Source organism: Oryzias latipes, chromosome 5, assembly GCF_002234675.1.
Source record: "Oryzias latipes chromosome 5, ASM223467v1".
NCBI lineage: Eukaryota > Metazoa > Chordata > Actinopteri > Beloniformes > Adrianichthyidae > Oryzias > Oryzias latipes.
In genome coordinates, this window is record NC_019863.2 from 3,753,725 (window position 1) to 3,818,245 (window position 64,521).

The window sequence follows — 64,521 nt, forward strand, 5'->3', positions numbered from 1 at the left end:
GAGAGCCTGCATGAAAAATAATAGAATGTTTTACCAGCCACATAAAAAAGGACAAAAAGCCCACCAGGATGATATGTGGGACAAAAAAGCCAAAGAGACCAATGTTGAGACGGCTTTTGAGCAAGAAACAGATAGCTGTTGTCTTTGAACCTGCACTGTTATTTCAGCTCTGACAGAAGTTCAAAGAGTCTGGAAGCCCAGATTGAATTAGACTTTGGAGCATAAAACAAACGAGGAGAGCGAAGAAATGACGAATTACATCTTTTCTGGCTTATTTGTTAGAAGTATGGAGGCAGATCTCAGACCAACTGTGAGAGAAATAATATTAAAAAAACACATCCTATTGTTGCTGCTTGTGTGTGTGTGTGTGACTGCTTGTGCGATTGTCAAGCATGAACACACACACTTCTGTACTTTCTCGATTTGAAGGTTAATTAACGCTCGGAGTGAAAGCTACAGGACTGCAAATCAAAGACAGTAAACAGCCTTCCAGCCGCTGCAGGGGATTATTAGAAAAATAAATGAAAGCTGCAAAGAGCAAAAAAAATATTTGAAATGTGAACTTTTAAGAAGCAGTTGCCCCCCCGGTTGCCTTTGATATAACTAAAAGAATCAAGGACACGTGAAATAAACATGAAGCACATGTGCAATGCACCCAGACTTGCACTGTGTATAGACATGATTCACTAACTAAACTTACTGAACTCCATTGTTCTCCGTAAAACATCAAGAAAGATCTTTGACATGTGGAACAGAGCAAACGGCTAAACTACTACTGTGGAACATGGCTACTTAGAATTAAAAAAACCTTACATTAAAAAATAGATATATTTCCGTTTCCACACAAGCATAAAAGTCTGGCCTGCAATGTCAAAAGTTTTACATAATTTTTTTTGGGGGGTGGGGTTCCTCTGAATGCATCTCAACACCCGTGTCTCCTTAATGAAAGGGGCAGAGGAGAGAATAAACTAAATGAAGGATTAGTGAGCGACAAAGAGCTTTTTGTTTTTCAGAGTTTGTCAAAAAACGTTCAGACCAGCAGAAACCGCAAAGAATCAGAAATATTTGCTGATAAAGAAAATTGTCTGAAACTGGTTTTAGTGTTGTTGAAGCCCATTATTCTTTGATGTGTTCTGCTTCGTCTTGTTGCGTTTTTTTCTTCCCATTAGTCATTTAGTCTTTCTTCCTTCATTTTGTTTTCCCCAAGGAGCTGTCCGTGTCTCAGCTCCAAAGCTGGTATCTGATGGGCAGCGAGCCACTGTTTCCATAAAAACTGTTTTTTTTTTTGTTGTTTTTTTTGCCTGGGAGGAGGGCAAGCATATGTGCATATATATAAGCAGCGGCACCACAGGCTGCACATCAGATCTCTTACAATCTCCAGTCATTCACTGTGCTCCTTCAGAAAAACTGTGAATGTTTGAGTTTCATTCAGAGCCAAAGTCACTTAAGGCTCCCTTTGCCGACGCACAGCCAACGTGTCCTCTGAACACTCTCCCGTACATCCTGGTTTACCGCCACACTCTCAGCACACAGGACGGGTCAGCTGCAGCAGAAACTGGTGCAGTTTCTCAGTAGATAAAGCTGGATGTCAAACAGCTAACACAAAGTTACTCTCAAGCTTTGCAGAAAACCTGATGAGGTGACCAGAAAGACAAATGCAAGGGCTTTTGAATCATTTGCTTTTTTACTGACATTTTTTTCCATTTACTTTCCTGGTTGACAGACCAGCGTTATGCAAAGTGTCAAAATGCTTTTTTTGTTTTTTTACAGAATTCAGGTGGGGAGGAAATTGTTTTGATACAGCCCTGTTTTTCAGTATATTAATATTCATGTTTTTGCAATTTGTTGTACATTGAAACGTGGGGTTGTATTGTTTTTTTTAATGGTTTAATGAAATAAACTGATCTTTACTTTAAAAATGAGAAATGATCAATTTCATCCATCTTGGGGTCATGGGGTTGCTGGAGCCTGTCCCAATCACTGTTGGGCAGAGGAAGGGAACAACTTTGGCAGGTTGTCACTAGAACTGACCAATTAAACCCATAAATTAATTTTCTACTTTTTTTTCTAGAAAAGAAAACTTTAGTTTCTAGTGTAATAATCTTTACTTTAAACAGTGAAAGTTCCCTCATTGTTCAGTTTTTCTATCTCAGGTTGTCTATCTCAGCACAGATAAGTTATTTTTGCATTTTCTTTTTGTCTGCTCCTGATTCACAACAATTTGAACAAAGAAATACTCAGAAAAGGACATTTTAAACTTACTTTTCTTTATTAATGTCCATCATTCTCCATCATGAGAAAAATGCATCAAGAGCGTGTAAAAAAAAAACTGTTTGGAAAACAGGATAATTTTTTCATTTTGATTTGAAATGGTTTATTTCAAGCAATCAAATAAGAATAATGCACAAAAACGTTACAATCATCAGTTATACATACAGTGACGTATCAAACTTAGGATAATTAGACATAAGATTAAAGATTGCTTGAAAGGGAGTGGAAGGAAGCGAATTTATATGATCCCACCCCAGTTCTACTGTAACCATTTTATTACATGATTTATCAATATCCGGTTCACAACTTTTATCAGACAGAATTAAGAATCCTTAAGTATCAATAACATCACAAAGATGAATTACTTAATTATTATGTAAAAAAATAGACGTAACCATTTCAGAAATCAAAATGGCAAATGTATCAGTTATCTAAAATATATGCAGATTATGTTCAAAATCATGTATATGATTAAATAGTAGTACCATATTAGTAAAATAGACATAACACTGTTTTAAAAAATCTTCATAGCATAAATTGATCAAGTATCAAAAGTTAAAAATATGTGCCACTACTAAACTGCTGTATGGTCATCTTTGGTCTGAAGGGGTCTACATACAGTGGTGGACAAAATTGTTGGTACCCCTCAGTTAAAGAAAGAAAGTCCATAATGCAAGTTATGGGTACCATCATTTTTGTCCAGCCCTATTTCATTAGTTTTTTTTTTTTTAATTAATTCTGTTAATCAACAACTCAAAAGTAATGGTTGATTTTGATTAATTAATTTTCAATAAATTTTATTTTATTGTTACTTTTGAATGTTTCAAGTCATTTCAGTGAGCATTGTGGGCTTTCTTTCTTTAACTGAGGGGTACCAAAAATTTTGTCCACCACTGTAGATTAAATTAAACCTCCTTACAATGTGTGAGTCTTTTTTCTGTAAATCCTGTGTGTATATGTACATGGAGGACATCAAAAGCAGACTTGTAAAAGAGATGTTTGTAGTCATGGTGGGTTCGTACGCGAACCCTGACCTGGACAACTTGACTCTGCTGAGCTCAGCGACGCAACGATCGACTGTTATTCTTCTGCCATCAGCTCCTGTCTTTCACTGGGAGCTTCATTGTACCAAGGTGAAGAACAAGGAGATGAGAGCCCGACAGCCGCACACAGAAACGCTGCTTTTGTTGCTACAGCATGGACACAGTACATCAATACGTTACTGTAGCAAGGTGCCAGCACTTATTTGCATGAGTTTTTTCTGACTGTGTAAAGGTCACAGGCAGAGATATGCAAACAAGCAAATGATGCTGGAGAGAACAATGAAGGTCTGAAAGCTTTTCTTTCTTTACGGCAGACTGCTAACTGTTCTGTGATCAGCCAACAGGCCTCCTTATGATGAAATGCAAATGTAGAAACTTGGTGTTTGTAGCAATAAATCAGGGTGTTTTGCAAAACTAACTAGTTAACTTGTGAACGCCAATGACACACTAATCCAAAAGCACCATTCATATTTAAATCCAGTAGTTAAATTAGACTAAATGAGTATGGATAAAGCAAATTTATTTTTGTTATCTTTGTTAGATGTTTAAGATAAAGTTCAAAATGACCGACAAACAAATTCAGTTAATGGATTTGAATTGCTTTATAAGACAAACTCACCCGGAACCACAGAAAGATAGGATCAATTCTTACTCAGCAGGGATTTTGCTATTGAAACAGTTAGATTATTGTAAATTCAAAACAATCAGTCACAGGTCCTGCTTGGTGACGATCAGCATGTCCTCTGGGAGCTGTGTGGTATGTCAGCGTCAGTTCTTCCTTTAGCTGTCCATCACAGAGACCTGTGGTGAGTTTTACTGCCTTCATTTCTTGTGAAATATATCAATGTCGAATTTCTATCTGAAGAACCAACCTAAACCCTAAAAAGAAATAGTACTACATCAGGTCCATAACTGCAGCAGCATCGGAATCAGACTGAAGTAAAGAGCTACTTGGCATCTAAAACGTTTTTTTTGGGCAGACTTAACAAGCTTTAAGTTTTTCCTTTGTTGTTCTGCACTTAGCAGATGGTTTTGCAATCCTCGCACTTCATCGAAGCTACCCAAACTGCACTCTGGTTTATGATTTTACAACTCTAGCAACCACGGAAAAAACCCTCAAAACAAAAATGATGCTGTGGGTTATGTAGAGACCTGAACACCAATTGTCGTCAGCACAGCAAAGATGGAGATAAATGATGCCAAAACAGAAGGCAACAACCTTCCACACATCTTCATACTATTTAATACTTAGTCACATGCACTTGTACAGTGGGCTGTCCCATTTTTGGGTTTTCCCAGCTGGTGGAAAGTCGTTCAGGGGAGTGGCCACATCTCAGAGGGAGAGCAGGTGTGGCTTACCTTAAGGCCAGTTTATACTTCAAAGTGATCAGTCATCACAATGCGCAGTATAATTCATACTAATGTTGTTTGGATTTGCTTGTGACTGTCCACAAGAACCTAAATGAACTTCTGAGTGGCGTTTATTTTTACCGTGGACAATATCCTTCTCATTTGCACTGTGGCAGATGAGGGTGGAGTGTTTGTCCACTAAGCAGAAGCAGGGAATACAGAGCTGAAAAAAAAGGTAAATTGCATTTTCTAGTCTAGTGCAAAATATGAGATATATCCATTCCAGTCTTGCTTTATTTTTAATCTATTCTGCTCTTTGTCTGTGTGTGAAGTTCCGTATTTCTTTCAACTTCCCCATCATCCCATTCCTTCCGAAATTCCTGACAACAAACCCTTAACATGGTCTTTAATGTTTGATGAAACCGCTCTAAGGCCCCTTGGGATTCAGGATCAGCTGAAGATGTGCAGTGCTTGATAAAAAAAAACTACTGCAACACCTGAGAAAAAACCCTGGACATGAAGTTTGTCCCCTGGTCTGTTTAAATCCCCCGTGGGAGTCCAAACAGTGTAAAGAACTTGACAAGGGCCTTAGACACTGCAGTGGCTGTTTTTGTCCTCAGGGGAACAGCCTGTGCACATCATAGTCAGGAGGTACTGATTCCCAGACTTGGTGCGAGGAAGTGGACCCACACAATCAACCAAGACATGCTCAAAGGGCTCTCCAATAGCCGGAATGGGATGTAAAGGAGCCCTAGGAATGGTCTGATTAGGCTTCCTCACCCTGGCAAACATGACAGGTTTTACAGTAGCGTGTCGCATCGGATATAACACCAGGCCAATAGAAATGCCTCGTCACCCTGTCTAAAATCTTCCTCACACCCATAAGACCTGCTAAACCATGATCATGGGCAAGGCGAAGAACCTCAGTACGAAAAATGACTGGGACAACAACCTGAAAGAAACTACTCCAGCCGTCTTCACAGGTTAGCTCATCCATTTCCTCATCAATACTCTCCACTGATAATGAAATAAGCACGGGGGAGTTTGTCAGCTTCGCCCTCCGGGATAACATTATCAAACAAAGAGGATAAACTTGTGTCAGTAGCCTGGGCAGCTTTAAGGTCCTCATGAGAAGAAAAAAAAATCACCAAAACCAAACGCTAAGAAGGTGTCTGACAAATCGACATGGGAGTCCATAGCTTTCTCTAAGGGCTTCTTAGACCTGGCTCAGGTGACAGCACACACAGGGAAAACATCTGGGTACTCCCGCTCCAACTGATCTGGACACTCCAGCTCTATGGGGTGGAAGTAACCACAGGAGTGGCTAACACTCTGTCCCCAGCCAAATCGTTACCTAGATTCAGAGACACACCGTTGATGGGTATAGATGGTATAGATCAGTGTTTTTCAACCTTTTTTGAGCCACGGCACACTTTAACCTTGACAAAAATCCCGCGGCACACCAGCATCCAAAAAAATAGATAAAAAAAAGAAAAAAGAAAAAGCTCAGTCTGTATTGATCTACAGCCGCTCTGCAATCTCACATGCATTTTTGTGATAATTGTCGCAGAAAACGCTGGAAGCTGCGGCTGTTTTTTCTAAAAGATGTATTAAAAATTAAGTCAAAAGATTCAAAAACTGTTTGATGTGTGTTCGTTGTTTTAAGACGTTAAGGGGAGAGACTCATTGTGCGCTAAGACAGTTACTTTACTGCATCATGGGAGATGTAGTGCCCGTAATCCGCCGACCGCAGAAAGACCAGCGTCTTTGAGCTTCATGGTTTTGTTCACTTGTTCCAGTCTGATACCAGATTCTCTGGAAAGCTACACCGCTAAAGACGAGCTTTAGCTGGTATTTTTGTTAGAACAGAGAGACTTTTTTGCGCTAAATCGAAACAAGGAAGTGAAGACTTTAACCACTTCTGATTGGTCAGACTGATGACATGTGATTAAGCCTTCAAGAATGATTGGTGGAGACAGTTAAAGGGACGGGACTTTTCCTTACACAGTTATAGCTGCAGCTAAATCGCGGTACCGTGATTCTTATCAAAATTTCTTTAATAGAATCGAATAAACACAAAGAAAAAATAATTGTATGATGTTCCATATTCTTAACTTCTCAGTGTTTTATCAGGGCCTGTTTGGATGAACAAAGAGCTGATTTCCTGGAGATGGTAATTGCTTTTAGATCAGTTAATGAGAGCAATTTCTCACGGCACACTTGACCATCTCCCACGGCACACTAATGTGCCGCGGCACACTGGTTGAAAAACACTGGTATAGATGAAACTGAAAAGACAAGAAATGTTCACCAGATAACAAAGACAAACCTATTTAGGATGCAGCCGCACCTGTCTTTTACCCTTCACAGGCTACGACAACCAAAAATACTTGCCTCACTCGTGGGGGTCAATTCCTGAACGGGTGCATGTGACGAAGGTATTACACCTGCAGAGAGGCAAAAAAAAAAAAAGCCTGAATGATGAAAGACCAATAACTGGCCAGCGCAAAAATCCAAAAGTGTGTCTAACATGAAGAAGTGATGAATGAATGTATCCAACCAGATCGATCTATCTTAAGCAAGTTGTTCATCAAATTGAATGGACTTATAGGATTGTAAAACATTGGAAATATTGGAAAATACCAATTAAACTGAGGTGCAGTCCGTTTATTTTACTGTCTCTGAGTCACTCTGGTTGAATTTTTGGCTAAAGATGCCCTGGATCCATTCATGTCAGTGAATCAGATCGTTCAAAATGAACCAGTCTTGACCTCTGAATCAGACAACCAACCACAAATTATGGAATGAATTGAATCGTTGTTAAAATGAACTATCACAGCCCTATTTTTAGATTAAAGATTCAAATGAAAGCTTGAAATGAAATCTCGTGTATCTGTTTTTGTACACAACACCTGCTGGTTTAGGTGAATCACTGCAGCAACACGGCCCAGTGTGTCATGACTGTCACTTTCACGGCAGGGATTTCAAACATGCAGTGTAAAAACTCACTAAGAACTGTCTGTCTCTATAGAGGGATTTCTGAATGAAGCGATAGGAAAAAAAAAAAGCTAAAAGAAAAAAAATAGTCCAAACATTTACTGCCTTATGGGAAGAAAATAGCTTTGTTATATCTTTAAGGAGTATATTCCCGAAAAGTTTCTATCAAATCCCTTTAGATTATCCGTCCCATGTACACAGGAAACCTCACAATCTAGACTGCACAAGGAAGACTTTGAAATAAAAATGTAAATAAGATTTTGGAGCAGAACAGCAGACAACTGCTGGCATAAATTCCACATGTATGTAATATTCAGACCCACATGAATCGTTCCAGGCTTATGTCATGAAAACAGAAACACCTTGACAGCCTATTGCAGCTGATGGGAGGCTTGGAGATAAGCTGCACAGGAAATGGAAAAGTTGCCAGAAAGAGGCTCAGTAGGTATTAATTAAACAATGACTATTTTAATCGTAGCTAATTATATTTGCATGCAAGGGCTGAGAGCAGTGAGGGGGCAGAGGGTGATCCTATCTGTGTTTGTGCTCATTACAGGGGTTGAGCTGTCTGGGAGTAAAAGAAGTTCCCGTCTTTTATTAGATTTTACATTGCTTTGTTAAATTGGTGATTGTAGAGGTTTTTCCACAAAAGACCAATTCTTTAAGTTCTTATAGTTGAGCTCCCCCCGTCAAGCAATGAAAAAGGGCAGACTAATCGAGGAAAGGAGAGCATGTTGGCAGTCTAACCACCTCCCCACTGGTTAAATTGCTAATTAATGTTGCATCCATTTATCAAATAGCTGCTAATTGGTCTCTGTAAGCTCAGCTCCATCAAATCCCTTTTTTTTCAGTTCTTTTCCTCTGCCGTCCCAACAAAGAAGCAGCGTGCTCCTCTTCCATCCCGGTTATCTGTGCTCATCAGTGACAGTTTCCCATTTATAAACATGCAGGGGCTCAGACAGTGACCCCCAGCTCCCGGCTGACCCAGAGGTCACCTGCAAAAGGAGACGGGGTTATTGGAAGGAAAACCAGGACGGCTGTGTCTAATCTCTCTAAAGGAAAGCTCGGCGGGTTGTGGAAAATTCTAGTCAAGATTAAAAGCAAAAAAACTTAAATATTGTTAAAAGAAGATGACAAAATTGTTCAGCCTCTGATCCACAACCTTTGTCTCTGATTCGCCAACAGGATTAACATGCGTACTTAAAAGTAGTGCAGGAAATACACACTGCCTTTCCCAGAACAGGAGAGATGTACAGTAAATTATCTTTCATTGTCACAAAAATGAACCTTAATCTGATGGACAAAAAACAAGTTTAAGGTTTCGTTTAATTCTTACTCATATATTTAAATATTAAAACATTATTTTAAATGTATCTGCAGAAAAATAATAATTTAATCTGATGATTCAGATATAGACTAGAGCAGTAACGATCACAGGTATTAACCAAAATAGTTTTTAAACACTTCAACTGTAGATGGCAAACAAGTTGGTCTAAAACTGCATGAAATACAACTAAAGCTGGAGCCAAAATAAATAAATAAGACGCTGGGAATAAAAATGAGATTTCCCCCCCCCCCGCTTTTTTTAAAGAGTAGCATTGAGAGATAAGAGTAAAAGGACTGTCACTCACAAGAACAATCCTTCCAGTGTCTCCTCTTGCTCCTCCTCTTCAATCTCCAATTTCAGAAGATTTGTGGTGCGATAGAGCTGAACTCACGGCGCGTTTGCCGATGTTGTTCTGCTGCACACGGAGAGTCCTGCACCGTCCTGATGAACGGCACTCGACGGCCACAAAAATACAAAGACTGCAGAGACGACAGACTCCTTTGTTGAGGTGTTTCAATGGGTCGTCTTCATTTAAAAGAAAAAACACAATCACATCTACACATTCTAGAAAAAGTTTAAAAATGTGTTTAATTAATGAGCTCTTTGTTGGAAAAGTGCTTCTTTCCTCTTTAAATGGTTCCACATTAGTGGGAAATATAGATTGGAGGGATGAGCAGCAGAGCTGAGTGTGTGGGTGATGAAGGATGGATTTGTCAAATATTTTCTTACTATTGCTGCTACTATTTCCCGTATTTTTATCTCCTGGTAACCTTATAGTTTACATTTCTTTATTAAAGTGGTGATTGTAGAGGTTTTTTTTTCCCTTAATCTGACTGGCATCACCTGAAGGCCGTGTAGGTCTCCGCCACGTTGGACTGATGTGACCGGACCAGTGCAATATGAGAACTTCAAGCAGAACATCTCCAACCTGGAGACCGTGATCCATAAACTGGAGGATGTTGGGCAGAAAAGTGCAGATCCCTCCAAAAAGACACTGAACATGTCGGAACAACATCATGGAGATGTTCTCTGTGGTTCTTTTCACTCTGAAAGAATCTACCAAAATCAAATGTTCCTTCATCTTCTGACAGTTTTTACATTATAATGGACTAAAAATCTTGAAGTGGACATTGTCCCAAACACATGGAATGAAACCTCCACCCCTATAAGGCGCACTCCAACTCTGCTGAAAATCCTTTCAACGTTGGCATTTTGCTCACGTTTGGGCAAACTGTTCAAAGCTTCTTCTAGTTTCAGCTTCAGATTTTCTATGTGGTGAAGACGATACATGCAGACAAACAGACTGAGCACCAAGATCCACTCTGAGGAAAGTCTTGTTTTTGGTGTTTTTAACATGTTCTTGTAGCATTTTTCTTTATTCAAATCGTTGTGAAATGATGTCGTTGGGGGGGAAAAATACGCTGGGCGGACCATCAGCTCCCCGCTCCATTCTGATCCTCCACCGTCAGACAAACAGATCCATGAACGTCTCCTTTTCCTCGTCTGAGCTGGAATCTGGACCTAAACTGTACGGCTGGACGGCTACGATATAAATCACCATTTCTGCTGCACCGCTAATGCTAAAGCAGGAAGGAGCTCTGAGCAAAGAGGAAGGGAAGTGGGGGCGGGGTTTACAAAACAACACAGGTTTGATACGCCTTTGCTTGGATGCAGATTTCTTTCCCCCTAACATTTTCAAGAAACACTATTTAGGAACATCTTAAGAAAAAGTGTCAGAAAACTGTCTGTAGTTTGAATTTATCCATAAAGTCCCGGTTTAAATGTATGAAAATGAAAACAATAAGTCCAGACACATCTCAAGTTCAAAGACTTTGAGGGCTTTCAGTGACACATCAAAAAGAAGTTTTTGCTTGTTTTATTTTTCTTCTGTTAATATTTAAACAAATCAAGTAAACGTATTTAGACACCCCTGATATTAACTGGAGTAGAAATGTTTCAAAAACTAAATGAATCAGAGATTTCAGGCTCAGATCAGCTGAGACCAGCAGGCACTCGTGCATCAAGTTTGGTCTTTTTGCTGATATGCTCGTGTTAATCATCAATCACAGAAATAGGAACCTCAAATGTGTTATTTTGTAATCAGATGAATGGCCTTTAGGGTTTGAACTCAGCAAAGATGTGAATCAAACGCCCTGAAAGCAGCAGAGCAGCTTTTAGCTTTGTGATGGAAGAGAAGAACAGCTCCAGCTCTTTCACACGTCCAAGTGTGATCATCATGTCTGCATGACTCCCTGGATTTCTGTCTTTCATCAAATTAGGAATCTTCAAAGTCCACATGGTCTCAGTCACCTGCTCCCCAGCGGAGCTCCTGCAGGAGCCCTCAGCAGGACATCAGTGAGACGGGGGTCAGCAGGGGTCAGGACTGAATCATCTTTTTCTGCGGATCAAAGACGTATCGCTTAAAACGCAGGAGAACGCTGACGGGCTGGGACTCCGCCTTGGGCTCCTCTTCCACTGCTGCTGCTCCTTTGCTGCTACTCTTGCCTTTCTTCTTGGAGGCGGAGGAGAAAAGCTGCTTGGTCTCTGGGTTGAGACCCTCTGAGAAAGACACCAACAAGGAGAACGGGATTTAGAAAAGAAAACAGAAAAATAAATAGATCTGTCACTTTTACATATCATATAAGTCCCCTAAAGGGATAAACATAAATAATATCATTTGCTGTTCTTTGCCGTATCTAGGCCATCTTTTATCAGTTCTAAGTGCATCTGATGCGTGATATGGATCTTTTCTTCTCAGTTACAGTTTTTTGTGTAATAGGTACGTTATCGGTGCCAGAGCTTGTTGTCTGTGTGTTGACCTTCAGATCGACTGATGTCTTTATCCTCCTCATGTAACTGCGAAGCAGGGCTTAGCCCGGGATCCCTGCCTTATGCTCTCTGCCTTAGTCCTCACACATAACGTGTTTTTCGGCTGCCAAACTTCTTCCTCCGTGTTTCCGCCTTCCTCTGACTACATAAGCGTACTTTGAGCTTAGAAGCTGGCTGCTTTACATTTTTTTTTGCACACGCACACAGAAAGAAAAAGAATGTTCTGGGTTCACTGCTTTTCATGCTGGATGTTCAACCTCCTGTCCAACGGCGCCAGCATTCTTCTTGTTATCGCTTTGCCAGGCTGAGGGTTGTTATGGTTGCAATGTAGCCGGCAATCTTCCCTCCTTATCTTTTTGGATCAATTGAAATTAAACCTTTATTTTTCACTTCAAAACATGCACACAACAGTCAAGTGACAAACAAACAGAATTCCCCTGACTTGTGCTCACTGACAAGTTCCCCGTGTACCGTTTTCCCTCCTTATTTCAATAATACAGATCATAAAATAGCAACACTGTGCTGATTAACAAGTGGAGCTAGATAAACTCCTGACATAAACAACCTTTAAAGAATTAAAGAAATGAAGGGTTTTATTGAAAGAGGAGCAGAAGTCCTGGTAACTGGAGTTCATTAGAAATTCACCTCTGAGTTTTTCAAACCTCTGAGCGAGACAACAGGCGTAGCGTGAGCCTGCACTCATTTCCCATAATCCCTTTGTTTACACTCTCTCCTGCTAAATTACAGCCCCTTACAGACCTAACCTAACATTAGTGGTGCAGCAAAAATGGCGAGCAAAATCTGAGCGATCCATCATACAGTTCTGATCCAGATTCCGGCTCAGAATAGGAAAACAAAGACGTTCGTGGATTTATTGTTTACAAGTGGATGCATCAGAATGGAGCGGAGCACGGAGCTTGTCGTCTGACGATTGTCATTTGCACGTAACAACTACAAGCTTTTTTAAACTGTTTTTTTTTCATCTGCTCCTGATTCACCACAATGTGAACAAAAATACTCAGAATGCAGTTTTAATCTTATTTTTCTATATGTCCTTTATCATGAGAAAAATGCTACAAGATCATGTTTAACAAGATAAAAAAAAGCTATTTTTATCGGAGTGGGTCTTTAAATCATGTGAACTGGGAAAATGTACAAATATTTATTTTCTGCAGAAATACTTACAACTGTGGATTTGATCACAGAAATATCTAAATCTGTTCGTCTCGTTTGGCTCTTAAGGTCAAGTGGCCACAGGTTTTCAAAAGCTCATAACATCGTTTAGCCAATCACAATCAAGATATCAAAGTTGGGAGAGGCATATTATTGATTTTGTGACAGGAGCCGGACTTTGGACATGCCTGGTGTAAAGAAAGTACATCCCTGCATTTTAGAATTGAAGTTCAAACCTCTGAAATGATGTGCCTGCTTGAATCTTTGTGCCTGAAGTGACTGAACAAAGAGGATGTAGGTGAGGTTCTCTTCCTAAAATGTTTGTTTTCTCTTTCCTCCCACTGTAGTGGTGGATTTGAGCGGCACAAGGTAAAATAAACACCGATCCCCGGAACAGGGACGATCCCCAGAGGAATCCTGGGAATGCGGCTTGGGATGTCGGCCCTGCCGCTCTCACCGTTCCTAAATCCAGAGCCTGATCCAAGGTCTCCACTGCTGAAGACGTGGTTTACTGAGACTCGGACCAATGAGCTGCTCATGAGCAACTTTAAACACAGATGACAGAGGAGTCCTCACCCTGGATGTGGATCTTAAACTTGCCGCTCTGTCCAAATCCGCCCTCGATGACGCCGCTCTCGCCTGTTGACAGCGTGACCTTTAACCCCACAAAGAGCTGGAGGTTGGTCTCTTTCTTGAACAGGCTGCGGCCAATCACGGTGTAGTCGTCGGTCACCTGAGCGCGGGGCAGAGGAAGACTTTCATGAAGCGGTTTCCTGGACACGCATGCAACCGTACACGGTGGGCAAGCGTGTGATCCGATTAGGATCGTGAAATGTCAGCGTGTCGCCTTCGCGGGTCGCCACGTTACCTCCTGCGCCCTCGTCAGTCGCATCTGTCACCATGTGCCACACATTCTTTGAGGTTTGCTGTCTCACTGTCTCGCTTGCGTTTATTTCTATCACCGTTCTGCATATTTTATGGTATATTTGTGTTTCTTGCTTATCATCCATCACTAAGTCGATCTGATCCACCGCTAATCTGATAAAAGGAGGGCACCACTCTGTCTCAAACACACCCGCCACCAGCTCTTGCTCTCTCTTTTGACTAACCCTTTCTCATTCCTGAGCATCTGACCCTGCTTTCCCTCCAGCGTGACTGATCCCCTGATTAGGAGTCATACAGTAGCTGTCCTACAGACCTTTTTCAACTGGAAGAGGCTGTCGTATCTCAATAATGACAGCAATGTGTTCCTTTTATGAAAAGGAATTCTTCTGTCTCGAACCATAACTGCCTCGTTGCGCAAAGGCGGGATCACCGACGACTGTAGCGTCACATGACCAACATCTGACCCCGCGCACACGCTCTTCTGCTCTGGAGAAACTGAGAGGAGCTGTCAACAGCCTGAGGTGCTAAAGCAGGAAACTAGTTCACACACTTGACCCCTGAACTCAGTCCGACCCTACAGGAGGGTCCACGCAGAGGATGTGAACCGTAACACACAGCGTGACGAGTCACAGTCATGCGTTGTCTGTACACACATTCAAATCAACCTTTTTATCCAAATTTCAACTCAGTACTGACAAAAAGAGGAGAATGAGAGCTCGGATGCGGCTTCTTTCATTTTGCTCCATTCAAACTTACAACATTAATCCCTGAAGGAAAATTAAAAAAATAGAATCTATAAGTGCAACTTAGATGTCAAACCAAACTGCCTAGACTTAAGAAACTTGTTAAGAAAAAAAACAGCCGGAAAATCAAGATTAAACAACATTGAAGGGGGAAAAAAGTGCTTCGTCAGTTGGATGGAGGTGAAAGGACCTCACAGTCATGTGGATGTTCCCGTGGCGCTCAGGTGTGTCCAAACAGCGCCAGCGCTCCACAGCTAGACGAGACTAACGAGTGGCGTCAGCCGGCCACCCACGCACACCTCTGTCACAGCAGATGCTAAGGCATGCGTGCCACCCATGCCTCAAACGCTGCTCATCAGGGCTGCATATGTACGATTGTTTTTGTGTACGTGTCTGTTGGGGAGCATACAATAGGGGCTCTGTCTGAGAGCCATGCAGGGGAGACACCAACAATGACAAACATCCAAAGAACTAGAGCCAGGAGAGAAAGTGCAAGGTAATAGTGAGGGCACAGAAAAAGCTGAGGTGAAGCTGGCTGCAGGTGACGTGCACTCACCCTCTCCACCTGGCCTTCCTTCTGTTTGGTCTTGTAAATGCGCAGACGAGGCAGAGACGTCTCAGCATAGTGTTTGTCCTCAAAGCCTTGCAACAGGCGGCCTTGGAAGGCCAGCCGGCATGTGTTGGCGTGGATGTCTGTGTCCAGCTTGGAGCCGATGACCAAACAGAGCGCGGGACAGGTGACGGGCCGCTCGAACTCCAGCAAAGCCCACTGCTCCGGCTCGGGCCCCCCGTCCCCCTGACTGCTCACGTATTCGTCCTGATGAAGATACTCTCTGTCCAAATTGAAGGGTGCTTCCAGCGGGGAGAGCTCCGATGGAGTTGTCTGAGAGTCTGAGGGCGGCAGGCCGAAGAAGGACACCCTGGCCATCACCGTCTCGTGACCCACTGTGATGTGAAACTTGGCCCGGGTGGCGAGGGAGCCCTTGAAGTAGCCGATCTTCCTCACAGAGATGACGGCTGCGAAGAGAGTGCGCAGGGAGCCCGGCGTGCACACCACACCGCGCTCCAGCAGTTTGGGGTCGAACTGGGTCACGCACACACCGACGCGGTCCCCCTGCGCGGCCCCGGACACCGGCTTCCGGAACATCTGCACCGACTTGATTTTCTTGGTCACCTGATGTCAAAGAGAATGAAAATATAACATTAAAGAACAAAAACCATTTTCTGACATAAAATTGATTAAACAAAAACTAGCAGAAACTCAAAGATCAAAGGAACAACAAATGTAGACTCTAATGGTTCATTCATAGATTGCTCAATTTTCCATTTATCACTTCAAGACTGACTGATGAAAATTGTGTTTTGAGTTTTTTTAACATGTTTTTGTAGCATTTTTCTGATAATAGAGGACAAATATTAGGACATTTAGGTTTAAAATGGCATTTCTGAGTATTTCTTTATTCAAATCGTTGTGAATTATGAGCAGATGAAAAAATGCCACTAAGAAAGAGCTAATTAAATATACTTATTATATATTGTATAATCTGGACGGGTCACAAGCTTCCTGCTCCGTTCTGATGCAGACAAATAGATCCACGATCGTCTGAACTGGAATCTGGATCTAAACCGTACGGCTCTGATATCGTTCGCCATTTGTTTTTGCAGCTATAATGTTAGGTTGGGGTTGTGAGGGGCTGTAAGCTAGTGGGAGAGGGTGTAAACAGAAAGCTCTCAGTAACAGGGAAGAGAAAGGGTTGCCCCCACAACTCAGAGGTGAAGTTCTAATGAACTCCTGAAATATGTCCTAGAAAACGACACAGATGTTTGGATTTTGGCTGAAAATTGCATCATTGTGATTGGGAAAGCTTTGAAAAAACATCAAAAAATGATCGGAGTGGGACTTTCACTGGTTCTCCAGTATAGAAATACGGTTAGAAACCTTTTGAACTGATTCATAAGAGTGATTTATGGTGAAAATCAGATTGTTTTATGTCATGAATGATCTGAAACTAGACCATTTGTCATTAAACAGTAGGGAATAACTTTTAACAACCACAGGTTACAATTTTAGCATCCATTAGATGACCAATCACAAGCCTCGGGCTAAACTGCTTCACTCCTCCTTTTTCTTCACTGATGTTAATGTTTGCTGTCGGTTAGACATCTGCTGCCACCTACAGTCCGACACGGGAACAGCAGTGAAACCTGTGGAGCTGCATCCAAACACAACATCTGCTCTGAATTACAGGACTTTCCTGCTGCCAGCCTCATCCCCCACTTCCACCTCCCATTTAACTGACACATGCTCTGAACCCAACCAGCTATTTCTGCCCACAGACTGTCTTTACCTCCCAAACTCTCTGCTATCTATAAATCCATCTCTCAGGATCTCCCTCCATAAATGTCAGAAAGTGAGCGACCGCATGGATGTTGGTACCTTCAGAACAGGGATTTCCACCGTGTCGTTGATAGCCACTGACCCCTGCAGGATAGTTCCGGTCATGACCGTTCCCTGACCGCGGATGGAGAAGCAGTGATCCACCGCCATGAGCAGGTCCCCCGTGGGGTCTCTCTTTGGGAGATACGTCTGCTTTTTCAACAGCTGGGAGGGGAAAAAGAACAACAAATATGTGAAAACAAACAACACAACAATGTCAGCAAGACACAGATATAAATGAAATGAACAGATGACACCTAAAAAAACAAAGTTAGGGGTTTAAATCAGTTATAAATGCAGATATGGACGGATTCTGTAAAAACTCACTAAGATACTGGACACAATAATTTTTTTTTAGCACTTTTTGCCAAACCTTTGGATGGTAAATCTCCCAACACCTATTTGTTTGATAACTTTTGAAAGAAGAAATCATTTGCTTCAAATCAGTGACTCTAATTACCCTTAATTTCTTCAAACTCTAATCAATGTATTAATTGATTTCTAAAATAGGTTTGATGTCGCCGTTTTGTCATTTATAATAGCAGTTTTGAACCAATTTTTAATGCTTGAAATAAATCAATAAAATGAAATTTAAGTTTACATTGTAAATATAATCCAATCAAGAATTAATCTTACAGGTTATTTATTTTTTCCACATCTGTTTTTCCAGACGACACTGGACACAAACCTGCAACCTTTGAGCTAAACAGCTTTAGATCGTCTCCTATTGACGGAGGATATTCAATCATTAACAAAACAGCAGTAAAGGAATAAAGCCGAACTAGTTGTCACATCACGCTAACAGAAATCTGAAAAATGATTCTGATCAAATGAGACACCAGTTTTCCATTCTTTGCTCCTATATTTGGATCAGACAGGATACAACTGAGATATGCAGCTGATAATAAATAATAATGACTTGTATTCTCAGTTCTTACTTTAATATTTGTTTAAATCAACTCAGTCATCATATGCATTGTTTTAAATCCTTTTACTATTTAATCCTAAATGTACTTTTTTATCTTTTGTAGTTTTTCTTTTTTACAGTAAGCTATGTTTATGTCATGTACCATAATGAGTATTCAGTCCTTTGACCAAATGATGTCAAATATTCTAAATAAACTAATTTAAAGTGGTTAACCCTGCATGCTGGGAGTTGTAGTTCATTGCTAAACTCTAGTTTTAAAGGTGTAACTTTATTCAGTGTGTCAATCATTCATACATCACTGCTTTCAGCCTGAGTTGACTGTTATAAATAAAGGTTTGCCCTTGGCTCTGAGGCTGTGGCAGTTCCAGGCGGGGGACCTGCACCTCTATTAACTCTTGCACTCCGTGTGGCTCCTCCGCTTCAGGGGCATCGGGGCCTCCAGGCTTGGCCGCCACGGCGATCACTGGACATTCCTTAAATCTGCCCACAGGAAACACAGCCGTGTTGGGGTTATTTCATCTGACATGGGAGTGCTTGCTCTGAGAAAAACGAGCAGACTCCCTCTGTCACGAGAAGACGGCTCTGCCAAGGCCCACATTTCAAAGCCCACATGGAGGATGAACACAAACCTGGTGCTCTCCAGGGTTTTGTGCATTCTTTTAGTCATTTTCTCGACGGCACTCTGTCTCTTGCTTGCTGGCAGCAGGTCGATCTTGTTCAGGACAACAACCATCCTGGGGCAGGTGAGTTCTCCAATCAGCAGGCATTCTGCCGTCTGAGTCTGCATGCCTTTCACCACGTCCACCACCAGAATCATCAGGTCTATGATCTGGGCACCTGGAGAAGACAGCACAGCTCAGAGAAGCTTTCACGTTTTTGCTCTTCAGCGTCAGCAGATGGGTGGGATCCTGCATGACTGACAGCATCAACAAACACGGAGCAAACACGCACAGAACCATCAGAACCGGGGCAGAACCTGGGAGGAACGAGGGGCGCCATGCCACAGAGTCAGGAGCCGGAGGGTTGACACTAAAGCAGCTCTCTTGGTTGTCTTTGTTCCTCTTTTCTTTTTTTGAAACATTCTTTTCATTGAATTTTCAATAAATAAATTAAAAAATAAAACAGATTTTACATTGCATTCCATTCAGCCGTTACAATAATTGCAACGTTCTTCAACAGAATTGAAGTGATGCTTTCTCTTATTCACAGTCTTATTTTAACACCCCCACCCCAAAAACAACAGCGCCTCTCTTTAGACGTTGACAAAATTATGATTATAAAAACAGAGGTCTCTTATAGCGTCCAAAAAACCATCAACAGTCAATTCTTTAGGGTCCATATTCTTTACTAAATGTATGAAAGGCTGCCGTATGATTTCAGACGTTTCTTCTTTGTCATTTTTCCTAAAGGGACACCTGACGACACTTGTAGTAACCGTTGGGTTACATTTGGATTGTGTTTCTCCAGCAACTGAGATTCATAAACGCCATTTCACCTTCGTTGCAGTTGTGTTTTTTTGGAAATATACCCAACAAAAAAAACTTTGGCTCCAGTGAGATGGACTTTAAAGTATTTTTTCTTTTCTGTTCCTGGCTCTGGCAGTCTCTCTCTTTCCTTTCTGGCTCCCCTTTCTTTCCTGCCCCCCCCCCCCCCCCCCTCCCTCCCTCCGCCGGGACTGGAGGGGAAGTTTAATACATCTCCCAGTCTACGCTCTTTTCTTTCTTGCTAATGTGGAGCATGTGACCGATTTCCGGGCAAAGCCCAGTGTTCAGAGGTCGATCGTCGACATTGAGACAGGTAGACTGAGCTCTTTTAATGTAAATGCACACTGATGTGTGGGTTCAGAGAAAGCCACTTTAGTGTTCATGGTCTCTAGGACAACAGCTGAGAACATTATCATTCACTCATGCAGAGCTGTCATTCCAGGCTTTTCTTTTGCTACTGTCGCTTGTTTGGACCTCCAGCCTTCCTTGACTTCACAAAGGAGTGCGCCCCCTGCTGGACAAACTCCATCTGTGGTTAATCAGAAAAGTTTTAGATATTCCTTTTGGGGGTCAAAATAAAACTGGATTATGTGAGAAGCTAAATCTAAAAAATGTTTTTTTTTTGTTTCAGACGTGACTTTGTGAATTTAAGATGCTTTTATGAGAAAAACTGTTCAAACCTTGGAACTGGCTCACAGTTAAACATGGCTGATACACGCAGAGCAAATATTATTACATGTCGGAAACAAATGATGTACAAAATAGTAATAACATTTGAGTTCTGATGACTTACTTTAAGGCCACCTATAATTTGTCCTCCTCTGCATTAGGGCAGGGCGTTGGATTAATTTGATCGATTCATTCATATTTTGCCCTCTAAGAAAACTGGATTTTTTTCCCAGCATCCTGCTCTGTTGGGCTTCTGTTGTTCTGAATAAGGTCAGCCCGCCCGTCCCTCAGATGTTAAAAAAACAACTAGTAAAGAGCAGCTTGTTCCCAAAATACCAACAATTTCTTTTGTCATGTGGGACTGTCTCAGTTTTGAGGCTGCAGACTCGGAGAAACAAACGGGGGAAAAACATTTTTAAAAAAAAGTCTGAAAAGCAACAAATTATGAGTCAGAAACAAAACATAAAAAAACAAAACTGAATTCTTTTGACCACTGAAGAACCTCAGAACTATAAGCAGCCTAAAACCTTCAAATATGGCACTATAATAATTTAAAAATCCAATAAACCAAAATAAAAAACATTTTTAATGAATCTGTCATTACATCAAGTTTTGTACGAATTTATTGATTCCCCCAAACAGATGAATGTTCCTTTAAATCAAAGGTGATGTTTACACTAACAGTGATGTTTTCTATGCAAAAATCACTGTGAATTTTTCATGTGATTTATTATTAATATTATTATTATATGAATAATAATAAAAGTTCATCTTTGTTCAATTTAAATCCCTAAAAGTTGCAAGGATGTTTTTAAATAACTAAAAAAATGAAATGATATGAAAACTACTTGTCAGAGTAAATATATATTAAATCAAACATAAGGTAGATCATTGTTTCAGTGGGACACTCCCTTTCCCTGCAGGAGACAAGCAGCACCTCTTTAATAAAACGTTTCTAAATGATAGTATGAATCTAAAAATGCACCATAAACATAACCAAGCTTCATCTGAACTTTCACTTTTTAATTTGAACAGTCGATCTATAATAATGAAGGGTCATTCAAGGTCATTCAAGAATGAATAATTAGCCTATTTTACTTAAGTAAACTTAACTTGTTCCTGAATTTCTTAAAAGCAGATTCAAATTAATGCAATTTTGTTGTTCAAATGAGGAAACTTTGAAAACCAAATGTTATCGTGTTTTCAGGATAAACATTAGGAGTTGGACTCATCCAACACTTTGCTTTCCCTTGATCAGTTCTTCAAACATATGAAGATTTATAGAACATGTAGATGATTAATTCTCAAATGTTATGAATAATATTTATTACTTGGTAAATATCACATTCGTTGTAGTAAATAGAGAGGCAGAAAACCATCCTGTCCATGTTTTTGAAATGAATTCATGATATATTTTAACTCAATAAAAACCATGAAAACCTGGAAAACTGCCACAATAGTCATCCAAATAAATCCCTTGTTTTAGTTTCTTTGCATCATATTTTTGTATTTTTATTCTTATTTTATTCCGCTTGAAAAAGTTCTCTGTTTTTGGTCAAAAGTAAATGACTATATTATAGTCTCTATAAGATTGGCCATGTAACTGTTCCCTACCAGACACTGGATGTCAGTGTGTTCTGATGTGATCAATCAATCAATCAATCAATCAATCAATCAATCAATCAATCAATCAATCATATAACAGAACAGCCTTTGCCACCATTGCATACTGTCTGAATGCCTCGGAGGGCTTGGGAATGTTGGACCTTGAGCCCCTGACCCTTCATGATGCTCAGTCCATCCATGATCTTCCACAGGTTTACGTTACCTCCGATAATTGTTCGGATCAGAGAGGCGTGGCCTGGACAGTCCACCAGGGTAAACTGCAGACTGTCGTACGGCTTCAGGCCCCCGCCGTCCCGCAGGTGATCCGGACAATCCACCGTGAAGGAGGAGAAGCCGAGGTCTAACGTGATGCCTCTCTCCCGGGACTGTGGGTTCTTGTCGAAAGCAGCCGTGGAGGCGGTGCTGCTCAGCGCTCTGGCCAGCGACGTCTTCCCGCTGTCGACATGTCCGAGGACCCCCACGTTGAAATTTAACGTTTTCGTGCGGCTGTCATGAGACTCGGACATCCTCTCGAAGTTTCCGAGCACGAACGTTTTCCTACCTTGAAACCTGAGCACCGCGTTGATAGTTATTTGGAAAAAAAATAACGTTCACTGCGTTAGTTGGTCAAATCAACAAGTCATTTTCGGTGCCTAAAGTGTCCCTAAAAAACTGCAGAGTTTATGGTGCTTACACTTTATTTCGTCCCCGATTACAAGACGAACCGGAACGTTTATATGCGGGGAACAAACCAAAATAAGAAAAATGTGATATTTAAATATTACAATTTAATAAAAAAATATAACACAGAAATATATTTCTATGTATAAAATAAATATTTTAAATTATCGATCAATTAGTGTTTTTTATACTGAGGCCTTTTTTGTGTGTTTCTATTACAACAAAATAAAACGAAGCACAGGAGGAAACAGGGGTGTGGTTTCAACTTTGATTGACAGAACATTGACTAATCAGAAATGCTCTTATCATGAGGAAAACCAATGGTTTTCAGACTAGTTAAAATGGGCGGTACCTCAGGGGTGTCGATTCCTGCTTTTTTCCCCTGGTAACCCACATGGAAACCGTGTTTTGACTTTTGGCGCCTCATGTAGTGGTCAGAGAAACGCAGACACTTAGGTGACATTTTTTAAACTTTACTTTGCGGCTTGGACAGTATTATAGCCAGTGCTCCTGTAACACTTGCAAATATGAAAATCGAGGAGGTAAAAAGCACCACAAAGACCCAGCGAATAGCTTCACACAGTCACGTCAAGGGACTCGGGCTAGACGAGGCCGGCAATGCTAAACAGACAGCATGCGGACTGGTCGGACAGGAGGCTGCCAGAGAGGTGATGTTAATCATCTTTTTTCTGTTTCAATTGTATTTTATTTTCCTTCAGACATTACTTGCACATAAGTTCCTATGAGAACACGGTAGCAAATTGCTAACCCCTGATGCTAACTGAGTTAGCACAGCTGCGTAGTTTTCTTCTCAGATAACCTGCGAGACTCCTCCTTAGTTAAATTAACACACAGTTTCCAAAGTAGCGATTTATTTTTTTTATTTCATTTAATATATTTCTTAAATTAAATTTAAAAAAATGAATTGAAATCTCTTGATTATATTTCCATCATACAGGTACAATTTTTATTTTATTGGGAAAGAAAAACGAAATGTGAAACTCAAACTAAGGTATATTTCTTATTACACATTTGTAAGTCGACAAAGAATCTACATCAAAACCGTCATAAAGTCAAATGTGATCTGTAGATTATTTAATTTTATTTATTGGATGGAACTAACAGCACTGACAGTTATTTCTTTATAATGGAAAATTGTTGGAACCATAATAAACAGTCATCATATTATTTTTTTTGTGTTTTTTGTTTGCTATTGTTACATTATGGCTGCTAAATAATTAAAAATGCAAAGAAAACTCTAATACATTATATAGATCGCAGTGTATTTTCTAGACTCTAAAGTGGAACAAGGCAGGATAATCGCCTCTAAAACACGTTTTATTTTATTTTTATTTGATGAAGAAGTTCATAACAGGATTTTCAACTTAATTTCATGATGTATTACTTCAGTTTTTAATTTCATTCCATTCTAAAAGCAGTATTGGGTGGATGTTAAAATATGTTTTTACATGCGTCGGAGGTTTCAACTGACCGATTGCACTTAAACACTGTTTTGAATTCTTACCTAAGAATCATCCTATTATAAGGAAAATTAAAATCAACACTGCACTGGCAAAGTTAAAAAAATAAACGATAATAATAATAATTTCCGTTTGTGTTTTTACCTACCCAAACAAGATTGTCTGTGCTGGTTTTAAAGGGCCAGTATCATGGTATTCTTAAGCCTTTTTTAGGGGGGGGGGGGTCCTGTGGTAGCATATTCTGTGAACTTGAGTGGGCGGTGGGGAGGGGGGGGCGACGACGACATTATATGGGATTTCTACCGAATATTAATGTAACGTCTTGCTTTAAATTTTTAAAATTTGAACATGTTTTTGTGTAAAGCACTTTGAGGGGCTCTAGAGGGAAAAGTGCTACACTAATAAAGTTTGATTTGATTTGATACGACGTTGAAATGACATTTATAAATCTCAGTTTGAGTCCTGCAAAAATGTATATCACCAAAACAATATCAATGTATCTGATAATACATCCTGTGGCACACAAAAGAACAAATCGACCTGCAACTTTCACGTTTCTGTTTATTAGTCTTACTCAACATCGTAGTTATAAAGACAGTTTTCCTTTTTCCTCATTGTTATACTTTAAACTAGGCCTGCACAATATACCGCAAATTTATCGTTATCGCAATATCCAGCTCTGCAATATGCATATCGCAAAAGACGGCGAATATCGCAATAAATCGCAAGCCCAAAATGTGTTAAAACAATCTTCTAGCAGCTTGAAGCATTTAACGAATCAAATAAATCCCTTTATGCTTTGACCAATCAGATGGACGCCTTCCCATTGTTGACCAATCAGATGGAGGCCTATTATGTTAACCCTGGTCCTGAAGAGCCTCAACCCTGCCTGTTTTCCAGCTCTCCTTAACCAGCTTGCTGTTGATTGGCTGACTCAAGTGATTTCACATCCTGATTGACTGAACACACCTGATTTTGGTTATCATTATCGAGCAGTCTAGGGAGAACTGGAAAACAGACAGGGTTGAGGCTCTTGAGGACCAGGGTTAGCCACCCTGACGTTTGTCCCCCATGTCGATGAGGGTCATTTGGAGTATAATTTTTAAACTGTTGCAATGAAATGGGAATGATGTTTTTGTTTATTTTTCTATTTGTTTATTTACCGCAAATTTATCGTTATCGCAATATTGATCACTAATATCGCATATCGCAAGTTTTCCTCATATCGTGCAGCCCTACTTTAAATGTTGTATTTCTCTTTGGTTTCTCTACCCTTTAGGCTTGTGGCATTATTGTTGAGCTGATCCAGGCCAAAAAGATGGCAGGAAGGGCCATTTTACTGGCAGGACCCCCTGGAACAGGAAAGGTAAAGCATCAGTGAAGATGCCGGCGGACTCTAACGCTCGTCCTTCATGCAGACTCTTACTGTGACGCCGTGTGTCTTCTGCCTTTAGACGGCCCTGGCTTTGGCCATCGCTCAGGAGCTGGGGAACAAGGTTCCGTTTTGCCCCATGGTGGGCAGTGAGGTCTACTCGTCTGAGATAAAGAAAACAGAAGTATTGATGGAGAATTTCAGGAGGGCAATTGGTGAGTGTAATCGATCCATTTATCCAACAGGAACCATGGCAACCAAGCCAGATAGTTTTGGAATTATATCCATGAAGACATAGGGTTTGTTAAAGCAGAGAAAAAACGTTTTTTCACAACTTTGCAGCGTTTGAAATAAGCAGTTATCCTGTTGTCAGAGACAACCAGATTTCCCGGAGGACAACCCCAAATGAACACGATGGTTGTCCGTGTGACAACCTGGTCTTTTATTCAACATTTTTGGGAAACCGACGTCCGACTTATCAAGATAGAACCGAGTGTACACGAACGATGTCACGTGACGTCTGAACGATCCGAGTACGCCCGAAGAAATCGCAAAATGACAACATTGCAGCTGCATGTCTGGTTTAAAAGATCAGGGATATTAGTCTTTACTGCTAGTGCAGCACACAATGTAAACATGGTATCATTTACATGTGTTTATTTGAAATAGATTTTATATCATATCATAACTGTTCATCACATATAAATATTACTTTATATTTGGAATGCTGTACTAGTCCCAGTCCATACAAGTGTTCTAAATTTGAAAAATACTCATTAAGTTACAGTGTTGGTCAATTTAATCAATTTTCTGATATATTATAGGGTAAGATAAAGTATTTTCATCTGACCGTAACAGTAATTGATTTACATGGGCGGCCGTGGTGCAGCGGTAGGGCGGTCGACCCATGATCGAAAGATTGCAGGTTCGATTCCCGCCTTGCACACCCATGTGTCAAAGTGTCCTTGGGCAAGACAACTGAACCCCACCTTGCCTCTGGTGGGAGGTTGGTGCCAGTGTTCGGCAGCAGCACACTGCCATCAGTGTGTGAATGTGTGTGGGTGAATGGGACTGTGACTGTAAAGCGTTTAAGGCCTTCGAAAGAAGGCAGAAAGCGCTTTATAAGTATACGCCGTTTTACCATTTACATGGCAATACTTTGTGTAACCAGATGCTTCAATAGTTAGTTAAATGTTTGTTTTTAATATTTAAAGATTTTTTTAAATGTCCATCATAAGAGGCAGTTGATATTAGACGTATAGAAGAAATAAAGATGTAAGAACTGACATCTGAGTAGGTTACATTGCTGTTGAATATTGGTATCGAAGGACAACCAAATATTAATATTGGGGCGGACAACCAAATATTACTTGCCAGTTTTTTTCCTTATTTCTAACGCTGCTTTGTATGTTGTTAGTGGTATGAACTCTTAGACATTTAAAAATCCCACTCCAATGAAAATAGTGTTTTTGATGTTTTCAACACGATCTTGCTGCATTCGTCTCATGATGGGAGGACATGTGTGAAGACAATTGAGATAAAAATTGCATTTCTGAGTATTTCTTTATTTGAATCCTTGGGAATCAAAAGCAGATGAAAAATACTGTTTGAAAAAGCTTGTAGCAGTGATGTCGGAGCTACAATGAGTGAGCCACAAGCTTCCTGCTCCGCTCCATTCCGATGCAGACACATAAATCTATGAACGTCTTTGTTTTCTATGGCAGCTGAAAACCGCCTACCCTACTTTTTTCCTTTTTTTTTATAGTTCTCTTTGTCAATAAGAAGTTGATCTCACGAGACAACAGGTTTTTTTGTGATTATAAAACCCCAAGTCCAGAGTGACACGCAGTCATTCCATCGCCGTGTAGACGGCCTGACGCCCTCATCTCAACAATCGTAGGAAAACTGAACTGCAGCCGCCTGCAGGGATATTTGTGCCGCCACATCGCCAACAAAAGTCACAGTTTTCAGGTCAAAACGTCCTAAATTGCAGACAAAATGTTCCGTTTTAAAAGCAAAACTTTCAAATTTGCAAATCAAAATGTGAAATGTTTACTTTTAGAATATCTTTCTTTGCTTTCAAAATTAATTTTTGTGTTTGCAACACAAAGGTTGTCTCTCATCTCGCTTTCTCCCTGGCTTTGACGTTTTGGTCATAGCTTTTAGTTTAGTGTGACATGTGCCACCAAAAACAGCCAATCACAGACAAGAGGGTTCATGCTGATTGGTCCAGATTCCATCCAATCAAGTGTCTTAGCCTGGCATTGTGCTTGGAGGCAGACACGGACTTTTGACTTTGCACAGGTTCTGTTCAACCGGGATTCTGCAGTCTTCAAACATTCTGGCCTGTTTCTAGTTATTTAAAATAAATGTGAATTACATTTACCCATTACTTGCTACAGCTGTTAATGTAATCCAAAAATAGTATGAAAGAGTAAGATAAAAGGGAAAAAAAGGTATTTCTCTCTGTCTAATTGTAAACTGCAAGATCACAGCTGAAGGCAGATTGCTGACACTTTTCTTTGGGGGGGGGGGGTTGTTATGAGAGGGTGGAGGAGTTGGTCTTTGCATTCTGATGTCTGGCACAGAGGAAGCGGGGATTAGGTAAAGGTGGTCTCAGCTTGTTTGCCCCACCTCTGGTACAGGATCCACAGGAAGAAGTGGCTGTCAACTGCAGCTTGTCATCATCTTATCAATAACTGACTGAGTCCCAGAGTGGAGCGCAGCTCTCTGTCCCCACCTGTGTGCTCATTCCCAGGTCCACAGGCTGTGCCAGTGTGGTCATGTTACACACGGGCATGTCATAGACCCGCGCTGGCTCTTTCCCTTTAATAAAATACGTAGTTCGATAGTCTGAAAGATGTGGCAGCTTAGCTGAGACAGGAACATAAAGAGGCCTTTGAGCTGAGGCTGCAGCGTGTGTGCCTGACTGAAATGCCTCCCACACGCAGGACTGCGCATCAAAGAAACCAAGGAGGTGTATGAAGGGGAGGTGACAGAGCTGACCCCCTGCGAGACCGAGAATCCCATGGGAGGCTACGGCAAAACCATCAGCCACGTCATCATCGGCCTGAAGACGGCCAAAGGCACGAAGCAGCTCAAGGTCAGACGGGAAGATTCAGCCTTCACCACTTACTGTTCTTTCTCATTCACGTACAAAGAAAACTGTTATTCACACAAGTTATGGCTGAATGCATGACCTAAAAGAATGTGTGTCTTCTCAGCTGGATCCCAGCATCTATGAGAGTCTGCAGAAGGAGCGTGTGGAAGTGGGAGACGTCATCTACATTGAAGCAAACAGTGGAGCAGTGAAGGTAGGTGATGCTACAGGTTTCAAATCTATCTACTCTTTCTATCCCTACTGAATAGTTTTTCTTTTGTTAGTTCTAAATGAGGATTGCATGTTTATTGTTTTCAAAGTTTGTGTTTCTTTGATGTAAAACTGCTCATAAAAATCATTAAAAAGCTGCAGTTAACTCAGTTGTTCTGAGTGACAGACTTTTAGTTCAGGTTTGTGTTTGGTGAGGCTTAGATTTACAAACACCTGACCTGGGGGTGTCGGGGTTTATCTGAACAATATTTGGATTCATACCTAGGGGTGTGACAATACCCGTATTACCGCTGTGATGACCTCACAGCGGTAAGGTGTGCTCCTGCCTTCTACACACACACAGTGCGCTGACACACACACACACACACATAGTCATCCTACAACACCTATATAGTAAGTTCATGAGTTAGGTAGGTACTGTTACTTGTTTATAAAGAATACTGCGTTGCAATTGTACTCATTTGCGACGCAGCCGTCAGTGGTTTGTCATTTTATTTTAACTGTATTTCAAACTAATTAGAACCTGATCGAAGTGACTGTATTAACCCAAACTAGATGGTTGTTTTAAAGACGATGCATAGTGATGCGTTTTTAGACTTTAGTGTCTTTGTGAGGCCAAAGCTGGGTTTTCCAGGCCCTCTGTCCTCTGTAGTCCTTGTTGGTGTTCTTTCATCTCCCCTTTTCCTGGTGCATGAAAGCTCTGCATATCTTTCCATCTCCCATAATGCTTCTGTCCAGCGGTGGGGCTTGTAGCAGATGTTGACAGGCTGAGATGACGGGTCTTTTAATCACTGCAGGTGGGCCTGGGGCTCGCGTCGGCTGTAGTCTGAGGGCGGGGTGACACATTTGTTGCTGTTGACAGCCGTCTCATGACTTGCCTTCCCGAACTCTTTCATCCCTCTGCCTCTGCTGGCAGCAGGATCAGTCGCACACCTGCCTCCCTCCTCTGTGTGGCCTTTCACTCCGGTTTTTTTCTTACAGTTGCTTCACCAGGCTGTCATTTCTTACCGTTTCTCTGCAGAGACAAGGCCGCTGTGACACCTTTGCAACAGAGTTTGACCTGGAGGCGGAGGAGTACGTTCCCCTTCCCAAAGGTGATGTTCACAAAAAGAAGGAGATCGTCCAAGATGTCACGCTGCACGACTTGGACGTCGCAAACGCTCGACCACAGGTACATCACTGCACTGAAGCTGCAATTCAGAGTTCAGAAACTGCTCCAGACTTGAGATGCAGAGGAATAACTGCATAATGTTTCTCACCAGGGGGGTCAGGATATTCTCTCCATGATGGGACAACTGATGAAACCCAAAAAGACAGAGATCACAGGTGGATGAAAGGCTGATTTCTTCACCTGGGACCAGGAGGTAGCCTTTACCAGCTCTATTCTCCTCCTCTGCAGATAAGCTCCGTGCTGAAATCAACAAGGTGGTGAACCGTTACATAGACCAGGGTGTGGCTGAGCTGGTACCTGGTGTGCTCTTTGTGGACGAGGTCCACATGCTGGACATCGAGTGCTTCACATACCTCCACCGCGCATTGGAGAGCAGCATCGCCCCCATTGTGGTGTTCGCCTCCAACAGGGGGAAGTGTTTAATCAGGTGAAGGTTTGAGCTCTCACTGACGGAAGGAACGGCCTTCATCTCACTAAATGGCTTCATGTTTTGGCTGTTTTTCCAGGGGAACTGAAGACATCAGCTCTCCACATGGGATACCTTTGGACCTCCTGGACAGAGTCATGATAATCCGCACCATGTTATACACTCCACAGGAGATGAAGCAGGTGAGCCAACAGGCCAGAACATAGCAGAATCCAAAATGCCTCATTTCACTGGTACAGCTGTCACCCATGAGCATGTGGTCTGCAGATCATCAAGATCCGAGCGCAGACTGAGGGGATCAGTATCAGCGAGGACGCTCTGTCACACCTGGCAGAAATCGGCACCAAGACCACCCTCAGGTACGTGCAAGGGCATCTTTGACCTTCGCCTTTCTCAACAGGGTTTGAAGTCACCAACTGAGAGGGGATGTTCTGAGGAACATCAGATCTGAGGTTTCACAGTTTATTTATTGTTCCATCGTCTGCTCTGCTTACAGGACAGAGGTTTATGTAGAAATCTCTGATCCGTTCAGCATCCGTGGCTTCATGACTCTCTTTTCTTGACATTTAGGATCATTAACGGCACCAAAATGTTGAGTTACATCAGGCATTAGGGGAAAAATGTCTTTGATTTTTGAGCTATAGAAACAAGACGTTGATCAGTATTTCTGTGAGGACTACCTGTCTTTCTTCATTCTGCCTTTCTCTTGGTGAAAAACCCGTTAAGACACCTGTGTTGTGTGATTGGGATGATGTATAAACTTGTTGTCCCCTCGTTCCCGTCAGGTATGCTGTGCAGCTGCTGACTCCAGGCAGTCTGCTGGGCCGCGTTCAAGGCAAAGAAACGGTGGAGAGGGAACAGGTGGAGGAAATCAACGAGTTGTTTTACGACGCCAAGTCCTCTGCCAAGATCCTCCAAGACCAACAGCATAAATTCATGAAATGAAACGGTCATCTCCAGGACAGATGTTTATGTTCTTGATCCAGACAGCATTCTTTTCCCTTTTGTTCCCAACCTTCCCACTGGTTTCCTCATTTGCTGATGTAGTTTTAATTTTTCAATTCAAAGTTCTGTTTATGCTGACTTGTTTTTCAATAAAAAAGGTTAAAAAATGCTGATTTGTTCTTCAGCCCCCTTTTTGTGTTTACATTTTTTCACATTAACATCCCATAATCCACAATGTTGGATTTTACTAATAAAGGCTAAAAGGTCTTTTCTATATTTTGTTTTAAGAACTGTTAATTATTACTTTGGCGATATTACTGAGAAACTACTTAAGCAACAGACCAAAGCTAAAATCAGAAAATAATCAATAATCAGAAACAATACAGATTTGGAAAATTAGCAAAACTTTAAAAACAAAATTGCTGCATTGAAGATACAGTCATCTAATTAATTTTGTTATTTCAAACCTTTTTTAAAGAATAAAAATCATGAACTGGTTGGGGTCCGATTCCTTTTTTAATTCTAAAAACAATTACTGTTTAATCATTTGACCCCCCATGAATCCTTTTCAGTGTGTTGGGGTTGCTGGAGCCTATCCCAGCTAATGTTGGGTGGGGCTGGGGTACCAGTCACCAGTCTCTTGCAGGAAAAGCACCTTTTTTCTCTCAAATCTGCTCCCTTCAGGGATTGCTGCATTGAATCATCTGTCTCCATCTATATCAGGGGTGGGCAAACTACGGGGGGGGGGGGCATTTCCAGCCTGTTAAAGCATTTAATCATGCCCACCAAACTGGAAAAAACCATATTACTAACTTCAATCATGTTTTATTTTCCCTGTAATTTTAGTTTCGACCTGTAGATGGTGCACGACAAATGAACTGACCTCTGCAGAAAGTTCCTCTGCGTTCACGTGGTGTTGGAAGATTCGTTAATTTTCCGACGTTCGTGCGTGTTTTCCCGAGTTGAAAAGCCATTTTTCTGATTATTCCAACCCCACGTGAACGCAGCATTTCTCTAAGTTTGCATTTTCCCTGATGGACATCAACCACAATCTCCATGGCAACAACAAGGTTTGGACAAATACAAATTTGTCTGGACCAGATCAAAGAATAAATGTTGTCATTTAAATTACATTAAAAGAATAATAATTTTCGCCTTTCGGCTTCTCCCATTAGGATTCGCCACAGCGAATCAGCTTCCACTGATCCGCACAGGTGGTTTTTTATGCCGAATGTTCCTGACACAAGCCTGTGTTTTCAAGGCAGTGCCAAGGGTCATATATATTTAATTCAATTTATTTATATAGCCCAATATTACAACAATAGTCGTCTCAATGGGCTTCATACCAGTAATTGTATGATAAACATGAAATCATAAAGATCACAAAGTCATAGAATTCAATAGATGATGACTAAACTAAACAGACTAAGCTAAACTGGGAATCCCTGCTCTTAGACTCTTATTCTCAGTAAGGAAAAACTCCAACGACAAAAAAACGGATTCCAGGAGGAAAAAAAAAGAAACCTCAAGGGTGTCCACATGAAGGAGGGATTCTCTCCCAGGACGGACAGACAACCCACCCTGGGACTCTCTATGTTCTGTTTATAATTTAACTTGTTTCCTCGGACAGTCCCTTTTTCTAAACTCAAAGTTGATTTTGCTTTGGTTTTACGTCAGATGCCCTTCCTGCGTCAACCCCCTGCATTTACCCCGACTTGGGACCAGCACTTGAAATTCTGCCTTCTTGTGGTTGCATTTTAGCAAATCTATCACAAAATTCCATCCATCCATCCATCCATCCGTCCATCCATCCAACCCAGTTAATCCCTTCTGAGGTCACTGGGCTGCTGGAGCCTATCCCAGCAACTGTAGGGCAAACGCGAGGTACATACTAGATGAGTTGCTAGTCTGTTCCTGGACCCATCTAAATATACATTATTTTAAAGGCAAAACAAGTTTTAGGTTTACTCTTTTAATCTAACGAAGGGAATAACACATTTTTAGACAAATATTGAGGGATACTGGTAGTTAACAATCATTTCTTGTTTGATTTTTTTTTTTACTTCCCAAAGCTGGAAAATTTTGTAAAAAGAAAAAAAAAGGTAATTAAAAAACAGTGGTTTGTTAAGGTTTCACAACAGCAGGAAAATAAATGGCTGATCAAAGCTGATCAAAGCTCTTCTTCTGCAGAAGTTTCCATCTACTTCCTGATTGGTGGAGCTGAGCGTGAGGTGAAAACAGTCTCTGCTCCTGACCTCGCTCCACTGAACACGGACGGAGCAGCTTTCCCCAGTTTTTCTGCAAAGAACAAGAATAATATATAAATAAATGTGTATATATATATATATATATATATATATATATATATATATATATATATATATATATATATATATATATATATTCATTCTGTACATCATTTGAAGTTATGCACGGCAGCTCATTCTGCTTCTACAGCATGCATGGACAAATATATCTGTGCCCTGCTGGGTGATGGAGCACACTGTCTGACAGGAATCTCCTTTCATTATATGACATCTCTTCCCTTCTGTATATGGAGTGGAAACCTGAGGAACCCTCCCTGCTCGCGCTCTCGCTGCTATACTGTCATGTTAACCAGAAGCAGGCAGACAAAAGGCTGTTTCCTCTACTATCAACTCTAAATCCAGAGGGGAGTCACTCTTCTACTCTCATGACAACATGAGTGTGCTCTCACCACACTCCTCCATCACTTCTAAAGTCTTGCTCTTCACCGGCTCATTACAGCCCAGCTTTGCCTTCGCTTTGGTCAAGTCCTCTTCTCTCATTTCAGGGCGCTGCTTTTGTTCGTCATCCTGGCCAGGCTGGAATACAGAGAGAGTCCTCCACATCAGCAACAGTTAACTTCCAAGCTACACGAAAAATCCAAAAAATCTGTCTTACTTGAGACATGGTGAAGGGACGAAGATCCTCTGTTAACAGAAGTCCTGTTCTTACTGCCAGCTGTTCCTGTTTTGCTCCAAACACCCCCCCCCCACACACACACACATGTAAACACAATCTGGCAGCAATTTTCCACTGGAGAGAAAAGTTGGGTCTTTAGGATAACAAATGACGTAATGAGAGAGAAAGCTCCTCCCCTTTCTCGTCTCTCTGTTGCCCTCAGCGTGTGCTATTCTTCATTCAGGCACCATCAGAGCTGAACTGGATCCTAAAGCGTCATCAATAAAACATCTACACAACAACCCTCTGAACAACTCTATCAACGTTTTCTGATGAAAACAGAATTAAAGCATCTGAACATCTGTTGGTATCAGAATGCTCCCCACGCCATCCAGCTGCTTTTCAACAAATACGTCATCATTCAGGCCTTTGGGATCTCAGATTCACTGGTAGTTTATACAAAACAATGAAAAGATTCTTTAAAAATATAGCTCCACCAGAGTTAGAAAGACTTTGAACCTTCCCAAATTAATTTAACAGATTAATACAAATCCATCATCATCCTGAATTTCCACCTGCATCAAGTTTTAACAACTGACCAAAAAAACCTCCCGATTATGCTGGGTCAAAGGTTTGAAAATGGAAACATGATGTACTTTCAGCTACTCAAACTCCCAGACCAAGAATTTTTATTAAGATTTTTACTACGACATCATCTTTATATTTTGGCCAATCTGCAAGTTCCACCTTCAGACTTTGAGCTATTTTTACATCTATAATCAAATGAGAAATGACTATAAAATACAGTGGGGCAAAACAGTATTTAGTCAGCCACCAATTGTGCAAGTTCTTCCACTGAAAAATTCACAGGTTCACCTCATCTATGGGAGACAAAATGACAAAGAAATCCAGAAATCACATTGTCTGTTTTTTTGAAGAATTTATTTGTAACTTAGGGTGGAAAATAAGTATTTGGTCAATAACTTAAGTTCAACTCAATACTTTGTTATATACTCTTTGTTATCAATGACAGCAGTCAAATATTTTCTGCAGGAATAATAAGATGGCCAAAGGAAGAGATACAGACCACGGATGTTAAAACATGAAAGCTCCTCACCATGCATGGAGGGTTCCATCCCAAATCCAGCACCCTGAGACTGTATGCTAGCCGCAAGGAAGGAGGCCGAGGACTAGTGAGCGTAGAAGCCACCATCCAGGATGAAACATCCAAGATGCATGAGTACATCAAGATCCCAACTGACAGTGTTGAGCAAAGGTGAAAGCCCACAAAGTTCACAGTCTGTGTTCAGATGGTTTCCATTGTGCCCCTTTATGTCTCTTCTTTGGCAATAACCTATGCTTTTCATCAAGGAGCGCTTCTGATGCAGACAGTTCAAAGAATAGATTCACGATATCTCTCCTTACTGAAAGGACATTCCAGGTGACAACTTCCTTACTTCATACAAAATTATTCACCATTTTATTTTGAACAACAGCTTAAACATTTAAGAAAAACAAAAGATCCCCAGTAACAGAATATTTTCTGCAATATTAAAGAATGAACCAGATATTTGTAAACGTTTATGCCTTTTCATTTGACATTACACTCAAGTGCTTCCTATTTGGTATATTCCATCACTGTTAACGAGGAATGTTGCATTCAAAATACAAATAGAAACAGGAGGCACTTTTTAAAAAAAAATAGTTTTTGCTTCTCATCTCCATCGAAGTTTTAATGCGGCAGAAAATGTGGGAGATTTTTCTTTTTTGTACAAAAATATCCTCCACGAGAGCAACAGTCTGTTTTATTAAGTGGTTTTCTTCCTGTACTGTGACAACAGGTGAGTCCTGATGAAGTGTAACAGCTGTTTTTCACTCAGAGCCGTCGCAGCAAGCACAAGGAGCAAACACGCGCCTCCCACAGCAATGTGGAGCAGCCTGAGCCACCAGCCGCCGTCACAGCAGAGAGCAGCCTGAAACAAGAGAGTCACAAAGACATCACCATTAAAATCCAAAGAGAAGAACAAAGACATCCCCTTTTGTTCAAACCAAAGTCCTGTTTCAGCACCTCAGAAACGGCTGTGACGGCCGCACTGACAGCGAGGGCCAGCAGGAGCAGCGGTGAGGGCAGCAGGCCTCTCAGAGGTCTCCACTGACTGATCTGGAAGTAGCGATGGATGTAACGGAGGCTGTGGAGGATGCGGAGCCCCATGTTGAGGCAGTTTGCCAGAATGAAGCCGACTCCTCCGGCCCACCATGTCAGCATGTACGACAGTAGCAGAAAGGAGGCAGACAAAGCCAGCATCAGCAGGTTATACCTGCCGACAAAACAAAAGCATCAGTGGAGATAAAGACAGGACTCGTGGTGTTTGGCTCTGTCCTTTTTCTTACTTGTCAACCTCCTCTTTGCTCATGGTGGCAAACACAAAACACTCTGTGACACCGTTGACAGCCAGCAGCAGCACATAGCAACTGTAGCAGCGCAGCAAAACAGGACCTTTGGTAAAAAATGAACAGAAACAGGAAAAAAAGAAATAAACAAATAAAAAATCTCACCGTTTATATTCTTCCTGCATTTGGGCTGCATTCATACCTGAGCCACTACTCAGAAGAGAGCCACCGTAAATATCCAAAGCCAGGTGAGAGTAGCCGTAGCCAAAGACCGTGATGATCAGACCAATCACCACCACCAGTTTCAGCAAGCACTCCAAGACCTCCGCCGCTATGGAGGCGGCTTCCTGCAAACCAACCGCGCCGCAGGAAAAAAAATCAGCCACACGCTTGGCCATCGAAAAGCAGCTGGTGTCCACAACAAACCTGTTCTTGCCTTCGAACGTCACGTCCTCTGTCTAAAACGTTGGCAAAGAAGACGTAGAAGCTTTCCTCGATGGGTAGGAAGACGAAACGCGCCACCATCGAGCCCAAGTTGTTGACGATATCGTAAACACCCTGGTCCCCAAAGGTCAGGACATTGAAGAAGGTCATGATGTAACGCTCTCCCTCAGTCAAGATCTGCTTCAGGAAGGACTGCTTGAAGAAGCTCCACGTAAGCTGAGCCGCACTCCAGTCTATCAGCGGCTTTACCGCCAGCAAAAAGGAAGTTATTGTTATTTACTACGTACTTTGAAGGCACAAACAAAGAGAGGAGCATGTGTTCGATTGACAACCTCTCCATGGATCCTGCCTGGCAGTAAATCTGTGACCCGGTGCAGAGGGAAACTCTTCTTTGCTGCCTCTTCTGACCCCAAGAAGCGCTTGAAGTACGCTACGTAGCACAACAACAGGAATCCAGTGTACACCAGCTGAGAAAGATATACAAAGCATTTAAAATGGTGACAGGCACAAATTAGCAGAAGACCAGTCGTCTTACATGAGCCGCAGAGAAGATGTAGAGACCCCATTCCCGGGCAAACAGCACCAGCACCACCGTGACGCTGCACTTGGCGATCATGGCTAAGCTCTCAGCCACCACCTTCAGCCATACAAACATGTGAGCCTGAGCCAAGACCCAGAGGGGCTCCGCCAGGAGCTCCTGGACCCCCGAGAAGGCAAAAAGCACCACAGCGGCACCGTAGTAAGGGACGGCCCCCGGGTCAGGGACCTCCAGGAGCCACAGCCACACCGATCCAAGGAAGAGGGCCCATAATACACCAATGGGAACCCTACCAACAAACCAGAGTTAAGAACCAAACTGAACACAAAGCATCATGGTTCTGATGTCAGTCAGTGAGCTTACGTCAGCCATAAGAGGTTGATGGTTTGTCTCCAGTTCTGATTAGTCCCTGATTCCCCACTAAGACAGGCTCTGCGAAAAGCCTCTCTGGACAGGAATACTAGTGTGGAATAGAGCAGAGTGAGCCTGGAATACGAACACAGGGTCGGTCACCAATGAGATCAGGTTTATCTGGAGCTCTGCTTTGACTTCCTGACGGCGTCCTGACGTTTACCTGACGTTGACGACCCCGATCAGCTCTTTGGACACAAAGCGCAGCGTGAAGCCGTTCAGCAGGAAGGTGAGCACGCGGAACATCACCTGCAGCACACACACACACACAGATCTGTGACACACACACACAAACACACACCGACAGACAGACACACACACACACACACACACGCATTTACCTGTAGCAACACGTTACATGATGCCAGAGTGAAAGTGTTCCGCAGTTTATCCACTGAGTTCATTTCGGAATCTTTACTGACTTGAGTCCGCAGGGAAGCGGAGGAGAAACCGGAGTTTTTTCTACCGAGCAGACATCCTTATAAAAACACGGGGACTGCCTCTGGAACAGACAGAAGACACTGCTGACGGGCTTTACGACCACTTCCGCATACACTCGACGTCACGCGCTGACGTCAGCAACGCGCAAATCCCACTGGTGCCGCGGGAGGGCGTGGTTCTGTCATTCTAATGGCAGGTCCATTTGAACAGTGACAAATCAAGAAGTTAATTTAAATGAAGTGATATAAAACTATTTGCGTTTGGGGAAAAATAAGTGTTTGAACGTTCTTGCTGGAAAGACGTAGTTTATAGTCCATTCCGATCTTGTGCAGGTCTACAATCTTCCCCCATAAATTCATTAAAGGCTCTGTCAAGTCCTTCCCATGTTGAAAAGTCTGACTGATTCTGTGGACAGGTGTGTTTTACAGGTGAAAAGCTGTCCTCAATTCAGATGACAGTTTGATATGAAAAGTCTAACTGGTCTGTGAGAAGCAGAAACCAAAGTTACTAGGTAGCCAAATACTTATTTTTCCTCAAATAAATGCAAATATTTTTAAATAAATTCTTTAAAGTGGAGTTCTTGATTTTCTATATTGTTCAAATGAACCTACCATTCGGTTATTTTGAACAGTGTCAATTTCTTTTAAGGGGGGCAAACCTACAAAATCAGCAGATCAAAAGCTTCCACTGTATTAAGGAATGTGCACCAATAATACATCTAAATCTATCTAAAAATATATATATACACATAATAAGTCACGGATAATGACAGTCTTTCTGAGGGAGTTTTCAACAAGAGTTCACAAAAGAGAGCAGACTCATGAGTTGACAATATTTAATCAGAGAGTATGGAAATAATAATTAAAACAAAATAAAAATACATATGTCAACATGCACTTCACAACAATATATACTTGTATTGTTTCTAAAAAGATTGATACTCTAATCACAAAGTAGGCCTATGTGACATTACTTTGTACCTATGGCTGCACATCATTCTCCCCAAACAATTTCCTGTTCAAATGAAAAAAAAAAAGCCTGGTTGTTTGTATTTAATATTTACATTTTGCCAACTGTACAACCGACTACTTCTGACAGTCACAGCTCTGCTGATTCTGAAATATCAGACCTACAAAGCAAGAAGAGATACTACAACATTCATTTGTTTGTATTTTGACAACTGGCATTTTGTTGCTCATATACATGCTGATCTGATGCCTCATTTACATCATAAAAGTCTCTGTATTACATAACTTTCTATCTCCCCCTGGGGGGTTCAAATCCATTTAAAGGCAACACCCCATGTTGCGTGAAATTTAAGAATTCAAATCTATCACTTTAATATTAATACTAACAAAAGCCCTGACTATTGACGCATGCTAAAAACACAATACAATCAAACTATACAGCATATTTACTACGTACCCAAAGACAAAACTACGTTTGAAATTGTGTCACACAAATACTGATGGCAGATCATCAATTCGCTGCTCCATAAATAGCACTGAAGTCTCGTTTTCAGACTGCTGCTGCAGCCTCTCAGTTTTCTAAAAGGCGCTCCATTTTGGGGTTTATGAAGGAGAATCCGGAAAACGCAGACTGATCCATGGAGTCTATAAAGTTCTTGTCGCTTTGAGACAGGCGCGGCTTCTCACTCAGGAATTCCCGATCAAAGTTGCTGCAGTCGTTCGGGGCTTTCTGCCATGGAGGGAAAACAAAGGTTGGAATCGTGATACAGGGAAAGGTAGCATCCAACAGCTTTAAGAACTGTATCTCATGACAGGCACGGAGCGTACCACTTTGGGCTTGAAAGGGGGTTCAACCTCTCTCCTTTCCAAGGCTTGCCAGTTGATGGTTTTGAAGAAGGAGTGTTGCCGAATGTTTCCCACAACTCCTAGTCTGTGTGTGGGCTCTCTGTCAAACAACTGGCAGAAGGAGAAATTAATCAAGTTAAATATAGAATATCCACCACTTTAACCACCATACAACCTAAACATGATGCATTTTTTCATAATTAACCTTCAAATACCTTGTTTTTGATATTTACTTGGATTTATTTTGATTTTATTAAGCGACGCTCAAGTGAGTAAACCTCTTCTAAAATGAATGTCACCAGAGGATGAATGACACTCTTGATCTGATACAAAGACACTTTGTGTGGCTTTCAACAGAAAAAAATCACCCCAGAATGCATGAGGGTATTTCCTGCTGACACCAGCAGGAATCCACCCAATTCATCTCACTCAGAACACACATTACCCCCCCCCCCCCCCCCCCAACATCTGGAGCCACCAAGAACCACATTAAAAACTATCAACTCCCCTTACTACAGGCTTCACTGCTTCCAGAGCCTTTCCTGGATTTCAACCACCACTGACTCCTTCAAAAGAAACCCGTTAGAGTCGTAACGATTAATGAATGAATTGATTGATCAGGCCTGCACAATAAATCGCAAATTTATTGTTATCGCGATTTCAAGCTGTGCAATATACATATCGCAAAAGTCAGCGCAAATCGCAAAAGATGTTAAACCTCAAATGTGCTAAAACAATCTTATGGCAGCTTTAAGTTTTTAACACATTGAATAATCCCTTTATGCATTTGACCAAGAGCTCTTCACGTTGTTGACCAATCAGATGGAGCTTTTATGTTAGATGTGTCCTTCCTAATTAGACGAGAGTCGTTTGGAGAATAATTTAAGGTATTTTGACTCTTATTTAAATTGAACTTCTGCAGTGAAATGGAAATATTTTGTGTTTTTTTGCTATTTGTATATGTATCGCAAGTTATATCGTGATCGCACTACTGATCACTAATATCGCATATCGCAAGTTTTCCTCATATCGTCCAGCCCTATAATTTATATTGATTTATATCTGCCAGATCAATCTGCTGAGGTGAGTTGGTAATCAACTTATCAACGCTAGGTTTATATTACTATAAGGTAAAAATGGCCAAGTTCCATCACAGCGGACAACACACCTGTGATGACAGCAAAAACTGACCAGTCCATCATTCCAGTCCCATGTCCGTTTTAGGTCAGTGAATGGGATTCGTTCAAATTGGATAATTCAAAGTGAACCACAATTGACTATGAATCATATCATCAACCACTAATTATGACGTGAATCGCACTGTTAAAATGAATCGTTACAGCCCAACACTACACTGTACCTTCGTCCAAGCTGCTCTCCCCAGGAACTCTAGGAAGGATGGTCACTAGGGTTGGGCGATGTCCCTTACATTGGCCGTTGACGATGTTTGCTGTCAACCATCGGGATGGACAATGATATCGTCGTTGGGGGGGGGGCTATTTTTAATATTTCGGTCTTATATAATTGCTATTCGTTATTTTACTTTATTACTTTATTTATTTTATTTCCCAACTAATGACTCATCCGCAGTACTGAGGGAAATAACTTTAACAAAAAAAGTAACAAACAAACTAGAAAAGAAATGGTTTGCTCCCGCACTTAACTAGTCAAGTGGACCGGCGGAACGCGGACTTACAGCTTTGTGTTTGAGGGGAAGGGGGGGGGGGGGGGGTGCTTTGTTACATGAGCGGTATGTGGGAGATTTAGAACTGCGATCCGTTCCGCAGCTCTAGGGGAACGGGCTACCGAACTCAGAACCGGGTCTAATAGTGTGTGTCTGAGCAGAGGATCTTGAGCACACACAGCGCTTTGGGGCGGTGTGAGCTTCAAAGCAGAAAGGCCGCTCAGTCCTTAGAAATCGTTCAAACAATCACGTGGATTTGTGTTTCGAGTCGTGTCCCGACTAAATAAAGGCTGATGTTATTCCCACATGTTTAAATGCAGCCAAGATGCAGATTGCAGCACCACCCAAAGCTAATGTTGTTAGCCCGTGTTAGCATACTGCTAATTCTGGCTTCTTTCCGGCTCCGTTTTTCAACAGAAAAAGCACTGACCGCACGGATTAAAAATAAAACGATGAGCGAACAGGCGTTTCATAATAATCGTAACATTATTAAAAGCACGTTTAGAAGATCGTCTTGTATGTTACCGAGCTGACATATCAATGTATAAAGCCGCTCGGCAACATTGTTTTGTATTGAATTGTTACATTCAATAAAGTTTGAGAAAAAAATAGCCGCTCGGCGGAACTGATATCCGCTTCCGGTTTTTCAAACCCTACTGCGCATGTGCGAATGATTTATTTCGACCAAAAGTGTGAGCCATGTGAACGTTTTTTATATTCTGAAAACATTTTTCTGGAACCATGTACACGTTTGGATTCTAATCCGACCATTGATCCGGTCAAGATATTATTCACATGTAACTTATGGTGTCGACTCGCAGCGTGGCGGGGGCGTGGCATCACGATGGTGTCTCTCCATCGGGATGTCAATCACCCATCACGATGGACGATGGTATCGTCCATCGGCACAACCCTAATGGTCACAGAACCCCGGTCTACATCTGAGATCAGTACTGTTCATTATCTACCCTGAATACTGAAACCTGACCCTAGGAAACCAATTACCACATTGTGCTATTTGTCTTGAAAAAACACTAGTCTCTTCTAACAGGATGAACACAGCGTTCCAGGTCAAGCTGGCTTCCATCAGTCCAGAGTTCTTCTGCGACACTCTCCCTCATCATCCTCTTTCCTGCAGCAGCTGTGCTGAAAAGATTTCCTGGAACATCTTGGACTGTTTACTCTACACTTTTCTATCAGTATGAGGGTCATAAGACCCACAGCATGAGACCAGAACCTTATCTGTGAAATGAGCCGGTGTGCTTTTTGATCCCTCCTGTTCTCCAGGTTTCCTCCACTTCCTTTAGACTTGTCTCTTTGTTTAAACTATAACTAAGCGATGACCTTTTTGCTTTTAAAAAAACAAACTTTTTTCTTCTAACAATCCTTCATGCAGCAGACTCTGAGCTGGAAGACCTTCATGATTCTTGGGGATTCTCAGACTTTTCTAGTCTTCTCTTAAGATAGTCTTCAAGCAGACAGCAGGTGGGGGGCTTTGAATTGATTTATCTTGTGAATAGAACTAGAGCGTAATTTCACGACTATAAGGCGTACTTAAAAGTCATAAATTTCCTTCCGCCAGCAGGGGGCGCCCCCCGAGCCGGTGCACCCAATGTGTAGTTGTGGGTCATAGCAGACGATGGAGTGAGGGAGGGAGAGAGACGTAAAGACCAAGTGGAACCCAACTTCAGTGTCACCGTCTGCGATTTTAAACTCTACATGCTTCTTCTACCTCATAACCCTCAGCCAAATCAGTGAGGGAGGGGTACGCAGAGAAGAGTCCACTCAAAGACGTTGACAAATAAACAGCATAACAACATGAGGGTCACTTCTCTTCACAGCCACCTAACTCATGGTGTGGGAATCAACACTTCCCATGAGTCTTACTGGCCATGGGCGGGGCTAAGGCCCAGGTCCCAACACTTGTTAACAAGATGGCTGAAGCCCTGTTTGAAATGCAGCTATCAGCTACGCGGAGGAAAATAAAAAAGAAATCAAAAACAACTCAGATTTGCTCCTGCTGTTTTTTTTAAACACACAAGTGTGTGTCCTTTAACCTTTACAGTGACATGTTCTCCCTACCATGACAAAGGTGGATAAAGGTGGAAAGATTTCATGTAATCCTTGGATACCAGTGAAGATCACAAATCATTGAAGAAAAAAGGATTCAGAGCACTGTCTAGTGGGTCTAGATGACCCAACTCCCAACGTTAAAGTGCCTAGGATAGCACAAGGGTTACGCTGCTGTTTTCGCTAGCGCACAGGAGGAGAAATGCAGAGAGAGACTGGCGAAGCCTGTGTGTGTCTGTGTGTGTGCTGAAAGCAGCAGCGAGGAAGAGGGGAGACGTTCCGTCTCCAGCGCGCCTCTGTGTGTGTTTGTTGTGTGTCTTTAGCGCTTGTTCAGGATAAGGAGGAAGGGAGACAAGAGCGGGCAAGTGAGCGACCATTCAGTTTGTGTTATTGAGTAAGGGAGAACAGTAACTAAAATAAACTCTCTAAAGAACAGAGACTGGATTTTTTTATTAACCCACTCTAGAGGCCCTGAGGGTGTGAGCGGGGCGTTAACTTGCCTGCGCCTTAACACCCGGTGCACCTTTTGTATGCGTCAAAGACGGAAAAATCCCACGTGACTGAGACCGCGCCCTACCAATCCGGTGCGCCCTATGGTCGTGAAAATACGGTAATCTGAGGCATCAAAATGATTTAAGCAAACATTTCTTTGAAGAACTCGCTAACAGTTCTAGGTCTGAATGGGACGATGCTGACCTGCTCAAGCAGGTCTTTGGCCTCCTTGTTTATCCAGCGGGGGTAGTGGGGCGTGTCCATGCGGATGGACTCAAACAGCTCGTCCTCGTCGTCTCCATGGAACGGTGACTGACCCACCAGCATCTCATACAGCAACACCCCGAAGGACCACCAGTCCACTGAGAATGAGTACTTCTGTCCCAGCAGAATCTACAGGGAAACAACATTCATGCCAACAAACGGGATCAAACCACAAAACAACAGTGTCTCTGTTTCACAACAACATACCTCTGGGGCGATGTAGTCAGGAGTTCCACAGAAAGTTGTGGCACGATTATCACCAAACACGTCCTCCTTACACATGCCAAAGTCAGCAATTTTGATGTGACCCTCATGATTCAGCATCACATTGTCTAACTTTAGATCTCTGAAAAATTCAAAAAACAGAGAGCGAGGATCCCTATTTAATAAACTAATGTTTAGTTTTCAATAGATACATTAGAAAAAAAAGAAGCAGAAGATAAAACTTGAATATATCCTACTATGAGGAAACAGCTGTTTTACCATAACTCCAAAAACAACAGATACTAAATAACTGCATCACCCACCACAGTCACAGACTGATGACGGCAAACATTGACTGGGAGGACAAAGCAATGAGGAAAGCCTGTGGTTCTGTCATAACACCCTGTAACCTGTACGGCATGACTGAGAACAGAATGACTGCAATTACTAATTATTAGCGATGCCACCATTCTCAGTTTAAAACTGAGCCGTATGTTACACTATTGCACCAAATCCTGGGGAAAGTGAATTATAGCATCCCTACTGCATACCAGTATGTTAACGTTCAAAGTATCAAACACGTGTTCCAGAAGAATTTGTGAGTTATTGTTTTATCACAGGAAACCAGGCTGCGTTAACACTGAACGGGCGGTAGAGGCAGCCAGTTTCAATGGTAAGTCAATGGGACAGATGGGATCTCCGCGACGGGCGCGGGCAGTCAGGGACTCAACTTTGGACATGTGAACGTCCATCAATTTTCTTAACCCGCTGTATTCCTGTCGGGGCCGCAGGACTGTTGGAGCCTGTCCCGGCTACTGCGGGGACACCCTGGACAGTCTGTCGCAGGGCCCACGGAGCCGGAGTGAGTGGCGATCTGGCAGGCAGACGGGATGCCGGCTGCATTGTGGGGAGGCAGCCTACTCGGGCCTCCTAAAATTTATATTATTCCTCTAATCATGTTCTTTAAGATCATAATACCGGGAGAGTATCTAAAGGATCTTATGAACCCGGGCATGGAGATGGACTCACCAATGCTTTAGTAGAACTCTTCAAAATGAATCAATCTCAGCTCTAAACATTTTTTCATGCATTAATGAGATAGACACAGACACCGATCCAAGTAGCCATCAGGCTAAAACCCTTTTGGCAGTAGCTCCTCCCACATGCGTCTGGGTTGTCAAACTATGAAGACATCTTTGGACAGGTGGCAAGCAGCGAATTCGCTGCACAACGAAGGAGGGGCGACCAACGCGAATTTGCCACACAACTCGAGTTCGGTGTGAACGCAGCTTTAGTATGAGACGATTGAAAGCTTTTTTTCGTCATTGTTTCTCGCTTTTCCTAATAAAAACTAAAATAAAATCTGAATATTATTATTTTGTTAATGTTTAGTGATACCAAAACAAAATTGAACCCCAAAATCCGAAATTTGAAGCAAATCACGCTGAAAGTCAATTGTTGCATCCTTGATGATGCATTTATTTCGCTGCTGTTTTATTTTTACAATCAATCTTTAACCTTAGAATTTCTGTGCGCTCTTCATTCCAAACATGGTTCTTGAAGACATCTGAAAGTCTGAAAGTGAACCGTTTGTAGTAAATCTCTGTCTTTGTTTGAACAGTTGTGTTTTTCTTGCCCCGTTGGAGTACATATACTTTATCATAACACAATACCTGACCTACTCCCACAGTGGCAATTGTCTCAACGCTCTTTGTTCACAATCGTGCAAAAAAGTTTTTAGAAAAAAGTGTGGAATTGTGTGGGAGTCCTGAAACATTTCAGCTTCACGTTCAGCTGTAACTGAGCTACAACTACGGACATAAAACCTTTAATACGATGAAACAAAACATCTTTTGGTTGTTAGGAAAATAGTGTTTTGAAGAGCATGAAGTGCACATCTGAGCAACATTTCGGTTTTCTTCTGACCTGTAGATGATCCCTTTAGAATGCAAGAACTCCAGACCGCAGACGATCTCAGCCGAGTAGAACCTGGGGAGACAGATGGCAGAGAGTTATCAGCTGCTCGTCTCAGCTTTGAATTGTGGCCATCTCCCTTGGTGAAGTTGGCAGCTTAAAGCTGGTATCACTGCAGCCCTGTTTCACTGTACATGTAAATTATTGAGGAGGACATTTGTATAGAGCAGGAGACGGGTGAATAACGCTCTCATAATGTGAAACCCAAGAGCTCCTGTGAGCTGAAGGATTAGCCCGCTGATGACCTGCTTCCCTTGAGGAGTGTCATGTAAAATAACAGAGCGGTGTTTTGTAGACGCAGACGCCGTCCTTCCTGATGATTCCCCGTCACGGACCTACAGCTGTGTGGCTTTCTGCTTCAAAGCATCAAAATAAATGTTTGCATCACCATAATTCAGTCTTTAACAGACATTTCTTTAACATCTACAAGGTAGAAGTGTTATTTGAGTTAACTGTCAAGCTCCTGATGGCTAAACATCCTCAAGGTGTGCAAGCAAATGCACGACAGCATCCAGCAGCACTGGATGGGGAAACGCTCCGCTCTATCTAGCTGGGGTTGAATGCAGCTGCTGAGTGAGGAGATCAGTGTTAACAAGGTTGCCGAAGTGACTTTAATTACAGGATGGAAGAGTACTCTAAGAGCCGTGTCGGTGACTAAAACAATATGAAACCCGAACTTCAGTCCAGCAGAGAGTGTCTGACAGGAAGAGCCTCTCTGCACGTGCTGAGAAAGCTGAGTGTTACTCGTAAAACCTTCAGCTGCTGGCTGATGTGTTACCTTGCTCTGGAGCCTTCACACCTTTCAACAGTTTGTTGTTGTTTTTCTGCAGGGATCCTCACTGTGTAGTTAGAGGTGGGTGGTGGAAAGAGATGCTTCTCCACAAACCCAACGCCTTCTGTCTGCTATCGAGCATGAGCTAATGGACCCCCGCTAGCCTCTGAGGCATCCCACTTCAGGATGCGCATAAAGAGGCTGGAGTGATGTGGATGCGGCAGCGTAAGCATGTTTTCTCCTTTCCAGCGTTGAGCATTGATTCTGCATGTGTGAGTTCCCGTACGGCGGCCTGAGCACAGCTGCCAACGGCGAAGACGGCAGGAAGGACTCACGTGGCTCTGTTGAGGTCAAAACGTCCTTTTTCCTGAATATGAAACATCAGGTCACCTCCGTTTAGGTACTCCATGACAAAAAACAGATGTTCCTGTGGAAAGATTCACCTTCAGCATTTTGTAGCCAGCCCACTAAAGTCAAGCACCGCAGAAGTACCTTTGTCTGGAACGTGGAGTAAAGGTGTGTGAGGAAGGGGTTTTCCCAGGCCAAAGCCAAGACCCTCTTCTCCACCATGGTGCACTCTACATCATCATCCATCAGCACCACCTCCTTCTTCAGAGCTTTCACTGCAAAATATTCCCCACTGCCCTTCAACTCTGCTAGAAGGACCTACCACAGGAACACATACATTTAACGTAAGTGCAGAGTTTGACCAAATATCAGCAATTTGGGCTGCTGTTTTTAATGCAAGTGTGTGTTGTGAAGCGAGGGACACCTTTCCGAAGCTGCCTTTTCCCAACACTTTGTGGAAGATGAAGTTGTCCACGTTGATGCGGGTCAGGTGGGTTATGCGAGATTGTGGCCGTGGGCTGCATCCTTCCCACAGTCTGCCGTAGGGAGACGCATCTAATGCACAAATTACCATACATGCCAATTACTGACTCATGGAAACTGTTATAGTGCAGCAGACATCATGTAGGTAAATACAGGGGAAAAACCGCTTTCCCGCACCATTGAGCTCAAGTCCAGCAAGCTTGTTTACTTCATCGTAAATTCCAATATCAGGCATAGGAGGAAGGTTGGGGTCGGAGCGGCGAGTGGAGGATTTCTGAAGACACAAACACGCAAGAAAAAAGGTTTATTAGAGCGTAGACATTTTATCGGATGTTTCCCAGAACTGTGAGAGCGAGACCATGTGTGTAAAGAAACAACATGGGACTTCTGAAAAAGCATTAGGACAAGAAGCTTACGTTCACGTTACAAACCATCGACACTCTCACTCTAAAAGGAATTTACTATTCTTCAATAAATAAAAACTATTTGATAGTCCTAATCTTCCTCGTGGTTCAGCTTTTGTTTCGCCAAATTTTCTGCATCCTGATTGGCTGTTGACCTTTCTTTTTTTTCCATTTCATTTATTTATTTGTTCCTTTCATGAAAATTGATGTCCAAATGTTTACATGTTTGTCTCACATATTGAACATTTTCATGATTAGAAGGGAGCAGAGTTGAAAAATACAATTCTTATAATTATCTGCTCCCTTTTAAACATTGCATCCTATTTACATTTCTCACACCATCACCTGTGCTCAGATTTCACAATATACAGTTCAAATACACAGTAAATACATTCCATTCATTTAATACATACATTCCAAAAATTCCATTCAACAGTCAAGTTTGAACAAACTAATTTGTTTAGCTTTATTCATGCATTTAAATTGAATAATATTTTGACAACTTTTTAACTGATTCTCCTAGGGATTCCACATTTTACCCCTGCTATAGACAAATACTTTTGTAAGTCTTCCGGTAAATCTCTGTTTCTGGGTTTTGTCAATCAATCTCCTACAAAAATCTTGGTTTTCCTTCTACAACACTGGACTTATGTTTCTACCAAGGTTTGAACCTTGAGAGTTTAAATAAGAGAGAAACCTGTGAAAATAAAGTGAGGACTTACAGCCTTAAAAGATCTGTAGTCCCACTTTGCAGATTCATGATATGACGGGTTATTTTTAGGAAACACTGACTGGTTTCAGTATTACAGGATGTGATGTTACATCTTAGAAAAGGTTTTTAGTGTTAAATCTATGAAAGCGGATCTGATAAAGACAGAAATATTGGGAAATGTCTTCAACCCTTTAACACCAGAGCTTTAGTTTCTGTGTTGATATTCTTTGGAGTACATCATCATCATCATCATCATCATCATCATCATCATCATCATCATCATCATCATCATCATCATCATCATCATCATCATCATCATTTATTTATTTATTTATTTATTTATTTATCCACCACCAGCCAAGGACACCCTAAGTGCTGCGCACACAGACAACAAAACATTAAAGAATTAGAGCATGAAAGCAAATTAAAACATTGTAGAGACATAAATAGAAAAAATTAAAAAGCGTAAAACCACTTTAAAGAGATTAAAACCAGCATAATATAAGGGCTAGGCTGATGCTAAAGCACTGAAATAAAGGAACGATTCTTTTTCAAAACTCTCCAAGAGCGTGACCTCTCTGATCGCCGGTGGCAACTGATTCCATAGTTTAGGAGCCAACACAGCAAATGCACGATTCCCCCGAAACTTACGTTTGGTTGTGGGAACCATTAACACAAACTGGTCAGTGGAACATAAGGACTTTAGGGGGGAATACTTTAAAAGCAGACTGGAGAGGTAAGAAGGTGCCGTACCTGCCAGGGACTCAAAAGTAAGGACCAGAATTCTCATAAAAAGCAAGTATTGGACTGGCAGCCAGTTCAAAGAGACCAACTACTTAGGTAATTAACACAATTCCAACAGATTTAGAAGTGGAGAAAAGCGGCTTTGTACCAATATACAACACTCTACGTTAGTAACGTTAGCTTTGTTGCATAACAGCGTAAAAGCGCTTTATTCCACGTCAGAATCCGTTAAATAGTCAAAGAGTCACAGTAGTTCAAAGAGTGAGCGTTCATTTGCTGTTGGTTGTGACGGCTCCGTGTTAAAAGAGGTTAAAAAGAAACACAAAGTGTGTTATAAACCTACACAAGAGAAAAAGGATAAAGAAGTACCACAGCTTGTATCGTGTGGGCAAATGTTCTATGCCATACCTTTATTTCTTCCCTTTTCTTTTCACTTGTAACATTTCAGAATGTCTTCTTATTTTCATTAGAGCAGGCATGTCCAAAGCCCGGCCCGTGGACCAAATGCAGCCCATGTTCCAATTTCCATCAGCCTGCAGGCTCCTGTCATAAAATCACTGATATGCAGTTTCCATTTCTAGATTGTGATCGGCTAAATTACATCAGGAGAAGTTTTGGCAACAAGCTGTGGCTACTTCACCTTCAGAGCCTTTAGGGCCCAACCAGAGGAACAGGCTTGTTTCTGTAAATTAAACCACAGTAGTTTGTAGTTCGGAGTAAGATGATTTCTGTTATTTTCCTGTTCACTTCATTTAAGTTTGCAGCGAGCATTTCATGGTGAAAAATATGTAGTACTGAAATCAGAAATTCACACTAATTTGGGTGAAAATGAATTGATAAATTAACCTGTTCTATTTGGAAAAACTGAAAAAGATCCCATTGCAAAAAACTGTTTTTATAAATAATGAATTAGCATTAATGTTGTTATAAGATTTCAAAGAAAGCACAAATCTGACCCTCTTATCAAAAAGTGTGGACACCCCAGCATTCAGGAGTTTGTGCATGCCTTTGTGTGTAGTGTGCAAACAAATGCAACAAACATCAAATGTTTCGCACAAAAATATAAAAAAAGAACCAATTTTCAAACTTCTGCAAAGACACTGTTTTTTTCCACGGCATCTAAATGCAACATAAAAAATTACGTATTTACAATTAATTAATTTACAATTAAATAGGATTAAGTGGTCGTCATGGTTAAAACTTTGTTTGGCATGAACTCACCTGACTGACTTGTGTTAGCGCTTCAGCTAGTAACTTCTGGTTTATACCACAAAGGTTTGCAACTTTCTTTTGACACTTATGGTGGACATTCATTGCGCAGTCTGCAAACACAATCAGAGAAGTCTGTCAAACAGCAGTGCACACTTCAGCAAACAGGATGTGTCCGGTGCCTGCAGGGGCGTACCTTCACACTTCAGGCCTTGTTTGACCAGACCCCACAGCAGGCTCCCACAGTGGTCACAGAAGGTGGGGCTCATGTAATTGTTGGTTTTGAAACGGTGCGGCATGTCAATTTTAAAACGCTCCTTTTGGAACTGTGAAAACAAGAGAGTTTACTGCCATCTGAAGCCCTCACATCGTCGGTAAACTGAAATGCTTCCTATATGAGTGGATGGATCAACGCTACTCCCGTAACACATGACTCCAAGGGGTTGGGTCAAATACATTTGCCTTACATCTAGTTCTACTGGATTTAATTCACCTCCACTCATCAGTGTTAAGAAAGAAACCTGTTCATTCCTTAGACCACACGTGTCAAACTCAAGGCCCGGGGGCCAGATGTGGCCCTCCATGTCATTTTATGTGGCCCGCAAGAGCATAAAAGTTTTTAATTTCTTAAAATAAAAAATGAAAATTGGTGTGTATTTATTCATATCTAGGGGGAATTGGACTTGAAATATCAGATTGGGCAACTAAACATTAGGACTGAAACACTGTCCATATAACCTAACCTGACAGAATCAAATGTAAAAGAATTTAATGCTAGAGTAACAAGCAAACACATGTTTTCTATGCAACTGTAATTGTCACTTTAAAAAGTTATAATAAATAAATAAATGAGTAATTTAACATGAAGGAGTACCGTAAATTCCGGACTACAAAGCGCACCCGATTACAAGCCGCACCCACCCACTTTCACGTGTTTAATTAGTTTTATACATACACAAGCCGCGTCAGAGTACAAGCCGCGCATGTGTTAGGCGATATTGTCATCCTGACAGATCACGGCCAGCATCCCAGAGTGAGTGCAATTTATTAGCACATTGTGGGTGGTGCCAGCTTTGCCTCAGGCTCATGTATTTGAGTTTATCTACATCTGTCAAACAGCATGGACCTCTATTCTGTTCACAAGTTCCTCAGTTATGGTGTTTTTATTTCATTTTTTTTTACTTATTGACAATCTAGGTATCATACATAAAATTACAAACAGTAACCATACAATCAATATTACATCCCTCAGTTATGATGAGGAAATTTACATCCGCGATTCCACATTTCCCATGAGTCTTAGGGGCTAAAGGCGGGGCCAATGCCCGGCTCGCCATACTGTTGTACGTGTTTAAGAATGAGTATCAGCAGTGCATGGAGGGGTGAACGGGTAAAGCTCTCCTTCCGCTTGTGTCGCGGCAGCGTTATGGGAGTAACAGGGCTGGTTAAAAAACACACCGGTAAAATACAGCAGCGGCAACTGAAAAGCGCGCGCCTCAGTGCAGCGCGTGCGTCAGAATTCAGAAGCCTCTGCACTCCGCGGACGCCTCTGCGCTCCTTGTCTCCCCTTCCTATCTACTCCGACACCTCTGGCCAGGGCGGCTTCAGGGAGGAGCACTTCGTCCCCGTTGCGCCGGTGGATGGAGCAAATCGTTTCTGTGCAAAGCAATCGGACTTAAAACTGTACGTTTTGTGTATGAGGGGCGGGTGCGTTGTTACGTGTGGGAGCCTTCAGACTGCCATCGGCCCCGCAGCTCAATCAGCAGGAGAAGATGTCTCCAGCTCACACGGAGGCTGTGAGTTTTTCAAAGCAAAATTCCGCTTTTACGGTTTCCTTAGAAACCGTAAATGGAGTGTAAATTCACTCCATTTACGGTTTCTAAGGAAACCGTAAATGGAGTGTAAATTCACTCCATGCGCTGTTCTCTCCGTCACGCAGCAAACCGGCTTTTCCAAACCCGTTGGTGACGTGGACTTTTTTACGCTGCTTTTAACGATTGCTTTTAACTTGAAAGCTTCATCATATTGTAGCGGCGATCTGGTGCACGTTGGGTCTAATGGCCCCAAAGGATTCTGGGATGCGGCCGGGCATGCGTGTTTCATTTTGTTGAACCATGACTGAAGTGTCTAAGACCTGAAGTCAACTCCATGCTGTTTGGCTGCTTAGAGGTGTGTTGAATATAAATGCCTTGTGCTTGGTGTTAGATAAAGAATACAAACTATTCACTGAGTTCGAAAGTACGTACATGGCTGCCGCTAATTAAATCCATAAATTAGCCGCGTCACTGAATAAGCCGCAGGGCTGTAAGCGCAGGAAAAAAGTAGCGGCTTGTAGTCCGGAAATTACGGTAGTTACATTTATTTTTCATTACATTTAGTTACATGTATAAGTTATATCTGGCCCTTTGAGGACAGCCGCTATACTGATGTGGCCCTCAGTGAAAATGACTTTGACACCCCTGCCTTAGACTAACAACCTTTGCAAATAGAATAGGACAAACAGAAAAACTATAAAGTGGACACTCTGCTGAGCCATATGGAAAAGCTGGGAGCACACGGTGTGCAGCAGAAATGTGTGCAACGTACCACAGTATCCCGACTGTTGGTAGCCGTCCCGGTACATCTGCCTATGATTTTGTCTATGCATTTCTTGTGGATGGCTGCATTGCATTCTGTGAAGAGAGAACATTTCAGATGGTGTCTTATAATGGGACGCGACACCAAATAGTGATTAGAAACTGAATAAGGAGCACTGATCCACTAAGACTACGGTCACATATGCCGAAATGCCTCCATGCGGCGACCTTAATGCCGGTTTTTCTGCAAATTGGGTAGTTGCGCTTGTAATCGGGCAGTGGCAGTCGCGTTTTTACACGCTGCACGGCCGCCGCCGAGGTTTTAAGAAGAAGTACAAATTCAACCCGACCCGGCTGTGAACGCCCAGCTGTCGCCGATTTTGCATGACGTCATCCCCGCCTGACTGCCGCCATCTGCATTCATGACTACGCCGACGATTTTCAGAAAAATCAGGCAGCGGCAGCCAGTCTGAAGATTCTGCCGATGCCTCCCCATCATCGCCCAGTGGAAGTTGTAGATGTGACCATAGCTTAAGGGGCCATTTCAGGTAAACAGCTGCTTCAGTGACAAAACACTTACGTCTGCATTTATAGCCTTGTTTGTTGAGTCCCCTGTGAAGGACAGACAGACAGGTATGTTTGTGAACGTATTCATTCAAACCAATAGAACTAGATCATGTAAAAATACATCAGAGTGTCATTGTTATAGACATTTTTTTCTGACATTCAAACAGACTCTCAAGTTGACATTTATCTTTGTACTTTTTACAGTACAATATATTTTTCTTGACCATTATCAACCGCCGGTACATTAAAGGGCCTATGTCATGTTAAATCCAGTTTTTTGAGCTTTTAAGTGTTTTATAACGGTGGTCAACAGTTTAGCTCAGGCGGTAGAGCAGGCTGTCCAGCAACCAAAGGGGTGGCGGATCAATTCCCGCTCTCCCCAGCCAGCTCTCGCCCCCCCAAGCGCGGGCAGCCCCCGCAGCCCACTGTTCCCTCCAGGGGATGGGTCAATTAAAGTATCAATTATTATTTTTCTTATTAATTATTCCTCTCCAAAAACAAGCCCAAAGCAGTATTTTGATCCACTCATGCATTTCTGAGTATTCCTCTAAAAACCACCAGCCCCTCCCAATCCATAAAAACAAGCAGGTTCTCACGTTGTGTTAGGCCTGCTAATAGATCGCACATTTATCGTTATCGCAATATCCAGCTGTGCAATATGCATTTAGCAAAACACGCGAAAATTGCAATAAATTGTTACCTTAAATGTGCCAAAACACTCTAATAGCAGCTTAAATATTTAATGAATCAAATAAATCCATTTGTGCATTTGACCAATCAGATGGACGCCCCCTGGTCATTGTTGACCAATCGGATGGAGCCTTTTATGTTCGACGAGGGTTAACACTTATTTAAATTAAACTGTTGCACTGAAATGGAAATTATGTCTTTGGTGGTTTTGCTATTTGTTCATATATATATATATATCACATATATCACAAGTTATATCTTCATCACAGTATTGATCACTAATATCGCATATCGTGGGTTTTCCTCATATCATATGCAGCCCTACATTGGGACATCACAAAATGAGGAACAGCCCCCAATATTTTGTTGAAAAATGTGTTCTTTCGTGTGCCAAAGGTAAAAAATAATCAAATATATGGATAGAGTTTATTCTAAAAGGCTGATGAAAAGCATGATGTAGGCCCTTTAAAGATTTGGTGATTAGTTAATTGTGATTCAAACTTCTTTATTTAAACATATTTAAATAAATAAAAATATCAAGCTCTCCCGTTTTATTGAAATTAGAAGACGTGAGTTAAATAGGGAACTAGAATTAGTAATTGCACTGTGGTGTTCCAAGCAGATGCAGTCTGTCTGTGGCTTTCAAAGTGTTTATGAAGGACTAAAATAAAGACTGACCACACAAATTCTCTGCACACAGAGCAGAAAGTGGGCTGTCGGAAGAACGTGGCGATAAACTCGTGGTTCTTGATGAAGTGGATCTTGGCCTGCTTGATGGCCCCTCGTCTGCGGTTCAGAGTTGGAGCTTCTTCCTCCTTCACAGCTTGCTTACTCTCTTTCAGAAACAGAAAAACACAGATGAACCCCTGAAACGCTGGAAACACAAAGCTCGTCAGATGCTGATGTGGAGAAAATTGTCGGTACACAACTGGAAATACTTTTAAAAAATAACAAAAGTAGACCAAAATAGACTTTTGTAACTTATGGCTTTTAAATGATCGTCCAACAGAAAAATTACAAACTAAAAAACAGGCCTGGAAAAAAATGACGGTAGCCCTAAAAAGAACGGACGGGTCTGTGCAACAATTCCTGAAAGTCCCACTCCGATCATCTGTGGATCTGTTTTCCAAAGCGTTCCCAGTGGTCTTTTAATGATGGCTATGGCCTAAATCTAGAAACCTGTGTCGGCAGGAGTTCATTAGAAATTCCCCTCTGAGTTGTCGGCGGGACCGTTGGTGCAGAGCAACCCCGGCCCCACTTCCTCTTCCGCTACTGAGAGCTCTCTGTTCACGCTCTCTCCCACTGGCTTACAGCCCATCTCTGTCACAATCTGTCAGTTTCCTTTGTTTTGTGTCTGTTGGCTGTGGCTTCTAGAAGGCCCTGCCTCTCTCCTGTCTTCCTGCAATGTGCACAGCTGCTCGTAGTTTTCCTTCATTTGTTTGATCTATTTAAACTCACCTGTTTCTGTACCCTGTGTCACAGTGTAGTTTTCTGTTTAACCTTTCACCTCACTACTCTTGTCTCTTCTTTTCTGCAATTGGGTCATCCAGATACCCCCGTAACAACCCCCCCCCAACTTCACATTAGTGCTGCAACAAAAATGGCGACCAATATATCTGAACCGTCCAGCCGTACAGTTTAGATCCAGATTCCAGCTCAGAAGAACAAAACAAAGACGTTCATGGACCTATTTGTCTGCAGGTGGATGATCAGAATGGAGCAGAGCAGGGGAAGCTTGTGGCCCGCCCAGCATGTTGTTTACATCAAATTTTTGATAATTTTCACAACAATTTGAATAAAAAAATACTCAGAAGTGCTATTTTAAGCTTAATTTTCTTTAAATATGTCCTCCTTCATCCGAAAAATGCTACAAGAACAGCTTAAAAACACCATTTTCATTGGAGTGGGTATTAAGGTTTTCCCAAATTTTCTTCGTTATTTTTATAAAAATAATTGTGTTTCCTTCTTTATTTGTTGTATCTTGTCATCGGTTTTAAGTTTTGTTCTGTGACAATTGTGAGTTTGTCTTTTATAACCAATGGGGTACCGACAACTTTCTACATGTCAATAGTAACAAACTTACAGCCTCAGTCTAAACATGTGTAAAGGAATTATTATTTAACGAGGGGAAACGTATGAAAAGTGGGTGAGTTGATGTGAGATGTAGTCAAGACATTGAAACTAAAACAGATACACAATAAAAAATTACTTTTACCTGCATCTACATCCTCCAGGAAATATTGCACTGCCATCATGACTTTTCCAGAGGGTTGAAGATCCACCTGGACATCCGGCAGACAGTCAAACTTTACTCCAGATCTCCCTTCAAGGGACAGAAGATGATCTTAGAAGTCCTACCCAGAATTCAGCCCGTCCATTCGCTTTTTTGCAGCGCTCAGCGAGGACAGACACGCCCACGGAGACCTCGGCCAGCGCCTCGTCCGCTGTCCTCATCAGGAGCAGCTCCAGCACCCGACCTTCGTATATGTGAGCATCAAAGCAGGCCTTCCAGGCTGGATACATGGTGGGCTTTTTCTGAATCAACGTCTTGCCTCGATCTTAGAAAAGGAACAAATACAGACGGGTTGTTTTCATGCACAAGAAACCGGAAAGCCAGACAGTGTTGCACAAACAAGCTGGTGCTTCTTCAGGATTGTCTCACCAGTTGTTAGAGCTTCTTTTATCTTGATCGCACAGAAGGGCTTATCCGCCGAGGGAGGCAGAATACCCAAGTCGTACGAGTTAAAGGCGATCCTCAAGAAAGGAGCCATTGTGACAGGTCCAAGGATCACCTGTTTCCAGAGATGGACAAAGACATGATGATAGGGGCATGGTGAAAGGGTCATTACACACACTTACTCATAGACTGCCCGGGTTTGTAATCTTGACAGAGCAAAAATGTAAGACAAGGCCTAAGAAAGAGGATAAGACCGTGTTCCCTTTTCTGATGAAGACAAGACATGTTTAAAAATGTGCTTTGCTTGCGTCAGCCTTTTAGTCACCCACACTCCAAAGCTGTGGATCTTTTTGTTACAAAGAGCTTTTTAGAAGCTTAAACTTGGTGTAAAGACGTCCAAACGTTTTTAAGTCACGTCCGTGTGTTGCACACATGACCTGCCGTTTAAACAAGCGAAAACGCGTCACTGTGCATTGCAGGGCAGCAGGTACAGCTCATCCACGCGTCAGGCACAACCACGACCACATCGCCTTACTGTCTTATGTAAGAAAAAAGATGAGGAAAATAAATCCTGCATGTTTGCCAGGTAGCCCGACGCCTAAATATAACGACAGATTGGCCGGCATCTTTATGGATCCTCCAAGAAGTGTTCACTTCCCAGTCGCTGCCTGTTAGGCATGCAGGTTCTGAAACCTTTCAGCTGCAGGACTACAAAGGCAGAGCAAGCACCGACATGTCCCAGCAGAAACCCGCCGCGCTCCACAGGCAGGCTACACGCTTATCAAAGCCTGTGAGCCGGAGACACCCAAAATAGGTGGGACAGGGGGAAAAAAAGAATGTTTCTTTCTTGAAAACGCTTCAGCACTCATCCTATAGGGCTTCATCAGACCGATCATCTGAAGTCCAGACGGCATGACTCAACCTCTAGACGAGTGAGCCCCTTCACCGAGAAAAAATAAGGCTTTCACAAAGAGAGGAGAGAATACCAAGGGTCACCTAGCTGCTGTTAGCCACCGTGTCCGGGTTTTTTGATGTGCTTCTTTCATTAATAGTCCCATTTCAAAAACAGGATGTGGATAAGATTCGGTTTAGTTTGAAGGTCTGGGACACCAATGAACCTAAGCGTCAGATTTCTCTAGCATTTCAGTTCGTTTAAGCTGAGCGTGTAAAATAATTCTGCTACATTTATTGAAAAAAAGAATGTTTCGGATTTCTCCTGATTGGTGTTTTGTTACTCGGATCATTAATTGAACTGAAACAAATCTCTGACCCAAAAAAATGGAGGTTTGGGCCAAACTGTGGTGAAGGTGAACTGTTGCATTCCTGCATCTCATCCTTATTGTGCTAAATTTAAGAAGAATGTATTCATTATTGTTTTATTACATTAATACAGCAGGCTTAGTATGAGCCAACTGGACGGTTTTTCATCACTCACTTATTAGCAAATGGAAAAAAAGGCTTTAGTTCTGTAAAACATGTATTCAAAAGCAAAACTGTGACCCAAAAATGCCTCATATGAAACCAGAAGTTTGTGTTCTGATTGCTGTGATTTTATTACAACCTTCACCCACAAATGATCCAGACAAAACCCACGTTTTAGACGGTTCAGAACACTTGGTTTAGTTCTCGTGAGTTGCCCCCAAAGTGGGGCAGTGGGGCCAAACATCAATGGCAGTGAGTCATGCAGCTGCCGGCTCTCCTGCACGGATGTGGCCGTCAGCTGTCTGTCTGAACGCAGGTGTCACCCTAACGTGTGAACCGGGCTCTGCCGTTCTGCTGCCAGACTTTTCTTCTTCCGCCCACGTCCGTATTGTCGTGCGGAGCTGCTGTGTAATCCGCGCAAAGGCGCCGCGCGGCACTCACAGGTGGGACCTGGCAGGAGCGCGCGTGGAGCTGTCACGCTTCACGGAGGCTGCTGGCTTGATTTCCACCCCTCTGCTTTGACCTCACAGCGCCATCCGCGCCAAAAGAAAACAAAAACAAAAAAAAGTGGGACACGCGAACGCAGAACTAGAACAGAAACTCCCCATTAGCTGTACTTTGAAAAAACCGCGCAGATTTCATCTCGAAGAACCGACTGGGAAAAGTATTTTAGGTGACGTCGACGGCAGATGAAAGCCGAAAAAGATGGATACTCGCCCCTCGAACTAAGGGAGGTCGGTTTGAGGAGGGAGGGAGGGGGGGTTTGGGGCTTTCAGCAACTTCAGGCAAACTGCAAACATCAAAGAGTTCGGGAAAAGTTCGTGTGGAAGTCGGTCTTACCTCACCTCGATCCGCGGAGCGGCGGCCCGAACCAACTTCTGAGTCTTCTCCCCGCTCGCTGCCGTTTTACGCTCCGATTCCGTCGTTTGAGGAAGTGTGGCGGGCTCTCGCTCGCACGGAGCTGTGACGTTTACCTGGCGCGCGCTCACACGCACGCACGCTCGCACGCACGCAGCAGCAGCTAGCGCTCGGGGCGTTGCTGTGCCCACTGTTGGCCCTGCGCTGGCCGCATTTGACCTGACTGAAAGGTTCCTTTGTGGAGCAAAGCCTGTTTCGCTTTCAGGATGACGTTTCTCTGCCCCCCCCCCCCCCACCCCTTTTCTGGAGTCTGGCCTCACCTGTCAATCACCTGAGCTGAAAATCCCGAGGTGTCCATGCAGCTTTAATTGCACCTGTGCACGAGCATCTGCATTGTTCTTGATCTAGATGCCCTAGATAGACCCTGCACGCGGGGGGGGGAGAGGCTTTCTGTCTGCTTTTCTGTCCTTTTCTTTTCTTTTGAAACGCTGCTGTTGCAAGGGGTGGAGTCACGTGGCTGTTGCTGTAGTTTGCAGGGGCGGTTTTGAGGTTTCAGCTGTAAGGCTTTGCTCAAGAAGAAAAGAGGCGGATTTGGGTCTTGCTGCCAGAGTACAGTGTATACTGCTCAAAACTAGCACACGTCCTGGAAATTGCATGGCCTCCAAATTCCCCATCCTCTTCAGTCGTCTCCTGCTCACATCCACCCCCCCAGTTCACACACACACACATGCGCATACACACCAACCAGAAGGAGAAAAGCTGATTTATGCCAAGTGAGCTATTTTGAACTGATTACAATAAAGAAATGCTGGCTGCAGGCGAAAGACAGATCTAAACGAGGAACAATAAACTCCTCTCGGATGGGTCCAAATCAAAAGCACAGTTTTCTCTGGGTTTCATTTTCTTTCAGTGGATCAAAGATTGAGTGTCGCAGCAACAAGCTTTACGCAGTTGTGGCTCATCGTTGCGCCAATGTTTCCCTTCCTTTGCTAAGGACTTGCATAACATTCTGACTCATGGCAGAGACTGGTAGTCCACAACAGTGTGCGTGTTTGTGTGTCCCATACACTTCTCTGACTTTGGGACTTCTTCAAAGAAACCGGGTTCTGCTTTTCTGCCTTTAGCAGGCACCCACACGCTCTACTCAACCACTGTCATCCACCTTGGACTGCATGGAGCAGGCGGATCTTCATCCCTCCGTGCACAGATTGAGAGGAACCTCATGAACTATATAGACGATACATTTGGAGGAAGAGCGTTTTGTATTTCTTGTGAACTCACAGTGTTTGGTAGAATTCTTCCTTCATTCATTTTTATTAATCAATGAATCAATTTATATTCCTATAACCTAAGATCGATCTCCTGGATCCATTTTAGATCAGTGAATCGAATCAAATAAGATAATTTAGAATGAACCGATTGTCAACCATAAATTATGAAATTAATTGTTGTTAAAATTAATCGTTACACCCCTAATAAAACGCCAAAAACATGTTTTTTTTTGAGTGGGTCTTTAATGATTTTTAGTTTAAGTTAGTGACACTTTGTTCTGGACAAATATCATCAATCAGGGCACAGAGCACAGGTTTAAATATTGTTTTTAATGAAAAAAAAGATTTATAATTTTTACTGTCTTGTGGACAGCAGATATTTTTAGTTTTAGTTTTATGCTTTTCTAAACTTTAACAAACATGTCAAGTGAAATGGTAGGATAATTCGATTGCATTTATTTGCCTCAGACATATCGATCTGCTGGATAAATCGATTCATCGTTGCACCCCTAGTTTTTAAAATGTTCTTGTAGCATTTTTCTCATAATGGAGGACGTATGTAAATGAATTTAAGATTAAAACAGCATGTCTGAGTATTTCTTTATTCAAATCATGTCAGATCAAGAGGAGATGAAAACCTGCCGTTTGGAAAATCTCTCAGATGTGACGCAGCAACTGCAATGGGCGGACCGAAGTCTCCCTGCTCCGCTCCATTCTGATCATCCACTGTCAGACAAATAGATCCATGAACGTCTTTGTTTTCCTCGTCTGAGCTGGAAGCTGGATCTAAACTGTACGGCTGGATAGCTACAGTACTGCCCACCATTTTTGTTGCAGTGATAATGTTTGGTTTGGGTTGTGAGGGGCTATAAGCTTGCGGGAGAGCGTCTGAACAGATGGATGATGGGAAGTGGAGTTGGGCTTACTCCGTGCCAACAGTCCTGCCCACAACTCAGTTGTGAATTTTTAATGAACTCTTGCCGCTCTGCAGAAACTGTCCAGAAAATGGCAGAGGTTTTTTGAGTTTGCCTAAAAACGGCTCAATCATAAGTAAAAGAGCACAGGAAACGCTTTGAACATAGATCAGAAGATAGTTGGAGGGGGACTTTAAAACTTTGTGTCTCGAAAGGTATGAATTTCACATCAGACCAATGCAAATAGACTGTTTTTAGCAGAAATGTTAAGCTTCTATAAACATCATTCCTTCCTGTGTTGCCAATGCTTTGGCCTCCTTTTGCATTAATGACATCACTGATGCTCCATGGTATGGAGCTGATCCACCTGTGGCTTTGCACAGGTGTAGTGGAAGCTCAGGTTGCTTTGACAGCTGCTATCAGGTCATCTGCATCGTTGAGTGTGGTCTCTCTCCTCTTCCTCTTAGCAACAGCCCTTAGATTTTTTAGGTCAGGTGAGAGTACTGTTCAGTTCAGCACAGTAACACTTTGTTCATTGAAGCAGCTTTCGGTACATTTAGCGGTGTGTAGAGGCTAAGTCTAGCTGGAAAATGAAATTAGCATCTACACACAGCTTGTCAGCAGAGGACGCCACAAATGGCTCTTCAATGTTCAGGTAGATTGCTTCTTTACTGTGGACCACAGACAAGAAACAAAGGACAGAAATCTATGTGCATTGATACTATAGACAATAGAAATTTTACTTTTTGAATGGATTTTAAAATGAACCTGCTGTAAAGTAACTTTTAGTTATAAAAAGAAAGACTTTTTAATTGAAAAAAGCACATTTTTGTGGTTCTACTGCTGATTTCTTTAACAACTTTCCTTTACAAGAAGCTGCTGATGAGAGAAAATGTGCAAGAAACCAGAACACAACCCCATGTTACAACAGACGTTGTGGATGATATGATAAAGTACACAAAATAAAAGAGGAACTTTCAAACTCCAGAGTTTTCCATTTTGATGATTTGTTGCAGTAAAACCACAACGCTACAAAAAAAAAAAGGTAGTTTTCTCAGGTGTCGCTTTAAACTGTTGGTCATCTAGATCTTCTGCTTTAATGGTGCTTGATATAGTTTCACTCTTTGCCTCACAAATGAAAGCGTTCTAAAATTAAAACATCTTCAACAATTTGACAATTTAGAAAAGAGAATTTACGGGTGAAGAGCTGTAGATTGCAGAGGTAACAGAACTGGAGGGGAGTTAGGCTGAGGGTGCAAACCTATTTCAAATAAAAAAAACAGTTATAAGGAAAATTAGACTTCTGCAGCAGATTGTAGTCAAATAAAGTGTATTTTGTTGTTGCTTCAGACAAGAACAAACTTCCATCTTTGCAGACCAGACAACAAAGCTCCTCCACAAAATGCAAAAAATGTAAAGATTCTTGTTGCACGGCTTAAATTAAGGTAGCAGTGATCTGCTTTTGTGAGTTGAAAAAAATCCTTTGGTCCAGTTCATTAAACAAAATAACAAATACTCAGCCATAGTTGCAGAGTGAAAGCTGAGTATTTTTTCCTGTTTGTCCTGGTAAAGGAAAGTGGGCTATTTTAAGCTTTAGGGGAGGTGGAATAGGTGTAACATTGGCATGAAGTGTGGGCAGCAAAGACTTTGCAAAGTGGGACAAAAGAGTGTGTCCCTTTCTTTTTCAAGCTTCTCTGCCTCTCCTCCTTTCTCCTTCTCCCCATCTTTGAAGGATGGAGAAAGTATAAAGTGTACACCCAGAAATGTCAAGCTGCTGTGAAGTAAACGGAGCCAGTTCTTTCTTTCAATTTTTAAAAATAAAAACATATAGCTATTGCATAATTAGCTCTTTTCCATTCCCCCTGAGGATGTTCTGCCCACACAGCAGTAGGAAAGATGAGACGCCATGTTGTTGCAGCTCCAAAAAGATCTTTTAAAGCACAGCCTTCCCTTCTTAGCTCTAACACTGATGAGCAGGTTGTCGGTTTGAGTCTGTCCATATGTGCCAATGTCAGTTTCACCCGACTGGGCTGTGATGGCAACATAGGCGAAAAGCCACAACGAGGAAGTTAAGCT

General features: G+C 42.1%; 5 protein-coding genes and 1 long non-coding RNA gene across 9 annotated transcripts; 1 reads left to right on the forward strand and 5 right to left on the reverse strand.

The window, feature by feature from the left end:
• Positions 1–10,848: 10,848 nt before the first annotated feature.
• Positions 10,849–22,464, reverse strand: eefsec (eukaryotic elongation factor, selenocysteine-tRNA specific). 2 transcript variants are annotated; one of them, XM_004068488.3, is made up of 7 exons: positions 21,965–22,460; positions 18,613–18,820; positions 18,367–18,463; positions 17,056–17,220; positions 15,175–15,792; positions 13,567–13,723; positions 10,849–11,547 (listed from the first exon to the last, which is right to left on the reverse strand). In XM_004068488.3, exons 1-7 carry the CDS (start codon positions 22,266–22,268, stop codon positions 11,366–11,368), a joined length of 1,731 nt encoding a protein of 576 aa, XP_004068536.1. In that variant the 5' UTR covers positions 22,269–22,460; the 3' UTR covers positions 10,849–11,365. The 2 variants fall into 2 exon arrangements, with proteins under 2 accessions (XP_004068536.1, XP_023810500.1); XM_023954732.1 differs by lacking the exon at positions 13,567–13,723 and having other exon boundaries at positions 21,965–22,464.
• Positions 22,465–22,949: 485 nt separating this feature from the next.
• ruvbl1 (RuvB like AAA ATPase 1) lies at positions 22,950–31,326 on the forward strand. Its single transcript, XM_004068489.4, has 11 exons — positions 22,950–23,090; positions 25,183–25,269; positions 25,358–25,490; positions 28,227–28,378; positions 28,500–28,589; positions 29,628–29,777; positions 29,869–29,932; positions 30,006–30,204; positions 30,284–30,386; positions 30,472–30,563; positions 30,990–31,326. Exons 1-11 carry the CDS (start codon positions 22,950–22,952, stop codon positions 31,147–31,149), a joined length of 1,371 nt encoding a protein of 456 aa, XP_004068537.1. The 3' UTR covers positions 31,150–31,326.
• A 1,779-nt stretch (positions 31,327–33,105) lies between these two features.
• On the reverse strand, positions 33,106–34,246 carry LOC101171404 (musculoskeletal embryonic nuclear protein 1-like). Its single transcript, XM_004068555.4, has 3 exons — positions 34,072–34,246; positions 33,866–33,992; positions 33,106–33,447 (listed from the first exon to the last, which is right to left on the reverse strand). The coding sequence occupies exons 1-3, from the start codon at positions 34,078–34,080 to the stop codon at positions 33,350–33,352; spliced, it is 234 nt and encodes a 77-aa protein (XP_004068603.1). The 5' UTR covers positions 34,081–34,246; the 3' UTR covers positions 33,106–33,349.
• Positions 34,247–35,524: 1,278 nt separating this feature from the next.
• On the reverse strand, positions 35,525–38,728 carry rft1 (RFT1 homolog). Of its 2 annotated transcripts, none has more exons than XM_004068491.3 (10): positions 38,197–38,728; positions 38,019–38,104; positions 37,808–37,930; positions 37,442–37,733; positions 37,239–37,373; positions 36,889–37,149; positions 36,665–36,809; positions 36,463–36,568; positions 36,140–36,389; positions 35,525–36,044 (listed from the first exon to the last, which is right to left on the reverse strand). In XM_004068491.3, exons 1-10 carry the CDS (start codon positions 38,257–38,259, stop codon positions 35,880–35,882), a joined length of 1,626 nt encoding a protein of 541 aa, XP_004068539.1. In that variant the 5' UTR covers positions 38,260–38,728; the 3' UTR covers positions 35,525–35,879. The 2 variants fall into 2 exon arrangements, with proteins under 2 accessions (XP_004068539.1, XP_020558688.1); XM_020703029.2 differs by having other exon boundaries at positions 38,019–38,129; positions 38,278–38,429.
• A 386-nt stretch (positions 38,729–39,114) lies between these two features.
• prkcd (protein kinase C delta) lies at positions 39,115–60,537 on the reverse strand. 2 transcript variants are annotated; one of them, XM_011474662.3, is made up of 18 exons: positions 60,248–60,537; positions 57,966–58,095; positions 57,662–57,861; positions 57,519–57,585; positions 55,982–56,138; positions 54,627–54,658; positions 54,057–54,142; positions 51,667–51,796; positions 51,483–51,583; positions 48,579–48,675; positions 48,343–48,473; positions 48,063–48,236; positions 47,906–47,997; positions 46,751–46,813; positions 44,828–44,966; positions 44,561–44,749; positions 40,093–40,221; positions 39,115–39,994 (listed from the first exon to the last, which is right to left on the reverse strand). In XM_011474662.3, the coding sequence occupies exons 2-18, from the start codon at positions 58,072–58,074 to the stop codon at positions 39,836–39,838; spliced, it is 2,055 nt and encodes a 684-aa protein (XP_011472964.1). In that variant the 5' UTR covers positions 58,075–58,095; positions 60,248–60,537; the 3' UTR covers positions 39,115–39,835. The 2 variants fall into 2 exon arrangements, with proteins under 2 accessions (XP_011472964.1, XP_011472963.1); XM_011474661.3 differs by having other exon boundaries at positions 60,243–60,537.
• Positions 50,684–51,455, reverse strand: LOC110015096. Its single transcript, XR_002290169.1, has 2 exons — positions 50,902–51,455; positions 50,684–50,804 (listed from the first exon to the last, which is right to left on the reverse strand). It is a non-coding gene; the product is annotated as an uncharacterized LOC110015096 (long non-coding RNA).
• Positions 60,538–64,521: the final 3,984 nt, after the last annotated feature.

Excerpts from the sequence above, each read along its gene's own strand:
- prkcd (XM_011474662.3), bottom strand. The coding sequence starts at position 58,074 with ATGGCTCCTTTCTTGAGGATCGCCTTTAACTCGTACGACTTGGGTATT. Across the intron at positions 44,967-46,750 it reads TCTAAAGGGATCATCTACAG|AGATCTAAAGTTAGACAATG; the intron begins GTCAGAAGAAAA and ends TGAATTTTTCAG. Across the intron at positions 39,995-40,092 it reads CCCCTTTCAAGCCCAAAGTG|AAAGCCCCGAACGACTGCAG; the intron begins GTACGCTCCGTG and ends CCTCCATGGCAG.
- eefsec (XM_004068488.3), bottom strand. The coding sequence starts at position 22,268 with ATGTCCGAGTCTCATGACAGCCGCACGAAAACGTTAAATTTCAACGTG. Across the intron at positions 18,464-18,612 it reads AAAACCCTGGAGAGCACCAG|ATTTAAGGAATGTCCAGTGA; the intron begins GTTTGTGTTCAT and ends TCCTGTGGGCAG. Across the intron at positions 11,548-13,566 it reads GTTTAAGATCCACATCCAGG|AGGGTCTCAACCCAGAGACC; the intron begins GTGAGGACTCCT and ends TGTCTTTCTCAG.
- LOC101171404 (XM_004068555.4), bottom strand. Across the intron at positions 33,448-33,865 it reads AGAAGTGATGGAGGAGTGTG|AAAAACTGGGGAAAGCTGCT; the intron begins GTGAGAGCACAC and ends TGTTCTTTGCAG.
- rft1 (XM_004068491.3), bottom strand. The coding sequence starts at position 38,259 with ATGAACTCAGTGGATAAACTGCGGAACACTTTCACTCTGGCATCATGT. Across the intron at positions 37,374-37,441 it reads ACATCTTCTCTGCGGCTCAT|CTGGTGTACACTGGATTCCT; the intron begins GTAAGACGACTG and ends TATCTTTCTCAG. Across the intron at positions 36,045-36,139 it reads CCGTCACAGCCGTTTCTGAG|GCTGCTCTCTGCTGTGACGG; the intron begins GTGCTGAAACAG and ends CTCTTGTTTCAG.
- ruvbl1 (XM_004068489.4), top strand. The coding sequence starts at position 22,950 with ATGAAAATCGAGGAGGTAAAAAGCACCACAAAGACCCAGCGAATAGCT. Across the intron at positions 23,091-25,182 it reads GACAGGAGGCTGCCAGAGAG|GCTTGTGGCATTATTGTTGA; the intron begins GTGATGTTAATC and ends TCTACCCTTTAG. Across the intron at positions 28,379-28,499 it reads AAGGCACGAAGCAGCTCAAG|CTGGATCCCAGCATCTATGA; the intron begins GTCAGACGGGAA and ends GTGTCTTCTCAG.